Source organism: Hyperolius riggenbachi, chromosome 3 (genome assembly GCF_040937935.1).
Source record: "Hyperolius riggenbachi isolate aHypRig1 chromosome 3, aHypRig1.pri, whole genome shotgun sequence".
NCBI lineage: Eukaryota > Metazoa > Chordata > Amphibia > Anura > Hyperoliidae > Hyperolius > Hyperolius riggenbachi.
The window spans coordinates 379690302-379751249 of NC_090648.1; the positions used below are offsets into that span (position 1 = coordinate 379690302).

A 60948-nucleotide genomic window follows, 5' to 3' on the forward strand; every position below is an offset into this window, starting at 1 on the left:
ATCCAGATTTTTCCCGGGGACTTTTGGCGTGTATCCCACTCCGCCATGCCCCCCTCCAGGTGTTAGACCCCTTGAAACATCTTTTCCATCACTTTTGTGGCCAGCATAATTTATTTTTTTTCAAAGTTCGCATCCCCATTGAAGTCTATTGCGGTTCGCGAACTTTAACGCGAACCGAACCTTCCGCGGAAGTTCGCGAACCCGGTTCGCGAACCTAAAATCGGAAGTTCGGCCCAACTCTAATTTTTACACATACCCATGCTGGGTGGGAGAATTCTCTCTGTAAATGGACAATTGTGTGTAAAAAAAAATCAAACAATTGTCATTTACAGAGATATTTCTCCCACCCAGCATGGGTATGTGTAAAAATACACCCCAAAACACATTATACTACTTCTGAGTACGGCGGTACCACATGTGTGGCACTTTTTTACACCCTAAGTATGCTAAGGGGCCCAGGGCAGTATAGGAACCCCACAAATGACCCCATTCTAGAGAGAAGACACCCAAAGGTATTCCGTTAGGAGTATGGTGAGTTCATAGAAGATTTTATTTTTTGTCACAAGTTAGCGGAAAATGACACTTTGTGAAAAAAAAAACAATTAAAATCAATTTCTGCTAACTTGTGACAAAAAAATAAAAAACTTCTATGAACTCACCATACTCCTAACGGAATACCTTGGGGTGTCTTCTTTCTAAAATGGGGTCATTTGTGGGGTTCCTATACTGCCCTGGCATTTTAGGGGCCCTAAACCATGAGGAGTAGTCTTGAAACAAAAATGACCTGTGAAATCCTAAAGGTACTCATTGGACTTTGGGCCCCTTAGCGCAGTTAAGGTGCAAAAAAGTGCCACACATGTGGTATTGCCGTACTCGGGAGAAGTAGTATAATGTGTTTTGGGGTGTATTTTTACACATACCCATGCTGGGTGGGAGAAATACCTCTGTAAATGACAATCTTGATTTTTTTTACACACAATTGTCCATTTACAGAGAGATTTCTCCCACCCAGCATGGGTATGTGTAAAAATACACCCCAAAACACATTGTACTACTTCTCCCGAGTACGGCGATACCACATGTGTGGCACTTTTTTGCACCCTAACTGCGCTAAGGGGCCCAAAGTCCAATGAGTACCTTTAGGATTTCACAGGTCATTATGAGAAATTTTGTTTCAAGACTACGCCTCACGGTTTAGGGCCCCTAAAATGCCAGGACAGTATAGGAACCCCACAAATGAATCTATTTTAGAAAGAAGACACCCCAAGGTATTCTGTTAGTAGTACGGTGAGTTCATAGAAGATTTTATTTTTTGTCACACGTTAGCGGAAATTGATTTTTATTGGGTTTTTTTCAGAAAGTGTCATTTTCCGCTAAATTGTGACAAAAAATAAAAGCTTCTATGAACTCACCGTACTACTAACGGAATACCTTGGGGTGTCTTCTTTCTAAAATGGGGTCATTTGTGGGGTTCCTATACTGTCCTGGCATTTTAGGGGCCCTAAACCGTGAGGAGTAGTCTTGAAAACAAATGTCTGAAAGAGACTCTGTAACAACAAAAACCTCCCCTGGGGGGTACTCACCTCGGGTGGGGGAAGCCTCCGGATCCTAATGAGGCTTCCCACGCCGTCCTCTGTCCCACGGGGGTCTCGCCGCAGCCCTCCGAACAGGGCTGCGGCGCAGTAGAGCAGACCCGACGGCGATCGGGTATTTCCGCCTACTTCAGCGCCGAGAGGCATCAGAGCGCCTGCGCAGGAGCCAGGAAGGTAAATATTGCGTCACGGCTGTACGGAGGGCTACAGCGAGACCCCCGAGGGACGCAGGACGGCGTGGGAAGCCTCATTAGGATCCTGAGGCTTCCCCCACCCGAGGTGAGTACCCCCCAGGGGCCGTTTTGTCGTTACAGTTCCTCTTGAAAATGACCTGTGAAATCCTAAAGGTACTCATTGGACTTTGGGCCCCTGAGCGCAGTTAGGGTGCAAAAAAGTGCCACACATGTGGTATCGCCGTACTCAGGAGAAGTAGTATAATGTGTTTTGGGGTGTATTTTTACACATACCCATGCTGAGTGGGAGAAAGATCTCTGTAAATGGACAATTGTGTGTAAAAAAAATTAAAAAATTGTCATTTACAGAGATATTTCTCCCACCCAGCATCGGTATGTGTAAAAATACACCCCAAAACACATTATACTACTTCTACTGAGTACGGCAATACCACATGTGTGGCACTTTTTTGCACCCTAACTGCGCTAAGTGGCCCAAAGTCCAATGAGCACCTTTAGGCTTTACAGGGGTGCTTACAAATTAGTACCCCCCAAAATGTGAGGACAGTAAACACACCCCACAAATGACCCCATTTTGGAAAGTAGACACTTCAAGGTATTTAGAGAGGGGCATGGTGAGTCCATGGCAGATTTAAAAAAATTTTGGTGCAAGTTAGAAGAAATGGAAATTTTTTTTTTTTTTTGTCACAAAGTGTCATTTTCCGCTTACTTGTGACAAAAAATAATATCTTCTATGAACTCAGTATGCCTCTCAGTGAATACTTTGGGATGTCTTCTTTCCAAAATGGGGTCATTTGGGGGGTATTTATACTATCCTGGAATTCTAGCCCCTCATGAAACATGACAGGCGGTCAGAAAAGTCATAGATGCTTGAAAATGGGAAAATTCACTTTTTGCACCATAGTTTGTTAACGCTATAACTTTTACCCAAACCAATAAATATAGGCTGAATGGGTTTTTTTTTATCAAAAACATGTTTGTCCACATTTTTCGCGCTGCATGTATACAGAAATTTTACTTTATTTGAAAAATGTCAGCACAGAAAGTTAAAAAAATCATTTTTTTGCCAAAATTCATGTCTTTTTTGATGAATATAATAAAAAGTAAAAATCGCAGGAGCAATCAAATAGCACCAAAAGAAAGCTTTCTTAGTGACAAGAAAAGGAGCCAAAATTCATTTAGGTGGTAGGTTGTATGAGCGAGCAATAAACCGTGAAAGCTGCAGTGGTCTGAATGGAAAAAAAGTGGCCGGTCCTTAAGGGGGGTAAAGCCCTAGGTCCTCAAGTGGTTAAACGCAACGTCTTTTAAGGCTCATACACACGTGGCACGCGCATGTTGCTGCGACAGGTCCTCTGTGTGTATGAGGCGCGCCACGAACAGTCACCAGTCAGAGCTGTTGCCAGGCGATTGACGTGGCTAAACGCTGGCAACAGCTGTCGCTGCAACTGTCGCTAGTCCGCCACGCGTACTACGTGTGTATGCAGACTAGCGACAGTAACCCACACACTATGCACGGAGCTTCCAGCGGAGGGGAGGAACCTTCGGCGACAGCTTTCGCCGCATCTCTGTCCAACGTGTGTACAGCTACCGCAGAGGGACCTGGCGACGAGCTGTCTTTTTTTCTTTTCTCTTGTCTGCTGGCAACTGCAGACATTTGTGCCTTGTGTGTATGAGGCTTGAGTGTGAAAAAAACCTAAACCGAGAAAAAGCACTAGCAACTTGCTGCAGTATTGCAGCTAGTGTCTGTTCCTGTGACCTGGTTTAACCTGCTCTGATTCCGTATTTGATGCTGACTCTGGCTTGTACGATTATCTGATCTGTTGCAGACTCCTGCTTTATCCGACTATCTGTTCTGGTTCCGAACTTGGCCTGTCTGAGATCCCGATTTGTTGCAGACTCCTGCTGTGTTGACTTCCCGCTCAGTTGCCGACCTCTACCTGTCTGACCATTCAACAAACTGCCTAGTGGTTTCCTGCTCCAACGCTAAGGCCTCCTGGTCCCAGTTCAGTTTGCCTGCTGATGTCTCATCAGGAGAGGACTTCATCAGCCACTGAAGTCCTTCACTTGCCACCACTTCCAGCTCTCCTGCCATTCACTGCCCTGTTCTCCCTGTTGCAACTCCAGGGGCAATCGGCAGTGACCTGCAAGAGAAGCTGTCCTCCACGTTCCGATATCTGAAGAATTAGGTACGTGTATTCCACTCCTTTCAGTTTAGCAACTTATATTTTAGTTCTGACGAATTTGTACCAGAACTGGAAGGAATTGGTTTTAGAAGAAAATGGTGAGCTGAGCAGAAATAACCATGAGGTAAGTGTTTATTATTTATTTGCAGGTACATCATGTGTTTATTTTGAATAATTTTACTCAGTTCAGGTTCACTTTTTAAAGTGTGCAGAGCGAAGATCCACCAGAGTTCCTGAAAGATAAAAGAAGGGAGCCTCTGGTAATGCGTGCAGCAGGTGTGAAGAGGTGGGAACTCGTGCACAGAGTTCTCACCACCTTTGTTCCTGAGAAATAGAGAAAACCAGCAGGGGGAAGCAAGCTTCTAGCTCCAGTGGAAACAGGCCCTTAGGATGTGCACACACATACAATTTTGATTGGCCAATCATTGTCCAATTTCACCACTTCCATGTAATATGAGGGCCAACACATTTTGAATGCTGTGAACTCATCGTGTAGGTAAGCTCTCATACTACATGGAGGTGGTAAAATTGGCCATTGGTAGGCCAATTAAAATTGTATGTGTGTATACACCCTTAGGCAGGGAGCACACATATTTGAATTGCATGAGTTTTGCTGCAGAGTGGGAAATGCATGCAAATTCTATGGGACACACCAACAACTGCATTGGAGTGCAATATGCAATGCAGTTTGGTGCATTTAATATTTGCTCAAATTCTTTCTTTGTACATGGGTAATGTGACTCTCATGTTATTTTCATTGAGGCTGGGAACACACTAGGCCGTGTGTGAAAGGTAGCGTTTTGCTGCATATATGTGTTGCATGCGTTTTAAGGCGTTTACGGATCCAATATATAAATCGCATATGCGTTGTTTTGACGCGTTTTATGCAAATCACTCGGAAGTCAACAGGGAGCAGAAATACATCAAACTTTTTTTGTTTTTTTTTTAACGCATAAACAAAATGCAGTTTTGGAAAAATATGCAGCAAGACCAGCGTTTTTAAAAATGCACATTGCAGAACACAAACATATGCGTTTTTTTTCATGCAACCCATTGACTTGCATTATGTGCATTTTCCACAACGCTGGCGTTTCTGCCTAGTGTCTACCTACCCTTAATGCTTTCCTATGGGAAATCAAGAACACATGCAATATACATGCGCTTTTGATGCCTTTTTTTTTTTTTTTTTAATTATTTGAATTTTTTTTTTCACTTGCCCAATATGAATCTTCATTAAAAATGCAACACAAACAGGGGCGTAGCAATAGGGGGTGCAGAGGTAGCGACCGCACCGGGACCCTTGGGCCAGAGGGGCCCCGAAGGGTCCACCCTCTATCACAGTATTAGCTCTCTATTGGTCCTGTGCTGGTAATAATCACTTCTATAGATGGTTTGAATAGTAGTAATCCTTAACACACTGTTCCCAATCCCCTTCTTGCACCTCTGACACTGTGGTTGTCCTTGGCAAGTTTTGGTGCGCTGTATCAATTGCTATGTATAAAGTTCTTGGGGGGGGGCCATGTAAAACCTGCACCAGGGCCCACAGCTCCTTAGCTACGCCACTGAACACAAACGCACAAAACAAAACTCACATAAAACATGAAAAAACATACACATGAATAACCGCAGAAATGCACATGGCAGAGATGCTTGTGTACTCCCTTGTCTTATTCTCTGTTAAAAAGAGATGTTTTTAAGTTGTGCAACCGGAGCCGGGACCAGGGAACGAGTCAGTAGGACGCTGGGGAACCTAGCGGCCTACAGTGGGCTGGATAAAGCACCAGGTAAGTGTAAAACCAGGATTACGACCTGGTAATTCTATTTTTGACAACCCTCCAGGACAGTGACATTGAGATTTGGGCTCCGCCCCCCAGAAACAGGAAACACCCAGCGTGAGCTCTATAAATCTGTTCCCAGGTATCCACACCTCAGTTGTGCACAAGACCTGAACCTAGTCATACTGGATACCCTAATACTTCTTACCCACATCAAAATACATGATGCTTAACAGGTGGGAACTAAGGACTGTCCTGGAGGGTTGTCAAAAATAGAATTACCAGGTCGTAATCCTGGTTTTTTCGTCCAACCCTCCAGGACAGTGACATTGAGATGATAAACAAGGAATCACCCACCTTAGGGCGGGACCACAGCCTGTAGAACTTTCCTCCCGAAGGACTGTTCTCCTGCTGTCATCAGATCTAGACGGTAATGTCTGACGAACGTGTTGACACTCCTCCATGTTGCTGCCCGGCAGATCTCTGATGCCGATGCCCCAGCTCTATAGGCCCAGGAGGTTGCCATAGCTCTAGTAGAGTGTGCTGTGATCTCTTTAGGTGACTCCAACTGCCTCAATTTGTAAGCTTCCTCAATACAAACCTTGAGCCATCTTGCTATCGAAGCTTTGGTCATTTTTTCTCCCACTTTATTTCCAGTGAAATTAACAAATAACCTGTCTGTTTTCCTGAGTTGCTTCACTCTTTTTAAGTATATTAGTAAGCACCTCCTTACATCCAGCTTGTGCCACTGCTTCTCTTTTGGATGAACTGCTTTATTGCAGAAGGTAGGCAATATTATCTCTTGCCCCCTATTAGACACTGATGATACTTTTGGTAAAAAATCAGTTACCGTCTTCAATATCACTCGGTCTTCAAATATAGAACAGAATTGTTCATCACTGCTTAGTGCCTCTAATTCGCTTACTCTTTTTGCAGAGGTAATCGCTACTAAGAATATGGTTTTAATTGTAAGATTCCTTAACGAAATTTCTTCTAGAGGTTTGAATGGCTCTTCCATAAGTACATTGAGAACTAAAGATAGGTCCCACCTAGGACATGATTTCTTAACTATTGGCCTTGATCTTTCTACCGATTTCATAAATCTGATCACCAGGGGATCTAAGGCTAATTTCTTATCAACGAAAACAGAAATTGCTGCTACTTGTACCTTAATTGTACTTAAGGCCAAACCCCTCTCAATTCCATCTTGCAGGAACTCAAGAATTGTCGGTAATTTATTGTCTTTAACTTTATTTCTCTTTTTCCAGTCTAAAAAAGTCTTCCAATACTTAGAATAGATCGATCTGGTTACTTTCTTTCTGCTATTCAGAACCGTCTTGATCACTCTGTCTGACAGGCCCTTGGACTTCAGAACATCCCTTTCAGAAACCACGCTTTTAGATGCAGATTTGGAACATGTACCCATCTGTGTTCCTCTTGATCTAAAAGTAATTCCTCCTGAGGGAGGAGTAAAGGATCTTTTTTCAGCATTTTTAGTAACAACGGGTACCATGATCGTTTTGGCCAATCTGGTGCTATTAATATCAGAGTCATTCTGGACAGTTTCAACTTCTGTAATACAAGAGGAATCAAGGGGATTGGTGGAAAGGCATATGCTTTGCTGAAGATCCAATCTTGGGCCAACGCATCTATTGCACATGCTCCCTTCGGATCTAGAGAGAAAAACCTTCTGCACTGAGAGTTCGTCTGATTGGCAAAAAGGTCTATTTCGGGCCACCCCCATCTGGCCGTTATCATTCTGAATACTTCCGGGTTGAGCCTCAGCTCGGAATTTGACAGTCTTTGTCTGCTTAGAAGGTCGGCCATTCGATTTAATGTCCCTTTCAGATGGACTGCTGTTAATGATAGCAGATTCAGCTCTGCCCAATCTAAGATCTTCAGTGACACTTCTAGGAGTTTTCTGGACCTTGTCCCTCCTTGTTTGTTCAGATAGGCTACTACTGTTATGTTGTCTGAACGAACCTGAAGATGATGCCCCTTTAGACACTCTGATGCTTGTAATAGGGCCATATGAACTGCCTTCATTTCTCTGAAGTTGGATGACTCTCCCCTTACTGGGTCTGTCCATGACCCTTGCAGGTATAGTCCGTCCACATGGGCTCCCCAACCCATCAAACTTGCGTCTGTTGTTATAATCTTTGTTGGAGGAGACCGCCATAGTCTTCCTAACTGAAGATTTTTTATATCCATCCACCAAGGCAGTGATTCCTTTACCCAGGTTGGTATTGATAACACGCTTTCTAAATCGCCCTGATTTCTGTTCCAGTTTTCCAGTAGCCAGTTCTGGAGAACTCTTACGTGAGCCATTGCCCAATCTACTGCTGGTGCTGTTGAGGTTAGAAGACCCACTATACTCATGCACTGCCGTACTGAGATGGTGTCTGCCTCTAGAAGGCTGACTATTGTCGACTGCACTTTTGTCACCTTGTCCTCTGGCAAGAACAGTCTTTGAAGGGGTGAATTTATTATGAACCCCAAAAATTTGATCACCTGGGATGGATCCAGATGTGACTTTTGGTAATTTACTAACCAACCCAGGGTTTCTAACTGACCTAACACCCTCTTCAGATCTCTTTGAAGCAGTACCGCATTGTCTGCTAGAACTAATAGGTCGTCCAGATAAGGGATTATTATAATGTTCTGGAGATGAAGATTTCCTACCACCTCTGCCATTACTTTCGTAAACACTCTTGGTGCTGAAGATATTCCGAAAGGAAGGCACGAGAATTGATAATGCAGCACTCCACCGTCTCCTTGTACACTGAATCTTAGGTACTTTTGAGACTCCCTTCTGATTGGGATGTGCCAATAAGCGTCTGTCAGATCTATGTTCACCATAAACACGTCTGCATTCAGTAAGTTCCTCATCGTATACACAGTTTCCATTCTGAACTTTTCGTATACAATAAAGGGGTTTAGTGGTTTTAAGTTCAGAATCATTCTGAATTTTCCGGTTGGCTTTTTGATCAGAAAAATTCGAGAATAGAACCCTCGGTTTCTTTCCTGAGGTGGTACCTCTTTTATGACATTTCTGTCCATCATGTCTCTTAGTAATTCCTGTAATGCCATCCTGGCTTCTCTGTCTTTCGGCATTAAAGTCTTTACAAATCTCACCGGGGGCTTTTTTATGAATCTTATCTTGTACCCGTCTTTTATTAGGTCTAAAATGAATTGATTCGAGGTTATCTTTCTCCACTCTGGATAAAAGCGAGATAACCTGCCCCCTACTTTCAGCCTGGCGTCACTGGTGCTTGCTTTGGGGCTCTGCTGGCTTATGCAGCGGAGTCCTCCTAGGCCCTTCCTTATTAATTGGCCAAGTCCTTTTTTGGACCCCTTTATCTCTCGCCTGGTTATTGCGGCGAAAAAAGGGCCTATTCGGCTTGAATTTCTTTTTCTTCGGAAATGATAATTTCCTGCTTGCCGTCTTCTCCAAGACTTCTTGGAGCTGAGGGCCAAATAACAGATCCCCCGTAAAGGGTAGATTACATGCCTTAGACTTGGACGATTGGCTACCGTCCCATGTCTTGAGCCACAGATTTCTGCGGGCATTATTAACTAGTGCTGTTGTCTTTGCTGTAACTCTTAGTGACTCTGTTGAAGCATCAGTAACATAATTATTAGATTTCTTAACAACACTCAGAGCTTCTAAAATGTCCTTTTTAGGAGCATCAGCTTTGACTAATTCTTCCACCCTCTCTATCCATAATAAAGTGGTCCTAGAGACACAGGTGGTGGCTGCAGCAGGCTTAAAGTTAGTTACTGCTGCTGTATAAGCTTTTTTAAGTGACAAATCAATTTTCTTGTCTGCTGGGTCTTTAAGGAAACCCAAATCCTCAAAAGCAAGTTCATTCTCCCTATTCATTAGACTGAATGCTGCGTCTAACTTGGGACAACCTTCCCATAGTTTTGCATCTTCTTCTGAAAAGGGGAATCGCTTTCTAAACCCTCTGGAAATAAAAAGTTTTTTCTCTGGGTATTTCCATTGCGTATTAATTAGGTTTTTTGTTGAGGGATGTACAGGAAAATTTAAATGTGGTGTGGGATCCATACCAGAATATAATTTATCATGTATGGACACAGGAGCGGGAGTGGTCTGATTAATATTCAAGGTAGTGTGAATAGCCCGCACTAATTCATCAGTCTCTTCCACCGGAAATCTGAATCTTGAAAACATAAGTTTCTCATCCGTATCACTTTGATCTGACATATCATCCTGTGATAACTCCCTGTTAACCTGTCCTCCAGGAAGAACATCCTGTATTTCCTCTTCTTCTTCTTCATCTGAAGAAATTAAACGTCTTGTAGTTTTTACAAGAGCTTTTCTTGGCTTAGGATTCTCCTTGGGAATAACTGCCACAGGAGGTACCACAGGAGCTGACCCTGTAGGCAGATTTTCCCTGAATGCTCTAAATGTCTCTACCATTTCATGCCTCATGGTAGTCATAAACTCTTTGCAGGAGGCAGTATTCTCTTCATTAATTAACTTTGTAATACATCCTTGGCAAGATGCTTTTGTCCAGCTAGTTGGCAAAACAACCTTACAGACAAGGCAACTCCTGGACCTGTTAGAGCTATCGGATAAGTCCGAAGTCTCCTGAAAAACATATGAAGAGAATAATACCATGAGATTAATTACTATAATTCATTAAAGCCTGTAATTAATCACATAAATCCTCTCCTGAACAGATGTGATGTTTATTCATATATACTCTGTGTATATAGTGAGCTGTTTACCAAAAAAATGAATATCATTATCTGTAAAATAAGCTTAAGTACAGCAATCAGACAGATAATTTAGGATGCATATCAATTCAAGTGTAGCTCATCTAGACAGAATGTAGATGCATACAGCTGCTAAAATGTATTGCAGGAGAGAGAGAGGGAAAAAAAAAATTTTTTTTTTTTTTTTTTTTTAAACTTAATATATTTGGTGATACTGCACCAATAAATCCCTCCTGCAAACTTAGAAGGAAAACATCCAACATTATATGCAGCTGACCCAGTAACCAGCTCACTCCCCACAATGAATGCACCATGTAGTTAACATTCATTCAGGTAGCTATGCAACAATTACTTATGCAAAACACATTGAGCTGCACAAAAACCAATCAGTCACATGTGAACAAATGCTTTTCTGAACTATCAGGACTTTTACAATACTTAAACTGGTAACAAACATCTTGCTCCATTTAAGTAATCAAATCACCAAGTAGTCTAACATGCTTTTTCTGATCTATTAATTAAACTTAAGATCAGTGCAGTTATCCATGTTTAACTGGTTTTAAACAACAATGTGCCACCACAAAAAGACAGCTTCAGCAAATATCCTTGATCTAGCCACTGTCATTCATATGCTGACTAAATACATCTGAGCAGCATAATCAAACCTCAGACCAGTGCGGCGACCAGTCAGACCGTGATCAAACGCGGCTCCCCACAAGATCTCCGCCGGCTTACCTGATCCTGAAGTTTTCGTGCGTCCATCCTCGGCAACGGCCAAACGCTAAGTGCCACAAGGAACGCACACAACGCTGTTTTGCAGCCGCGCAAAATGCGGAAGTGAAGTCACTCGTCGGCGGAAGTACCGCTAGACTGGGGGCAAAGCCATCCTTCCTCCGTGCAGAGCCGATATTCCCCCACCGCTGCGTCCAGGACCTCCGTCAGGGCTGCTCCGCGTTGTCCTCCCTCTAGCACGCACAGCCGCTCAGGTGGCTGCTAGAGGGGAAAAACCTGTTTAAGCAGGTAAGGAGCTTTCTGCTGCAACAATATTCCAACCCTCCAGGGTAGTGAAGCAGGCTCCCTCAGGGAACTATTACCAGCCTCAGCACTCCCAGGCTGCTGACCAGCTAGCTCCCTTTACAGAGCTCATGTTCCCAGGGAAGGAAACACACAACTGAGGTGTGGATACCTGGGAACAGATTTATAGAGCTCACGCTGGGTGTTTCCTGTTTCTGGGGGGCGGAGCCCAAATCTCAATGTCACTGTCCTGGAGGGTTGGACGACCAGTAGGACGCTGGGGAACCTAGCGGCCTACAGTGGGCTGGATAAAGCACCAGGTAAGTGTAAATTCTGTTTCTTTTTTTTACCTGTTCAGGGTCCCTTTAATTGTGGAGCCAGCATCGATTTACTGCTTGGTCTCCTGTTAAAGTGAACCTTAAGAGTAAAAAATAAATTGAGTTTTACTCACCTGGGGCTTACCTCAGCCCCCTGCAGCTGATCGGTGCCCATGACGAGTCGCTCTGATGTTCCGGGTCCCGCTGGCGGCCACTTCCGGTTTCGCCGTCAGGACCCGTCAAGCTGGGGAACGCGGCTGATACTACGCGTTCCCAGCCAAAATAGCACCCCTATGCAGCCGCATAGGGGTGCTATTTTGGCTGGGAATGCGTAGAAACGGCCGCCTTCCCAGCCTGACGGGTCCTGACGGCGAAACCAGAAGTGGCCGCCAGCGGGACCCGGAGCATCAGAGCGACTCGTCATGGGCACCAATCAGCTGCAGGGGGCTGAGGTAAGCCCCATGTGAGTAAAACTCAATTTATTTTTTACTCTTAAGGTTCACTTTAAGCATGAGGAGTGAGACTCCTGACAATCCTCATCAAGTTTTGTTATGATTTTTTCAGCACTTATATTGTTATATTGTGGGTTTTAATGCTGTTTGTATCACCACTAAGTGGATGAATGGTGCATACTTGTAGTAGCTGGCTTTGTGATGTAATGCATCAATTTGTTTATGTCATATTAAGTGTATTTTTTCAATCCCAGTCAACTCGTTTTTGTCTGGCTCATCTATGCGCTAGTCCATCTTTCTCAAATTTGCATTTCATGCATTTATTTTTTTTGCATACATTCTTGTGTGCCTGCATCTATACGCTCAACCTTCTTCAAATTTGCATTTTTTGTGCTTGCATTTTGTAACCCTGCATCTGGACATGCAACCTTTTTTTCTCTCATTTGCATCTTGAGTGTTTGAGTATAAGCCGACCCACCACAACTTTTACCTTAGAAAAACTGGAGAAAAGGTTTGACACGAGTATAATCCAAGAATGGCAAAAAAACACAACTACAACACCACTCACAGCCATGGCTGGCCACAACCATACATTAGAAAAGCAGCATTAATTCAGCAGATTGCAATAATAAGCCAGAACATAGGCCTACAATGGAAATGGACATGCAAAGAACTCCTGTTGTAAAGTTTAAGCTGGCATAAAGATAAAGCAAAGAATGCAGAGCCAAACAGTATCTATAACTTGATATAGAAATGCAAGGATTTTCACCACTCAGTAGACACTGTCCCTGTATGCCTTCCAAGGCTATCCTCGAGATGAGGTTAGCTGGGACCTCCCATGGAAATCTCAAGTGTGTGGTCTCGCTCAGATGATGCACCACTGTGCATATAGTGGGGGCACTGTAGGGGTTACTCAAAAAGTAGTGACTCAAGTATAAGCTAAGACCCCCACTTTTGGGCCCAAAAATTAGGCTTATACTCGAGTATATACAGTAAATTTATGCCTGGTGTGGGGAATGGGGATGTATCTGGTGTGTGGAGAGAGAGAAGGTGACATCCATGGCATGGTCGTTTCTGGATCAGCCACACCCAGGATGGGTTAATTTGGAGAACTTAAAATTCCCCTCTCTTCTGCCACAACACCCTTCTGACATATCCCACTGCTCTCTAGTGACCAGGAAGTTGCTGGGTGCAAAACAACCACTTTATATATACACATATAGGATGACATTACTCATAGATACAAGCAAATATGGGGAATAAAAAGTAGGAAAACACATTTTTATTGAATGTTATAAATTACTCTAATTAAGAGTTGGGAGTAAAGTGCCAAAAGTAAGAGCCAGTGATAACAAACATTGGCAAAATTACCAATACCTGCCTGTGGAACAGAAGATGACAGAGAGGTTAACGATCACAGTTATCCAAAGATTTGAACAGCTTTTATCTGTATATTTTTACACTCCCTATTCAGTGGTTTAGAGACAAACTGAAAGTAGCATACATGGTGCTGAAGAGATTCTATTTAGTAAAAATAGTTGTGATTGCAAAATCCTTTGAAAATTATATTGTGCATATTTTCCTCTATGGTAATTGTTCATAGTTTTAGAGAGATTAGATGGAGCCTGATGCACGAAAGGGCAGTAAGGCAGCGCACAGCACTTTTACTGATACTAATACCAGGGGAGCACCTCCTGTTACTCCAGTAGTGTCACGCGTGCTACAGGGATATTATGAGCGTTGCTTTGGTTACACACATTACCCCAGCAATATGCGTGTAATCGCAGTATAAATAGGCAGTGTAACAGTACAGGTTTCATCTTGTTCCATGCAGACTCCATTTTCTCTAACAAGGCCATGATTCCTTCCATTTTAGGACTGTTCGGTGTATATTTGCATAGCATTTCCTAATGGGTATTCTACAAGAATGAAAGCATAAAGGTGCGTAAGGCTGTTACTGAACGATCCGCCGGGCGGATCATTCAGGAACAGCCTTATCAGTCCGCCGACAGTGCGTACACACGCACCACAGTCTGCTGAAAACCCGGCCAGCGGGAGGTGCCGACGGACCCGTCGTTGGCTACTGTCGTACGTGTGTACGCACCTTAAAAGGACACTTAAGCCAGAAAAAAAAATGCGTTTTACTCACCTGGGGCTTCTACCAGCCCCCTGCAGCAGTCCTGTGCCCTCGCAGCCACTCACTAATCCTCTGGTCCCCTGCTACCAGCTAGTTTAGTTTTTTGCCGACAGGCCCGTCAGGACTGGCCACGCGTAGCTTTTTCCAGATTCCTGACTGCAATTAGCGCTATTGCGGGCCACAACGCGTACAAAAATACGCGTTGCCGCATTACAAACGCATAGATATGCGGCAACACGCATTTTTGTACACGTTGCGGCCCGCAATAGCGCTAATTGCAGTCGGGAATGCGTAAAAAGCTACGCGTGGCCAGTCCTGTCGGGCCTGTGGCAAAAACGAAACTAGCTGGCAGCGGGGGACCAGAGGATTAGTGAGTGGCTGCGAGGGCACAGGACTGCTGCAGGGGGCTGGTAGAAGCCCCAGGTGAGTAAAACTTTTTTTTCTGACTTAAAGAGAATCTGTATTGTTAAAATCGCACAAAAGTAAACATACCAGTGCGTTAGGGGACATCTATTACCCTCTGTCACAATTTCGCCGCTCCCCGCCGCATTAAAAGTGGTTAAAAACAGTTTTAAAAAGTTTGTTTATAAACAAACAAAATGGCCACCAAAACAGGAAGTAGGTTGATGTACAGTATGTCCACACATAGAAAATGCATCCATACACAAGCAGGCTGTATACACCCTTCCTTTTGTATCTCAAGAGATCATTGTGTGTTTCTTTCCCCCTTCTGCTCTCATGCACTGAAGTTTTAGGCTGCTCTTTTCTTCTTGCAAACAGCTTTGCCCTTGTCTGTAATCCTCAGTATGTGAAAGCCCAGCCAGCTCAGAGGAGGATTTATCCAGCTTGTAAAAGATAAGAGAGAAGAGAGAATCTGCCATAATCTAAATAACACACAGACAGTGTGCAGAGAGTGGCCTGGAGGGGGAGATTAATCACAGAACCACAACACTGAAGAACTTGGCAGCCTTCCAGACACAGGCCGACAAGTCTGACAGGGGAAAGATACATTGATTTATTACAGAGACTGTTATAGTAGAAAGTGCTACAGTAAGCCAGAACACATTAGAATAGCTTTTGGAGCTTGTAGGATGATAAAAAACAGGATGCAATTTTTGTTACGGAGTCTCTTTAAGGTTCACTTTAAGCCTTGTATCAGGCTGTTACTTCAGGTGACAAGGACAATGTCACTAATTGCCTTCACTAAGGGCTGTTTGGTTACAAAAAAAAAAAAAGTTAAAGTAACGCACTTGATTTTTTATACTTTTTTTTTTTTTCCCCGCAAATCACAAAAATTTTCACATGTGGTAATGGTTTGGTAATTTACCCCAAAAATGTTGCTTTAATTCACTAAAGCCTGTTACACATTTTTCAATTATGATTGGCCAGTCACTGACCAATTTTACCCCCTTCATGTAGTGTGAGGGCTTGCTTACTTACTCAATCTGCTCATAGTAGTATATCTGTTGATCCTACATGGAGGTGGTAACATTTGTTAGTGACTCGCCAATCATAATTGAAAGTTTGTACCAGGCCGTTAGACCTGCTCTGTAAATTGTATAAGTCTCACAAGCTGTGGAGTAGGAAATAAAACAAACAACCCTACCCTTAAAGCGTGATTTTCACCATAAAAAATAAATTTCAACAGCAACTGGTCTGAGTGTATTAAGTGATAAAGATGCTAATTCTGCATTCAAAACTTTTTCTACTGTTAGGGCTCTTTCACACCAGAGCCCACTTCTGGCGTTTTAACGCAAAGTCTATACTTTGCGTTAACCAAGGTAAAAGGAAAGTCCATAGACTTTCCTTTTACCTTTCACACCTGACGCTGCGTTTCGATACGTTGCAGTACGACGCATCCCGGCGCATTTTATCGTCGGGAATCGCCGTTTCCCCTTCGGGGTAATTAACTACTACCGCTGCTACTCAGCGTCGCACCGGAGTTTCCCGACGACACGCCGCAACGCGTGCAGGAGCCGTTCTCCTGCACGCTTTTGGTGTGTAACGGGCCTTATGATTTGGAGTTATCACATATTTTAGAAGCAATGGCTCTTTAAAAGCCATTGCTATTCAGTTGCATGCTGGGGGTTCTTTTTATCTATAATATATTCCTCCTCTTCCCTTTATTTCCCTGCCTAGCTGACTAGCTGAAACCTGATCCCCTGCTCACTTGTGTTTACAAGTAAGGCAGAGGTGACTCAGTGATTGGAGGGGAAAAGAAGTTAAAGAGACTCTGTAACAAAATTTTCAGCCTTATTTCTTCTATCCTATAAGTTCCAATACCTGTTCTAATGTGGTCTCTTACTGCAGCCTTTCCTAGTTGCACAGTGGCTGTATTATCTCTGTTATATAATCTAATCTTGTTTCCTCTGACTGCTTTGTCGGCTGAGGTAGGAATCTGCTGCGATAGGCTAGAAGCTATACACACCCTCTGCATGCCCCCTGCAGGCTCTGAGTCACAGACTGAGCTCCTCTCAGCCTATCACACTCTGGTTAGCAGCCATGTTTTTTGTTTGTAAACACTGCTTTAAAACTGGCAATTACAAGTCAGGATCGCAGCAGGGAGTGGCAGAAACAGCACAGAGGGGCCCAGGAGAACATAATGAATAGAATGGTATGCTTTTTATTGTAAGAATTTTAGAGTACAGATTCTCTTTAATGGAAGAATGACATCAGTATTTAGCCTCAAACTGTGGGCAAAATACATGGCCCCCACCAGGAACAGAATTCTCATCATTTACTATATAAAATTCCCTGAAATCAAAACATTGACAGTACAATACAGGTGTTATGTAAGTAGATTAACTATTTATCTACCTATATATGTGTTTTTCCCTGACATAGTATGGCTAATACTCCTGCTTTAACCACTTCAGCCTACAGGGTTGAATTTTTTTTGCATCTGAGCAACTTTCACCTCCCATTCATTTGCCAATAACTTTATCACTACTCGGCACAATTAATGGATCTATATCTTGTTTTTTCTGCCACCAATTAGGCTTTCTGTGGGTGATACATTTTGCTGATTATTGCTCAGCTTTTGGCCATTATAGTTTGATATTCATACATGCTACCATAATTAAAACCCATGTACTTTATTTGCCAATTTGTCCTGCTTATTACACCATTTAAATTATGTCCCGATCACAATGTATGGCGCCAATATTTTATTTGGAAGTAAAGGTGCAATTTTTCAATTTGCGTCCATCACTATTTACAAGCCCATAATTTTTAAAAAATATATTAATACACTCATTTGACATGCATATTTATAAAGTTCAGACCCTTAGGTAATTATTTATGTTTTTGTTTTTATTTTATTATTGTATTTTTTTTTTATATTAAAAATTGTATGTGGGTAATTTTTGGTGTGGGAGGTAAACAGTTATTTTTGAATGTAAAAAAGTGTATTTGTGTAATGTAAATGTATGTGGGTGTAATTTACTATTTGGCCACAAGATGGCCACAGTCAAATAGTCCTGGGAGCGATCGAGCTCGCTCCCAGGAAGAAGATTGAAGCAGGGGAACTTTTTGGAACACAGAAAAGCTGCAGCGTCTGGAGAGATGCTGTCGGCTTTTCTCCAGGGGGGATTAGATCAGTGAAAGGGATCTATAATCCCTTACAATGTTTGCTGGGCTAACGGCCGGTAGTGGGAGCGCACACAGGGGGGGGGGGGGGGGCGCGGGGGTGCGCGCAGCCTAACTGGACGAAAAATTTCATCCAGTTAGGCTGAAGTGGTTAACGAATGTCTGAGGGGAAGGGGAGAGGATTAGATGTACTTACCTGGGACGTCTTCTAGTCTCTAACAGTCTATGGGCTAGTGCAAACCAGAACGGTTCTGGAGCGTTTTTTTTAAAACCGCTAGAGGTTTGAAAAACTGCTTGGGTAATGTATTTCAATGGGCTGGTGCACACTACAGCGGGTCGTTTTTTCCACAAACGCAAATTCAGGGGCTGCAGCATTTTTTCGATTTCTGAGGCATTTCTGCCTCAATGTTAAAGTATAGGAAAGTGAAAAACCGCTCTGAAAAACGCTAGATCTGAGCAGTTTTCAAAGCGTTTTTGTTACAGAAGCTGTTCAGTAACAGCTTTACTGTAACAATATAGGAAATCTGCTACACAAAAACGCTCCAAAAAACTCTCTAAACATGCCTAGAATCGCTCTGAAAATCTGCTTCAAAACCCTCTGCTTCAAAACCCTCTAGTGTTTTGCGAATCTGCTAGAGGTTTTTGGTGTGCACTGGCCCTTCTAGGTGACCCGAATGATGGCTCACCTTGCTGCTGATGAAATACCGGACAACGTTAATTACTATTCCTGGAGGAACCTAAATTACACGGTTTATACCGCTGCATTGCAGTAGCCGTAATAGAATTATGTCTATGGTAGCACCCAGGTCAGATGCAGCATGAGGAAGAGCACATGCCAAAGTGACCTGCTTCACTCCAGGGTGCCACTGTCACCTTTGAAAGATCTCCAACCACAGCTGTGAGGGCAGGCTACTAAGCATGCATGGGCACATACTCATGCTCCTGTAGACTGAAGCATTCTGTTCTTACGCAGTTCACAAACATATACTGCTCCTGGCCACGGGGGCATGATCAAGAGAATCGTAGTAGCCAGCAAGCACAGCTGCTGTTAAAGATATCTTGGAGGGGACAGCGGCACCCTGGAGGGCAGCAGAACTACAGCAAGGGACCTGATAGTATTTTTCGGACTATAAGACGCTCCGGACTATAAGACACACTTGGGTTTAGAGGGCATAAACCAAGGAAAAAACGAAATATACTAAATCTGGTGCATTCATGGGCCAGGGGCATAGATTTCTCTCCCCCCCCCCCCCCCTCAATTATTGTATCCTCCTCCTGTCCCCCTTGTGTCCTCCTCTTGTCCCAAAGCCACCTGCATCTCTCCCCTGGTAATTAGCTGCATGTATCCCCCTTGTATAAGGTAATTAGCCTTGCATCTGCCCCCTTGTATGGTAATAAGTGCTGCATCTGCTCTGTATGGTAATTAGCTTATCTCCCCATATGGTAATTAGCACTGCATCTCCCCCTGTATGGTAATTAGCATTGTATCGCCCAAGGTGTATGGTAATTAGCGCTGTATCTCTGCATCTCTTCCAAGTAAGGTAAGCATTCAATCCCTGATTCCCGCGCATGTAAGGTAATTAGCATTAAATCCTTCCCCTCGCTTATGTAAAGTAATTAGCGTTCAATCTCCCACCTGTGTAAGGTATTTAGCATTTAATCACTCGTGTAAGGTAATTAGCCGTGGGCATCACTCACCTGAAACTGAAAGCCTGCGGTGAACAGCTTCTTGTCTTGCTCAGGCTTGCCCCTTTCAGGCTAATTGGTCCCTCACCGTCCTCAGTCTGGATCTTCTGCTATGGGTCCCGGGACTTTAGGCAGTCGAGGCGTAGTGCATGGCCTAGCCGCGCATACGTACTACTCCCTGAATTCCCGGGACCAATTAGCCTTAAAGGGAACATTCAGGACTCTTTCACATCAAGACGTTGCATTTTAGGGGACGTTAAGGTCGCATATGCTCCTAACGCAACGCATGGTGGTGTTGAAGTTGGACGTCAGATTGAGCCACGCTATGCGGCTCTTGGTGCACCGTTTTCGTTCTATACTGATAGAACGAAAATGGCGCATGCGTCAACAAGACTGTGGAGACCACGTGATCGGAACACTCCGCATCACGTGGTCCCACCAGCCAATCATCGCACAAAGTGGCCGCTCCAGGAAGTAAACACACTACGTCAGCACAGTGCAGTGAATATTAATTAGCCATGTGGCTAGTCACAATAGTGGACTCCCCCCTCCTCCTCTCCTGCACCGAATATCACAGCATAGGGCCGGAGGACACAGCCATGTCAGCTATATATAATCACAATCTCAATAGCAAATACAACGAAAACGGCACATGCGTCAAAAAAATAAATAAAAATAAACAGTCATTACTGAGCATGTGCAAGCAGTGTAATGCAGCAAAGTACGTGTATTACGCACTGCACTTTCATTAAGTTCGTTATACTCTAACGCAACGTGTGCACTGTGAACAGCACATTGATTTTCAGTGCTGTGAGTTGGGCTGCGTTACAGGCTGCTGTAACGTGGGACTTTAACGTCCCACTGTGAAAGCAGCCTTACTCTTAAAAAAAAAAAAAAAAAGTTTTACTTACCTGGGGCATCTACCAGCCCCCTGCAGCCATTCTGTGCCCTTGCAGTCACTCATGGCTCCTCTGGTCCCCCGCTGCCAGCTAGTTTCGTTTTTTGCTGACTGGGAGTCGGCTGGCCGCCATGCGTACATTTTTTACGCATTTCCGCTGGTGCAGGAAGCTATTGCAGACAACAAGTACATTTTTACGCATTTTGAGTGTAGGCGTAAAAATGTACTTGTTGAGGTCTGCAATAGCTTCCTGCACTAGCGGGAATTCCTAAAAAGGTACGCATGGCGTACTAGCTTGCAGCCGGGGACCAGAGGAGCCATGAGTGACTGCGAGGGCACAGGATGGCTGCAGGGGGCTTTTAGATGCCCCAGATAAGTAAAACTTTTTTTTTTTTTTTTTTTTTTTTTTTGAGTTAAGGTTCCCTTTAACCACTTCGCATCCAGACCTTGTTTTCCCCTTATTGACCAGAGCAATTTTGACGTTTTAGCTATGTCCCTTTTTAATCAGCCATAACTTTATCCCTACTCACGACACCTAACTGATCTAGGTATCGTTTTTTTTCAGGACAAACTAGACTTTCATTGGCGGGTATTTTGTCCCTAGACCAAAAAAGTTTTCTATGCATTTTAATTGGAAAAAGAGGGGAAAAATGAAAAAAATGCATTTTTTCTCAGTTTTTATCAATTCCAGTTTAAAAATAAAAAGTGCAACAGATAAAAACATGTCACCAGTATTCTGTCCCCCAGTATAGATAGCAAAATGTGTCCCGAGTATTAGACCCCCCCCCCCCCCTATAGCCAGATGTGTCCCCAATATCAGTCACCCCCAGTATAGCCCGATGTGTCCTCTGGCACCTCCCAGTATAGATAGACAGATGTATCCCCAGGATTACTGCCCCTCATTATAACTAAATGTGTCCCCAGGAATAGTGGTCCCCCATTATAGCCAGATGCGCCCTCAGGATTAGCGGGTGCACCCTGGATTAAGGCCCCCCCCACCATTATAGCCAGATCTGCCCCCAGTATAAAATTATGCACATAATTAAAATTGTATCCCCTCTTACTTTATCCTCCCCCCCCCCTCGCAGCTGCACATTTTACCCCCCACCCCCCACCAGGGTTCAACAACCCCCATAAGGGCCAGCCAGATGTCCCACCCCCCACCCAGGCAGCCCCCTCGGTGGCCAGGACTGTAAAAAAAAAAAAAAAAAAAAAAAAGGATTAGAAAGCAGCCTGACTCACCTTTTCCTGTTCCAGCGATCAGCCTGCAGCCCGAGCCTCCGATCGCCGCTCTGCACGCAGCCCTGTGATGCCGGTTACCGGGTCCCGGCTTGATGACGTCATCAAGCCTGGACTCGGCTATTCAGCATCACAGGGCTGCGTGCAGAGCGGCGATCGGAGGCTCGGGCTGCAGGCTGATCGCTGGAACAGGAAAAGGTGAGTCAGGCTGCTTTCTAATCCTTTTTTTTTTACAGATCTGGCCACCGAGGGGAGAGATGAAGGATCACCGCTGTTTGCTACAGCGGTGATCGTTCATCTGCAGGGGGTTTACTAATTGGCTACAAGGGAACATTTTCCCTTTCACCAATTAGTATTGCAGCTGTTAGTGCCGGGAGGTGCGCTCTGAAGCGCACCTGTTCCTGCACAACAGGGCTGCAAGCAGGTCAGTATATCTACGTCGCTGTGGCTTGAAGAGAGCCACAGCTGACGTAGATATACTGTATGAAAGGACAAAGTGGTTAAGGAGGCTGGAGAAAGCCCCAGGTATGTATAATTTTTCATATTCATCATCTCGGGTACACTTTAACCACTTATGTGGTTTCAGATGGATTATCTATGTCCTGCAGTTCCCATTCATTGATGTAAGTTCCTGTGTTAATGATTGCCGGCATCAATGAGATTCCTTCGGTCATTGTAATACCGAAAATAACAGTCATGCATTAGGGCTGGTTCAGACGGGCGTCTGCGTGGCGTCGCGTTTGGGGGCGTTGCGGCGGCTACGCGGTCAGGCTTTCAGTAGCCTTTGCATCATGTTCCGATGCGGTAGCGTTTTTTCTTCCCCTAAGGGAACATTAGCCGCCGCGGTTGGCCGCCCCCTGGAAGCTACATGTCGCTTCCAGTGGCAGCTTGAATGCTAGCGAAAATCGGGACCCGAATGCCGTGATCGAGTAAACGCACGCAAAAGCTCGGTGTAAACACTCCCATTCAGTTGAATGGGAGCGTTTACCGCGACGTTCCGATTGCTTGCGGTAAACGCTCCGCAAGCGTCCGTCTGAACCAGCCCTTACTTCCTGTTAGCGTACTAATAGTACGCTAACAGGAAATAATGTGAAAGGACATCTTGTGGCCAAATAGTAAAATTACACCTACATACATTTTAATAAAAAACACCCACACCATTTAAAATTAGCCCCTTACCTCCCGCACTCTCCCATAATTACCCAAATAAAACTTTTGCATTAAAAAAAAAACAAAAACATAAATAGTTAACTTAGAAACTGAACTTTTTTAAATATGTATGTCAAGAGGGTAGGATTACTGTTGACCACTTCACCTTCAGAAACCAGTGCAATTTTCACCCTTTTAGCACTCCTTCCATTCATTTCACTATAACTTTATCATTACTTATTGCAACAAAAACAATCTATATCTTGTTACCAAAATAATTCTTAGCAAAAAGTACCACCCAAAGAAAGCCTAATTTGTGGCGAAAAAAAACAAGATATAGTTCATTTTGTTGTGATAAGAAGTGATAAAGTTATTGTGAATGAATGGAAGAGCACTGAAAGGTGAAAATTGCTCCGGTACAGAAAGGAAAAAAACCCTCAGTAGTGAAGTGGTTAAAAGCAGAAGAAATGCTATGCAAATATATCTAGTAGTCCTAAGATAGAAGGAATCAAGGCCTTGTTAGCCTAACTAGAGTCCACATGGCACAAGATGGAGCCTGTACCAATACAGATAGATTTGCTTGTGATGACTTTAGTAGATTGTTTGTGGTAATTATGTATTTTTTTCCATGACTACATACAGTATTTGTAGATTTTTTTTGTAAGCTTCACCCTTCAGCATTTTGTACATTAGCCATATAAATCCTTGATAGATCTATGTGCATGCAGCAGCTTTGATATAGAGAGGCACGAAAAAAGCATACTTCTTCATCTTATTGGCTGACAGTAAAGTCACCAGATTCTGGGTGGTTTCTTACATTTTGGAGATGCAGGGTCTCCCCAGTAACTCATACAGATGCGTAAGAATAGCCCCTTCTGCATTGCCTCTGCACTCAATGTTCATATAATGCAGTTACCTATATAAATTATATTTAATATAAATGTAATTTAATTCAAATATGCCCCCTTGTACTCAATATTCAATATGATATGGGGTCACCACTACAGGTTATTTCTCCTTATGGACCAGAGGACCTGTCACATTTTAACATTCCTCCCATTCATTTGCCAATAACTTTTTCACTACTTATCACACCTAATGGATCTATACATAGTTTTTTTTTCTTCTACAAATTGGAAGTTTATTGGGTGGTACTTTTAGCTAAGAATTATTTTATATGCATTTTAACAAGTAAAATAAGTTAAAAAAAAATTGAAAAACATTTCACAGTTTTCAACCATTATAGTTTTAAAACAAAACGTGCGGTTGTAGATAAAAACCCACACATATTTGCCCATTTATCCCGCTTATTACAACATTTAAATTTATGTTCCTAGTACAATGTATGGCAATATTTTGGGGGGAAATAAAGGTGTATTTTTTCCATTTTTTTTGGTGTCCTCATTGTACCCTAGTATTAATTGCAATCCCTAATTTGCAAAAATAATAATATACCCTCATGGCATACACACACACAAAGTTAAATCCCTAATGTAACAATTTATGTACGCTCTTAAATTCTGTCACTTTTTTCCAGGCTTCTATTTTGGTTTATATGGGGGGTGGTATCGGGTTCATGGATTTTTTTTTGTACCTGCAATATTGTTTTTGCCCTCAAGATGTCACCTGCCTGAATAGAAAATGAAAAAAGAAGTTTATTTTTTTTTACATACATCTATTCAGTAATCAGTGCTGTTCATTACAGCACTGGTTATTCATGAACCAGGCACTGGGATTGGGTTTGGGAACATATGTTCCCATTCACCAATCTGACATGTACTGACTGCTGATGGGCATGTGGCATGCATAGAAAGGAGAAGACTAGTATCTATGCCCCTGGGACTTCAAATTAAGTCCTATGGGGCGTAGATATACTGCTCCCACAGCAAAAAGTAGTGAAACATTGAGTGCAAGCGCAGGTGGTATATTTGCATGAAATATATACAGTATGATATAGGTCACTGGTTTATATGTTGAACATAGAGTGCAGGGGGCATATTTAAATCAAATAATTATTATGTAGGTCACCGCATTATAGATTAAATACATAATGCGGTGTTCTACATTGAATATATAATGTGGGGAGCCCCATCCAAAAATGTTGCGGGGCAGGGGTGGGTCTAATGATTTCTAGTTACAACCCTTAACTCGTATAAAACCATTATCATCCCAGATAAGTAATGCTACGTGGAGAGGCTCAGTGAAGGTGGCAGTGAAGGTGTGGAGGTGTCTGATTGGTTCACTCAGATCATAGAATGACAACTGGCCAGCCTCATAATCCAGATACACCCTGATTTTCTCTCCAGTGATATTGTCTGCTAACCAGTTCCTTCTGCTATGATGGATCACAAAATACTTGCCATCCCACTTTTCCATCACCCAGGACTTGTTATTATAGCCAATCTCTTGCAGGCCCGACATTCCACCTTCACTTCGTTCTCCTCCTTTCCTTTGTATACTGGGGTAACACATTCCCACCTTCCACAAATGGGATCCCCTGAGATCCACCTCCCAGTAAAGCCGCCCAGAGGAGAAGCTCCCTTTGCTGATTACCTGAGGATAAAATGTAAAAGATTCTGGTGTTTCTGGGTGATTTTGGCCTCCTATCAAGGTTGCAGTTTTAAAGTCATCAGATAGCCTTATAGAGCTAGTAGCAGAGTTTTCATCAAGTACTATGTCTGTTGCTTCCTGTATATAGATTCCTCCATTTGTGCCTGTTAATATTTCTGCTAAACCTTTCCGAAATACTTGGGAGATCGGAACCATGTCCAGGTCTCCTACATCATGGTATTCCTCACATCTCTCTCTGTCATCATCTTCCTCCTCAGTTTCACCTTTGTCCATATCTTGTAAGACTGTCAGTGGGTCGGTCATGCTGTGCAGCTCTTCAGTCTGACGCATCTTCCTGGACAGCTCATCCATATTTATTTCCAGTTCCTGGATCTGGTGCAAAATTGGTAATTGCACCCGTTCAGCTTGCCTGGCAATCTCACTCAGGACTTTCTTCTCCAGGTGTTCCAACTGTATTCTAAGTTCTGTGAAAATGTCAATAAAACTCCTGGTTTCACCATCTACTTTATCTTGTGTTTTTTTCCTGAGTACCTGAAGACTATGAACTCTGTTCTCAACCCATTCCCTCTGTTTTAACAGTTTCTGCAAATAGATATTCAGTTTCTGTTTCTCCTTTTCAGCAATCTCATCCAGCGATTCCTTCTGATGATTTCTATACATTCCAATCACACAACAAGAGACATGGATAACATCAGAATTCTCAGTGTAGTTATATTCTAGGATTTTCTTATGGAGTGAGCGTTTCCTGTCCTCCGGGGACATGCTGGGGTCAACTAGAACATGTTCTGGGGACTTGCTGTGCACGTTCAGGTGACTGGCACACAGAGATGCTTCACAGAGCAGGCAGGAGCTAACAGCAGGCACATGAGTATGAATACAGTATGTACAGCAGACCGCAGACTCCTGACCTGGATGAGGTGACAGGAAGTTCTCTGCAATGTTACTCAGAATAATATTCCTGTGCAGTGCAGGGCGTTCCTGAAACTTCTCTCTGCATTCAGGGCAGGAATAGCCTTCAGACCCCACCTGTGTATCCAACACTTGATCAATACAGACCCGGCAGAAGCTGTGGCCACATTTCAGGTTTACAGGGTCAGTGTAGATATTCTGACAGACAGAGCAGTCCAGCAGTTTGTTCAGGTCAGCAGATGCCATTGCTGACAGGAGAGAGGGATGAAAGTCTCCCAGCAGACTGAGTTCAGTGGGTGCGACTGAAGCTGTGACTTGGACTCAAAGGATATATTTTGCCGTTATCCAGAGTTCCTGAAAGGAAGAGCACACACAAAATACTGTAAATACACTTCCCATATTCACTTTTTAAAGGAATTATACTTTTTTATATTTCCTTTGCACATTCACAAACTGTCTGATTTACCAAAGTACAGTGAACATATTTTCTGGGATCAACCTGGAATGGGGGCAGGCAGGCCAATGTCAGGAGGTAGGCATGGGATATTATATAACATACCAACACACATTAACAATGAAAAATATATATAGGGCAGGGAGAGAGATCTGCTGCTGATACATATTTTTACAAAGCAGCATTAGAGCTGCATTCACAACACAATAAAGAAAAAATTCATAAATAATTTTGTGACATTATCTGCATGCACGAGTATGGCTCACACCTCCACAGTGCCACAAAGCTGATCCTGCATGAGCAGCTTATTGCTACTGGGTGCGGACTGTACTCACTTATGCACGGTATATCAGCACTTGTACAGAAACAGGAGTGCAGCCACAAGAACAAATACAAGCACTTGTTGGATATGTTTATAGGGCCCTTGTGCAGGAAAGTTGGGCTTGAGAATGATTCTGGAAACTTCAGGGTTATACAGAGGTTTCCCTCTACTGAGGTAAATAACTTTAAGGGCCCGTTTCCACTAGCCGCAAATTCATATCGCATCAAACCTGACGCCAATGCAATTTAATCATTTCCATTGCACGCAAATTTTGCGATGTGACCTGGGAAAAAAATCAGATGCACGCTGCAGATATCTGCAGCACGCATCCGCTTCCCATAGGCAGCAACAGATTGCCGCATCTGGACTTCCAGAAGTCACCCATGGGTAGTTGTGGTGTGATGCGATTGCATCCAAGCAGTGGAAATGGGCCCTCACCTCGTTTGTCTTTATAGGTTCACTTTAGGCATTGTACCCCCACGCTAAAATATAATTAGATAGACTCAAACCACATGAAATTAAACAGCAATAGCCCACCATCACAAATTTAAATACGCTGCCCAGAAACAGCTAAGTGTGTGTGTGTGTGTGGGGGGGGGGGGGGGGGGCACAAAACAAGAAATAAGAGTAGTCAGAGTGGCCCCTTGCCCTCCAGCTAAGTCTCTGGGTGGCCAAGGTTTTCAGGAGGCAGGCACAGGACGCTGGAGCCAATTGTGTGGCCCCAGATTCCGGTGGCTGGGGCATCCGGCGGCCCACTTGGGACATGGGCTGGGACATATTTGTACCTGGTACCAGGGACCCTACTTCTGCGACATGTACCAGGTAAACGAACATCTGGTGACTCTAAACTAAAGGTTCTCCAGAATGAAGAACACGCGATAGCGAATAATTGGTAGTATGTAATACCTCCCAACTTTCAGAGATTAGAGAGAGGGACACATTTAAGGCCTGGGACCCACTAGCAGGCTGTTACTAAGCAGTTGTGATTTGAAAAGCTCTTGCTAATGTAATGCTATGGGTGTGATCCCACTTCAGCTATACGATTTTATAAAAATCCCCCATAGCATTGCATTAGCAAGAACTTTTTCAAATCACTAGCGATTAAAAATCATTCCTAGTGGCTTGAGAGATGGCCGCTTTCTAGCTGCGCTCCGCACAGCCGACTGCCTTTACTAAGCCTTTCTGCAGGTGCAGGCACCCCTTCTCTACAATAGACCCCCACGATTAGAGAGGATACCTTAGAGCACCGATGGTCCGCTCCAAAGACAAACGAGACGAATCACCCCCTACACCCGCTCTGTCCAAGAGACGCCGCCGGGGGCAAGACAGCATGGCGTCCTCGGCCTCCTCGTGTTCAGGAGTCACGGTCGCCTCCTATCCACGCTCCCAAAACAAACGCTCCAAGAACACCCCAAGAAGCTCCGGTGACCCTGATGCAGCCTCCGACTGGACACCCAAGGATGCCTTGCTGCTGGATAAGTTTAAAACACTCTTGCACCGTGAACTGGACACCGTGGCAAATAGAATTGCACAGCAGCTTAAAAAGGAGATCTGAGAGCTCGCTAATCACTTGGGGGAGCTGGACGAGAAAGTGGATAAAGCATCCACCGTCCTCAACTCGCATGACAAGGAGCTAGCTGATGTCAGAGCAGAACTAGCCAATACCAAACTTCGCATGGAAGACTCTGAAAACCGCTCTCGCCGGAGCAACCTCAGAATCCGTGGGCTTCCGGAAACTATAGAGGACCTGAATTCTACAGCCACAGCTATGTTTCAGGAACTGATCCCGGCTATGCCCATTGAACGCCTCGAATTTGACAGGATCCATCGAGCAGTGGGCCCGAAACGAGCAGACGGCTCTCCACGTGACGTTTTGATCAAATTCACCTTCTACAGAACGAAAGAGACTATTCTCCAAACAGCGAGAGATAAAGAACCCCTCTCATTCCAGGGCTTCCAATACCAAATCTTCGCCGACCTGGCTCCAATCACCATCTTGAAGATACGAGCCATGAAGCCCTACACAGCAGCCCTTGCTTCTCAAATCATAAGATATAAATGGGGCTTCCCTTTTAAACTTATTTTCACTACCGCGGGCCGTACTCACGCGGTTACCACACCTGATGAAGCCCAGCAGCTCCTGGAGCGCCTCCGTCTTATTCTCCCTTCTGACCCCAAGAGCCCAACTTCTAAATCACAGGACCGGAGATCCCCCTCCTTACAGGATAAATGGCGTCAGACCACCTCTCCCGGAACTTCGCCCAGAGCTTCCCCAAGATCATCCAACAACGCGGAAACTTCAGTGCCACCATGAGGACCTGCCACAAGAGACCAGACATCTTGTTCCGAGCCACGGCTCTGGACTTTTCCTCACCAAGAGACACTCCACCTACTGAGGTCGGGTAAGACCATGTACTTTCCCCTTGTTAAGGTGCATTATAGCCCTGTTGGGCACAGCCCGTGAAGCATCCATATGGAGTCATTCACCCCGTTCTACCCCTTACGCCACTTAGGCCCTCAGTTACTGTAATTGGCAAGGCGCCACATCATCCCCGAACAGCCTTTCTTGATACCTCACTACCAGGAACGGCCTAACCTGACTCCTTCAAGAACCCCCATTAGCCTAACATGTTTGAGCTGATGTTTGAGCCGATATTTGACTTATTTATTGTTTCAAGCCTCGGGGACTGTACTTTTTATTCCTGTACTTTTATTTAGGCCGGTTATATGCTCTCAGTTCTGTTCTTGCAGCCCTGGACTCCCTGTTTATGCCCGCGCTAGAACTGAGCGTCCCGCCTTTTCAGTTAATATTGTTGTTTTTTGAACTAAGGTAGATGTAGTAATGTTCATGAGGGTTGACGCCTAGTGGCTCTAGCGCACTTACAATGTTATACTGTTTAATGTTCATATTGTGGACCTACTTTTCAGTGACATGGGAATAGTTGCATTATAATGTATTGTCCCTTCCCTCTCCCCTCCTCCCCTCCTCCCCTCCATTTTATGTCTGGCTCGCAACCCAGGGCCTCATAAACTACCACTGAACCTCCCTTCCCTCTTCCCCTTCCTTTACACAGCAGCTCTCCCTGTCTTTAGAGTTTATTATGATCACAATTAGACTCCCCCTGCTCCTGTTCGTAAGGAAAGGTCGTGTACGATGCCCCGCCGGTTCCTCTTTAGATTTGTAATGAACTAGCCCTACGGCTACTTATGCATACTGAACGCAATCCAATAAGCCCTAGATGTCTTTGAATAAAGGACCCGGCGGCGCAGTGCACGCCTCATTTTCCTTCTCGTCTTTGCTAACAGGAGCACGGTGACACTTTATATTAGAGTATTATTAAAACTTATGCTTTCTGTGAAAATGCCCTTTCTAATCCCCTATTCCTTAATTTAAACTCCATGAGCCCTCCCTGAGCTTTCATATATCTACTGCCAAGGTCACCATGGTACTCCCGAGGTCTCAGGACCAAATGACCTGCCCAATAACCCCCGGGGTGGGCGCTGGACCCAGGTGACACGACTAAAATAGAGATACTTACAATTCATTTACAGCCAGCCAGTCCTCACCTGGTACTGAGGCGCTTTACAACTACAAAATGACAACAAACCCTGTCCTTAATACAGAACTATCTCTATAATGAATCCCATTGGGATGAATAATGTGAGACATAATAACCTCTATTAAACCTTCCACTGAAGTTGCTTGATCCTGGCGCTCACCCTAGGAAGTTTTTCTGGTCCAACTATTACCCTGTACTCCTACCTAACCCATGCTGGGTACTGAAATACTGAAATACTAATAGCCGCATCCCTGAGCTTATCCACAGGAAATTACAACTTCTCCTTAGAGCTGGACCTGAACCCGGTCCACATTCCCTCCCCTCCCCTCTGGTTAGGGAGCCCTTCTAATATGATACCTGCACCATATACACACCACTAGCAAATGGGGCAGTCGGCTGACACACGCCCTCCCTTGACTCTAATGGAGCCCCTTCCACAAGTGGTCTCCTTTACTATCAGGCTTCTCCTGATATCGACCCTTACTAGGTCGACCTACATGATCATTTTGGCCGCAAGGTCTCTAATAGATTCTCAATATTCACATGTTCTCGGTGCCCCTCTTCCTGGAGGTGGTCACCGGCTCTGCCTCTATCTTTTCTGTCCCCTCTCTGTTCTTTCCCCTCCTATCCTCTATTGGGTCCCTTACCTCACAGTCTGGATAGTACTCGCTAGCATACTTTTTAACCCCCCATGATGTCTAATACACTTAAGATCTTTTCACACAATGTCCAGGGTTTTGGTTCCCCCCATAAGAGATCTAAAGCTTTCACATACTATAACTCCTGTCATGCAGACGTGGTCTGTCTACAGGAAACCAGATTGGCCAAATCTTCCTGCCCAAAATACTTGAGCCGACATTTCCCAGATGTCTATTTTGCCTGCGCTCGTACTAAAGTTAGGGGGGTCATAATAGCCTTCCGAAAACATACCCCTTTTATTTGCCACAAGAAAATTGCTGACTCCACAGGCAGATACCTCATCCTTATAGGGTCTCTCTATGATCGCGATATTATAATAGCCACATATTATGCTCCCAATGCCCACCAGTCTAACTTTTACTCACACTTCCTACAAGTTCTCACACAACACGGGGTGGGCCAACTAATTGTCACTGGAGACACCAATGCGACACTTAACCCAAGATTAGATAGACAAAGAAACGCAACTTCTGCTCCACCTGCTGAAATCTCTGACCAACAGGGAACTAAAATCAAACAACTCTTAGACAAATATGGCCTCATCGATGTATGGAGAGAACTCCATCCTATGTCAAAAGACTTTACTTTTTATTCACATGCTCATGATAGCTTTAGTCGTATAGACCACATCTTTGTTCAACAACACTGTCTGCATTTGGTTCCAGCTGCTCGCATACATAGCACCTCCTGGTCCGATCACTCCCCTGTCTCTAACTGCTGCTCTATCTCCCTTCCCCTCCATAGGGAATTCCTTTGGCGTCTTAATGACTCCATGCTAACTAGGGAAGACCTTTTGAATCGCCTTCGAGACAGACTTAAGGAATACCTACAGGACAACACGGGTTCTGTATCCTCCTTCCTCACTCTATGGGAAGCACATAAGGCGACCTTGAGGGGTTTCCTGATTGGCATGGCAAGCGAGCTTAAACGACAAAGGAATCGTAAGATAGAAGATCTGTCCAATAGATTACATAAAGCAGAACAAGAATGGAAACAGAACTCCACCCGCATTAACAGATTGATTAAAGAACGGGTACAAACTGAGCTAGATCTCCTACTCACTGACAAGGTCGAACGTCAGATGCGTTGGCGGAGACAGATGTTTTATTACAACGCTAACAAACCTCTTGCCTTACTGGCTTGAAGCCTTAAAAACCGCCCCTTATACCCTAAAATCCTCAAGGTCCGCGATCCCTTGGGCCAGACCACGGCTAACCCCCGCAAGATAGTGAACATTTTTGCTAATTTCCTATCCAAATTATACACTAACACATCGAGAACCACTGATGAGGATATCATGTCCTTCCTAGACCAAGTCTCCCTACCTAAGCTCACTTTAGATGCCTCAACTCTCCTTAGCGCCCCTATCACTGCACTTGAGGTCCAAATGGCCATAAAAACTCTCAAACTTAATAAGACTCCTGGCCCAGATGGCTTCTCAGCCCAATACTACAAAAAGACGGCAGACCTAATTGCTCCAACATTAGCTGACTGCTTTAACGAGCTCAGGGAAGGAAAGCTCCCCCCACAAAGTATGCTTAAAGCACAAATCTCTATGATCCCTAAAGAAGAACAAGAGAGCCACGAAGCCCACCAATTTCGCCCGATTTCCTTAATTAATATTGACCTTAAGCTATTGGGTAAAATTTTGGCCCTTAGATTAAATACATTTCTCCCAGCTTTAATACATAGAGACCAGGTGGGGTTCGTTCCAGGACGCCAAGCTGAAGACAGCACTCGAAGAGCTGTCCTTCTGACCCATTATCTGCATCGCCAGAAGATTCCAGGGATAGCCTTATCTTTTGATATTTTTAAAGCTTTCGACACCCTCTCCTGGTCGTACCTAAAGCACACTCTCCGCAAATGGGGCCTCACCACACATTTTTTAAATTGGATAGAAGGAATCTACTCTTCCCCCACAGCATTTGTAAGACATTTGGGTCACAGCTCGGAAAGCTTTCCGATTGGAAGAGGAACGAGGCAGGGCTGTCCCTTGTCCCCTCTCCTTTTCATATTAGCCCTAGAGCCCCTTGCTAGCTTTATCAGAGAAGATATCAATATCAAAGGGGTAGAACGGGCAGGCATTCATCATAAGCTGCTTCTATTTGCGGATGACACTCTACTCTTCCTTACCGAACCCCAGACCTCGGTCCCCAATGCCCTCTCAGCATTCACCCGTTTTGCAAAAATTTCAGGACTACGTATCAATGCAGCCAAATCTAAGGCCATGAACATTTCTTTAGACGAACAGAGTTTAACTACATTGAAAGAGTCGACCCCATTTCAATGGGTTCAGACTCTCCCTTACCTAGGAATAAGCTTGACTCCGTCCTACTCCTCCCTCTTTGATGCTAATTACCCCCCTCTCCTAAAATCTCTAGCGAATCTAACAAACAACTGGTCCACTCTTCCCATATCCTGGCTAGGCAAAATAAACTCAATAAAGATGACATACTTGCCCAAATTACTCTACTTCTTCCGCACTTTACCTGTCACAGTCCCCTCACATTATCTACGCATTTTTCAGAATAAAATATTAACTTTTATTTGGGGGCATAAAGGCCCTAGGGTAAAAAATCCACGATGTTCTCGCATAAACTAGACGGAGGCTTGGGGGTCCCGCGGATCTCTTCGTACTACTATGCAGCTGCAATATGCCAGTTAACTCGTCTGTTTCAAATACAAGACACCCCTTTATGGGTTTTCTTGGAGATCCCCGATTGCACCCCTCTACTCCCTAGTACACTACTCTGGCTCCCACAGAAAGCAAGACCTGTAACCCTCAGCCCCCCCTTACTGTTTAACCTGAAAATCTGGGATTCACTCCGCTACTCAGCCAATCTGCAATCTCCTCATCTCCCCCTTTTACCTCTAATCCACAACCCTCTTTTCCCTCCAGGGCTAGACAACCCGAAGGCGTTTTCCTGGTGGACAGACCATGGTTTGGTACAGGTAACCAATCTCCTAACTCGCGGAGGCATATATTCATGGCCTGACCTTCAGGAGAAATACCAAATCCCTCAGAGCGAGATTTTCAGATATGCCCAAATTAAGCATTGGATCACGTCACTCATCCATAACAAAGATCTTTCACGAAACCTTACCCCATATGAAAACATCTGTCTCCGCCACCCCAATACTAAAGGACTAATATCCACAGTTTACTCATTCCTCACTCGTCCTGATCAACCATTACAGCACGCCTATGTAAACAGATGGGAAAGCGACCTTTCCAAAATTAGGGACAGGGAAGATTGGATTAACATATGGAGTAGGGTCTCAAGCTGCTCGAATAATCTTCATACGGTAGAAGCAGCATACAAAGTTTTAACTAGATGGTACCTAGTCCCTGCGAGAATTGCTAAAATTTTTCCCTCAGCCAACCCATTTTGCTTTAGAGGATGTAGAGTGATAGGCGACATGTTACACATTTGGTGGACATGCCCTCGCCTTACTAGGTTTTGGAGCCAGGTTTACAGACTCCTGGCTTCTCTTTTTCATAAACCCATTCCTAGAAACCCCTGGCAGGCCCTTTTACACGAAAAAATAGACACCCTTACTAAATCGCAGAACAAACTTGCTTCCTTCATCTTTTCGGCAGCCACTATGACCATCGCAAAAAATTGGAAGAAACCCTCGGTCATCTTTAGCGAAGTCAAAACCAGAATGGAATCCTATATGATTAATGAGAAACTAACCAGTATACTCAAAGATACTAACAAAAAATTTGAAAATACCTGGGAACCCTGGACACAATTAGAACATCCTACCATGGACAACACTTTGTTGACCAGACTGTGAGGTGGACCCCCCCCCCCCCCCCCATCCGCCTTCCCTCCCTCCCCCCTCATCTCTCTCTTTTCTCTTCTTTCTTCCTCTACCTGTAGTGTCTTTCTAAGCAGAGTCATAACCCACTGCTCAGGGTATGCCTCCATAGTCCATCTCAGATACGGGGCCTCCATACCCTGCCCCAGTATCTTTCCCCCAGCACTCCCCTTTTAACGCAGCACAACTCCCGGATAGCTGGTAATTAACCTCCGGGAAAACATTAGCCCACTGTCTTATCATCACCCCCCCCCCCTCCCCTTGCTCCCCTTAGTTTCAAGGTGTGTTTTCTGCCTTTAACACTAGGTTTCATTTTACGACTTCTAAATTAACACCCATACTCCTCTGAAATTATTGGAAAACTGCTATGAAAAATGAGAAGTGTGGTCCACGTCTACCCAAGTGTTTTTTTTTTATTCAAATTTGTGTTGACACACCATGTTCTGTTATGTTCATATTTGCTGTTTAAAACAAAACCAATAAAACTCTTTGAAAATAAAAAAAAAAAATCATTCCTAGTGGGTTTCTGGCCTAAGACACACCCCTGCCACACCACCACCACATGCTTTATGTTATCTTGCCAACAGAGAATTTGCGTACCTTCCAACTTTTGGAGAAAGCAGAAAGGGACACCAAGATATGCCCCACCACTCCTTTAGCCACACCTCAAGTTTACATGAGCAGCGCCCCTCTCCCGCCAATAACCCCCCCCCCAAATCAGCTTCCCTTATGGTCTAGTGCTTACTCATGTACCCTATATTCACCTCCAACCCTTTGTGTCCCAGGTTGCCTCCTTCTCCTGGGCCAGCCGATTAGCATTATTGCTGTATACACACCATGCAATTTTCCCATCAGGTCGACAGGTTTATTGATAATTCTCTAAATGTCCAATCTGCCTCCAATGAAAAAAGGAACAATTTTAAACTCTATGGCCTGGTGCACACCAGAGGAGTTTTTCTGAGCGTTTTGGGTTTTTAAATCTGCTGCTAATGTTATCCTATGTGTCTGTGCACACTGGAGCAATGAGGTTTTGTAAAAAACCCCATAGCATTACATTGGGAAGAGCTTTTGAAACCTCTAAAAGCTCTTCCCAATGTAATGCTATGGTTATTTACTTAAGTATAGTGCAACGTCAGAGATTCTCACCTGGTCCCAATATCTGTGTCCCTCTTTCTCAAAACCAGCCTGCCGCTCTGATAGGTCCTCTAGGACCTAGGTTCTCAACGTGTGGTACGCGTACCCCAGGGGGTACTTCTGATGGTTCCAGGGGGTACTCAGGCTTGATATACTTAACCAAGAATAACAAATTTAGAGTTTTAGAAAATGATAAATCGTATGTAAACAACACCAAATTAGTGTTTTAGCTAACTAAAAGCAATAGTAAATGCTTGGGAATTGTTTAGAACCAATTATCACGTATTAGGATTTAATATATATTTATCAAGGGGTACTTCTGATAATGTTTACTATGCTAGGGGGTACTTGGTGAGTACAGGGTTTTAAAAGGGGTACACACCGATAAAATGTTGAGAAACACTGCTCTAGGATAAACGTTTAGACCTGGTTGGTGGAGACAGCAGCAGGGAATGGTGGAGTTGTCCTGCCCACTTAAATATCAGAACCATTTAATACACTACAAGCTTTACTGGAGACTGATTGGCTGAGAGTGGGGACTTGCCCTCACACATAACTTAAAATGAATGGCTGATCAGGGCAACTTGCTTGGTATAGCACAGCGCTATAATGAATACAGATAGCCAAACCAGGACAAAGTGGTCTGCCATGGGACCATACCTCCCAACCTGGGACAGTCTTGGCCAAATCGGGATGGTTGGGAGGTCTGGTGTAGTTATTCTGCAAGTATAGTGCTACTGTAGGAGTCAGTCCAGTGCATAATTGTTTCTAGCTCACTGACTAGTCAGTAAAACAGAAGTATTTTCTTCTAGTAAACAAGGCTTAATCAACCTCTGATTTGGCAACTGCTGTAGGATTTCCCCAGGCCCTTTATATGCTCACACTAATGATAGTGACAAGATATGACTGAACCTTATGTAAACAGGAAATCATTCCTTCTTGGAAGATACAGGGCTAGTGACAGTCGTATCTAGGTAAAATAGCGCCTATGGCAAACAGTGACATTGCACACCCCCACCCTCCTTTACAACCAGGGCTGTGGAGTCTGGAGTCGAGGAGTCTGAGTCAGAGCAATTTTGGGTACCTGGATGCAGGAACAAAATTCACCGACTCAGACTACTGGTAAATTTAAATGTGATTAAAAAGAGAAAATATGATAAAATGTTCTATTTATCAGATACTAGACATCATAAATAACTTATATATCCAGTAATAGCAGTGCCTAGTCCACAAAAATGAAATAAACCAATAAAAACTAGTTACTTGTGCTGCTGCAATAATATTTTTAAAGTCAGATATACATATCTGATTGTGACTCGTGTCTTGGTCAGGGCAAGCAAGTCTACTCTTTGGGCAGAATTAATGCTACTATCAAGGGATTCAAAATATGAAATGGATGCCATCAGCTTTGACTAAACCTGAAGGAAATCCTCTATCATCTGCTGTGTTATTTATTGGATTTATATAGTGTCGCCAACATATTATGCAGCACTGGACAATTAATAAGGTTACAGACAAGGATAATAGGGGTACAGACAACATAATACAGGCAAAAGCAGTAAGATACACAATGCCAGATGATGCACTGGAGTAGTATTCCCAAAAATGCAAATTTGCATTATTTTGTGGGCAGAGTGCATGATATGGTAGGATACACAAAGGGGTTTACAATCTAAAAGGAGGGGGTGGTGACATAATAGGAGGGGGGGCTGTATCAAGAGGTTCTCAGCAGCAGGGCTGTGGAGTCGGAGTTGGAGCAATTTTGGGCACCCGGAGTTGGAGTCGTGGTTTCAGAAACTGAGTAGTCGGAGTCAGGAGTCGGAGTCGCATGATTTTTGTACAAAATACACAGCCCTGTTAAGTATTAGACTAAGGAGTCGGAGTAATTTTGGGTACCCGGAGTTGGAGTCGAAGTTTCAGAAACTGAGGAGTCAGAGTCGGAAGATTTTTGTACCGACTCCACAGCCCTGCTCAGCAGAGACCTGCTGTGGTGACCAATCTATATAAAAAATAATTTCAGCGTTTGGGTTAAGGTGCATACATATGCACCATTAGTGTCGAGTGTCCGGCAGAACGGTGAAGAATAAATTCTGTAAGGCTCAGCCACACTATGGCCTCAATTCACTAAGCTTTATCAAACACTTTACCAAACGTTTGATAATTTACCTCATGAGTAAAATCTAATTTTTAGTTTCAAGGGTTTTTATTGAGAAATAGCAAATTGAACAAGGGTGAATAATTCTGGATACCCCACACAGGGGGGAAAAGTTATAGCCAGATATATAAACATAAACACATAAGAACAGATAACAGTATTAACACGACAATATATGGATATGGGACCTATAGGTGCTGGCTCAAAAGAGGAGTTAGAGCCTTGCAGGACAGTACAATACAATGTAGGGGGTGCTAGATACCATGTGTAAAGTGCTACTAAATTAGGTGAAAAAGATAGAGTAGCGGAGGCCATTATTGTCAGCATAGTCAATCCAGGGGGACCATGTGCTGGTAAACTGAAGCATCCGGTCCTCGGAGATAGCTATCATTCTCTCCAATATCTTAACTCTGTGAACCTTGTTAATCACGTGGTCTAAAGAGAGAAGGGGGTCTTTCCAGCGAGAGGCTAAATATGTTTTTGCGGAATTTAGGATATGCTGAGTTAGTCTATGGGCAGGGTGTTTCAAATTATTTGGTTTGTCACCCATCAGAAAAATAGATGAGGAAGGAGAGAATGGGATCCGAAGCACAGATGCTATCAGTCCGGCAACATCTGCGCCAGGAACGGTTAAGGCATTTGAGACTGCGAGTTAAATGCAGCCAGGACCATGTCGTTGTCTGACCACGAACACGGTACGTGGCGAGCGTAGATTAAGTTAAGTATGCTATTGGTGTTAGTGAATAGAAGGTCAATACGTGAGTGCGTACAATGTTGAGGGGAATAGTGATTGTATCCTCTTGTTTGGCCATGAAATTCCCTCCACACGTCAACTAAAGACAGGGATTCCAACTGTGATCTTGTGAGGTGGAAGAGTCAAGGTTGGGGACGGGAACGACATTAAAGTCTCCACTCCAATAGATGTGGTCATATCTTAGGGTCATGAGGTGATTTGCGCAAGGTATAAATGTTGTTAGGGGATCCCTCGGATGAGAGTAAGAGGAGACCAAGCATACTCGTTTTGAGTAAAGCGTGCCCAGTAAAATAAGGAAGCGGCCTAGTTTATCAGGGATAGCCTGTTCCACCTCCATGGGAAATGCATTGTGAAGAAGTAGGGCAACTCCAAGAGTTTTCCCGGAGGGGGAAGAGGCCAGATAGACTCGCCTATATTGTGCATGTATAAATTTGGGAAAGGACGCTTGGGTGAAGTGGGTCTCTTGCAAAGCGATCACGTCGGGCTTGTGAGATAAATAGTTTTGCATGGCTTTCCTTATTTTAGGGGGGGAATTAAAGCCCCGGACGTTGTGGGAGATGATTCTACACATCAGAATCAGAATCACTTTATTTCGCCAAGTACGGCAGGGCCATACTCGGAATTGCTTATGGTACACATGGCATAGACATAGTATGAGGGCAGACACGAAAACACATACAGTACCAATTTATACAGGTAGCAAAACTTCAGTAGAGGTATAGATATGTCCTTCACATATAACATTCCCAGGAGCATTGGGAACCAGGGCAGGCAGACGACGGGTGCTGGCGCTAGGGCATGCTAGTACGCAGGCCTCGACGGGGAAGGTTGGCGTTAAGCAGCCGAACCGCTTGGGGGTAAAAGGAGTTCTCCCGCCTGGTGGTTTTGGATGTTAATGTTCTGTAGCGGTGGCCCAGCGGGAGGATTTCGAAGTAGCGACTGCCTGGGTTAGAGGGATCCCGGGAGATCATGGTGGCTCTCTTCATCATCCTAGCGGAGTGAAGGAGATCAAGAGGTGGAAGAGGAGACCCGATGATCTTCTCTGCGTCAGATATGACCCTCTGCAGTTTGAGTTTGTCGCTGGCCGTTGCACCCGCGTACCAGACGATGACTAAGGAGCAGAGGATGGATTCTATGGTGGCGGAATAGAAGCTGGTAAGCAGTTTCCGGGGCATGCCGAATCGCTTCAGTTGTCACAGGAAGAATAGCCTCTGCTGACATTTCTTCTGGATTCTGAAGGTGTTTTGTCCCCATTTCAGGTTGTTTGTGAGAGTCGTGCCTAGAAACCGTACAGATGACACCCTGGAGACTTTGATTCCCCCAATGAGGACGGATGTGGGGGGGGGAGGGTTCCTCCTGAAGTCAACGACTAATTCAACTGTCTTAGCTGTGTTGAGTACCAGGTTGTTGTCCCCGCACCAGTTGCAGATGCTCTCGACTTCGCTCCGCGGTATTCCTGCTCTCCGTTGCTGCCAATTAGGCCGATTATGGTGGTGTCGTCCGCAAATTTGATGACCTTCACAGAGTCAGCGGATGAGATACAATTGTTTGTATAGAGAGAGAACAGTAGAGGTGATAGGACGCAGCCTTGTGGAGCCCCTGTATTGGTGGTTCTGATGCTGGAGTAGCAGTTTCCCAGCCTCACCTGTTGCGTTCTGTTTGTTAGGAAGTGTTTGATCCATGCCCGAAGGGTGGGGTCTACTCCGAGCTGCGTCAGATTAGATAGCAGGATATCTGGGCAGATCGTGGACTAATGGGGACTAATTAGGTACTGCGTTTTAGTGATCATGACTAGCGTGAGGAATCTAGCATCAGAGAATGTGCTGTCGAGGAGGCCCAAAAAGTGGATAAGTAGCAACGTGTAATCAGGTACCATATGCAAATTAGAACTGTATAACATTACAAACAGACATAAAAGAACAAAAAAAATAGAGAAAAATATTCCTATCCAGGTGATTCACAGTTGAAGGGGACCATATTAAAGGGACCCTCATGCGTGAATCTATTTGAGGGTCAACATAGCATTCTCCGGAATACCTGAAAAGAGAAAGAGTTAATTATATGCTTTATAGGCCTCTCTTAGTGCAATGGGAAGCGAAGTTAAAACGGCAAATCAGGCAATACTGGCATAAGAACACTCTCTAAAAGGGAGTATCGTGTATACAGTCCGAAGTGGAAGGTTGGGGTATTAACTAGGGGATAGGATCGGGACAGCCAAATCCAACATAAAGAGTGAAGCAGTCCGGAGGAACAGTGTGCTTGTAGAAGAGGAGCCTCATGCCCTGGTCGTCTAAGGCAGTCCTTGAGATAGACAGCGGAAGCGAAAGTACAAGGCTAGAGGACATGACCAGGGGGGGTTCCGTGATGTTAACTGACGTACACTCATAGAGGTCAATAACAGTTTTTCCAACGTGGAGAATAAAACAGGAATACCCCATAGCATATAACCATCAGCTCGATACCTGTAACTTTCCCTTAGATTCTCTTGGAAGAGCAAGCCGGTGAGGGGGTGGAAGGGTTCTCAGAGGTTCGGGGTTGTCTGCGGTGGGTGACTTCAGTCCAGACTCTAGCCGGTCTTGGGGAGCTTTGAGGGGGCGATGTCACAGCGTTATGAGGAGGGAGCTGTAGGCCGGATTGCTCCAGGGCTAAGCGTGCCTCGGCAAATGGCTTGCAGGCAAAGTTCTGGTTGTTATGTTGAAAACACAGGGAGAAGGGGAAACCCCATTTGTACCTAACCGAAGCTGCATTTAAAGCTTGAGTTGCTGGTCGCATGTCTCTTCTTCTTGCTAGCGTGAGAGGAGAGAGATCAGCATAGAGGTGAGATGAATTAGGAAGACCTGGGAGCACGCTCAAGGGCCTAGCAGCAGCCAGGATGGCGTCTCCCATCTCCTCGTGTTGCATCTTTAAGATGATGTCCCGGGGGAGGTCGGTGTTACGGGGGCGTTGTAGGGCCCGGTGGATACGCAGTATTCTGAGTTCCTGCAGGTCAAGCTGCGGGAGGAGAGCCCCGAAGAGGTTAAAGGGAAGGTCCAAGCAAAAAAAAAAAAATGAGATTCACTTACCTGGGGCTTCTACCAGCCCCATGCAGCCATCCTGTGCCCTCGTAGTCACTCACTACTGCTCCAGTCCCCCGCTGGCAGCTTGCTGACCTCGGAGGTCAGGGCCACATTGCATACATTTTTACACATTCCCGCTAGTGCAGGAACATTAACACATACATTTTTACGCGTTAGTGGTGAAACGCGTAAATTTTTGTTCCTGCACTAGCTGGAATGCGTAAAAATGTATGCAATGTGACCCTGACCTCCGAGGTCAGAAAGCTGCCAGCGGGGGACTGGAGCAGCAGTGAGTGACTACGAGGGCACAGGATGGCTACATGGGGCTGGTAGAAGCCCCAGGTAAGTGAATCTCATTTTTTTTTTTTGCTTGAACCTTCCCTTTAAGGGCGGTCTCTTTTAGGTTAGTGGTAGTCTCCAGGGCTGTGGAGTCGGAGTCGGGCAATTTTGGGTGCCTGGAGTCAGAGTCGGGAGAAAATGCACCGACTCCGACTCCTAATGAATTTGTAACTGTAATTAAAATAGAAAATATGATAAAATGTTCTATTTCTCAGATAATAGTCATTAAAAATAATGTATATATACAGTATATATACAGTAATAGCTGTGCTTAGTCCACAAAAATGAAATAAACCAATCAAAATTAGTTACTTGTGCTGCTTCAATAAAGCAGTCCCCGTATTTTTAAGGTCAGATATACATATCTGATTGTGACTGTATATATGATGTGTACACAGGAATCTCTTATATATACTAAATAACATCTATGCTGTAAGAATAAAGCCTGATGTGTAGCTGTGTCACTAATAGAGATGGTCAATGATATGGAAATAATTCTGCACTGATGCTGATTTATGCAAATGTATGCACTCCCTTTGCTGATGAAATCAAATAATTTGATATGTTGTTAAAATTTGGTTTGGTGACTACAAATTAAAGGGTACCTGAGACGGATGAAAAGTAAAGTTTTATACATACCTGGGGCTTCCTCCAGCCCCCTTCAGGCTAATCAGTCCCTCGCTGTCCTCCACCACCCGGATCTTCTGCTATGAGTCCTGGTAATTCAGCCAGTCAGCGATGTCCGGCCGCATGCCGCTCCCACAGCCAGGATCATTCTGCACCTGCGCAATAGTGCTGCACAGGTGTAGTATGCTCCTGGCGGCGGAGTGTGTGCATGCGCACTACGCCCGACTGGCTCAAGTACCTGGACTCATAGCAGAAGATCCAGGTGGTGGAGGAGGACAACGAGGGACTGATTATCCTGAAGGCGGCTGGAGGAAGCCCCAGGTATGTATAAAACTTTAATTTCATCTGTCTCAGGTTTACTTTGTTACACAGTAGTACTATACTCTACATATGCACTCCTCACAGAGCTGCAGGGAATCCACTGAGAATGCTGTGCACATTGAACACAGAGGTGTTGTCTGTCACCCATAAACCTTGTTCAGATTGTGCATGAAGAATGTGTAATAGAGGAAGAATCTCCTCATTCCCCTGCAGAGTACCTGCACATCATTCTTACATGTACCCACACTTACATTGCCTAGGGCCTGATAGATGTTCTTTGTTCCGGTCTGTACCTTTTACAAGTACTCTTACCAAGGACCAGTTTTAGTCTATGACTAAAGAGAATAAATATGGCAGTCTCCATATCCTTCTCACTTCAGTTGTCTTGTAAAATTCCTAAGCGTTGGCAGTTAAGAGACGAATTTCATGTTACATACATTTAATCAACAAAATTGTAATATGCAAATTAGAGGAGTCGGAGTCGTGGAGTCGGAGTCGGTGGATTTTTGGACCGACTCTACAGCCCTGGTAGTCTCCGGGACCCCCCTTATGCGGATGTTCGCTCTTCGGGACCTATTTTCAAGGTCTTCTAATTTCAGTTCCATGATCTGGATCTTTTCGTCCTGATCGTCTATCTGCAGTTTGTCGGCTGCAACTGCATCTACTAGGGAGTCAGCTTGCTTTTCGAGAGTGGCCACACATTCACCCACCTCTTTAATTTGGTTGGAGAGGTCCGTCACAGCAGCCGCCAGTTCCCGTTTGAAGAGCCTGCTAATATCCCTGTATAGCTGCTGGGATTGTTGGCTCGAAAGAGGGACCTCCGCCGCAGATTGCGGTGATTCAGGGATGGAGGTAGGCGAGCCGGGCTCCTTGGAAGGAGGCACATTGGAGGTAGCGGCGGCCATCTTAGACCTCGTGGCAGCAGGGCCGAAATGGTCCGTGAGTTTGTGCTGCTTGTTCTGCTTCTTGGGTGCCTCTGGTCAGGAAAAAGAGTTCTTCTTGGCCCTCCTGGACATCTCACAAGGCAAGAGATGTGAGTAGCTGCCGTTTTTTGTTGGAAGGGAGGCTAATACGGTGAAATTTCAGGAAACCGGAGACGGAGCTCAGCCACCTAGCGTCTGCTCATGGCGGCTCCGCGCATGCGCCCCGAGTAAAATCTAATTTTTAATTCATTAAGGTGTTATAGATTTATTGAATGTTTTATCGATAAAACATTCAATAAATCTATAACACCTTAGTGAATTCAAAATTAGATTTTACTCATGAGGTAAATTATCAAACGTTTAATAAAGTGTTTGATAAAGCTTAGTGTATTGAGGCCTCTAAGCTCCTTTCTGAGCGCTTTGTGATTAATTAGCGCTTTCTGAGTGCTTTTTAAAAATCACTCCTATTCACTTTTATTAAAATCGCGTAAAAATTGCTGTGATCGTGTATGCGAAATCAATCACAAGTGCTCAGAAAAGCACTTATAGTGTGGCAGAGACCTCAATATATGTTGCTTAGTATACAAGAGCGATGTGTTCTGTTGCTATGCAGAAGAGAGGAGAGTTGACATCATATTGCATAATGGAGCAGCTTCTGGCATGTGGGGTAAGGAGGGAAAAAAAAAATGGGGCAATTACAAGGCTTTTTCTACCTATCTAATCAGAATTGGAAGAAAGTAGTATTCTGCATGCATTCTGAGAGTAAATTCATTAGTTACAAAATAAAAGGACTGTTTTAGTTTTGCATAAATTTCCTGAAAACACATGCCAAGTTGCCGCACTGGGGGCCAAGGCCGGATTACCGAACAGGCAAACGCAATTGCCTGGGCAGCCCTGCACATGTCAAAGGGGCCTGGCTGTCGACCTTTGGATGTTTGTGTATGAGCTGGGTCCAGAATATGGACACTCAGGGCTCGAGCACACAGCAGCAGGGTTGCTGTCCAAATTCGCGAATATGTTATGCACCCGAAAATTCGGGTGAATTTTCATGGTTGCCGAATCTGAATTCTGCTAATTCCAATTCGAATCTACCCGAATAGTGCCTTTCAAAGTCTTCCAAATGATTGCAAACATTTGTGTTCGGGAATTCGGATTTTTTTTTATTTAAAAGTCCTCCTCCTCTCTTTTCTTGTCTTCCAGGGATTTATATGATGTCAAAAGCCAGCTCACATACATTGGCCATGGCCAGGAATCAAACCCAGGTCAACTGCTTGGAAGGCACTCAAGGCAGCTATGCTCACCATTATACCAGAAAGACACAACACAAGACAAGACAAATAACCTTTATATCGCGCTTTTCTCCTAGCGGACTCAAAGCGCCAGAGCTGCAGCCACTAGGACGCGCTCTATAGGCAGTAGCAGTGTTAGGGAAACTTGCCTAAGGTCCCCTACTGAATAGGTGCTGGCTTACTGAACAGGTAGAGCCGAGATTCGAACCCTGGTCTCATGCGTCAGAGGCAGAGCCCTTAACTATTACACCATCCACCAACACTGCCTGCTGAAGCCAGCCTAGCATGTACCATTGTGATATACCTTGAATCTACATGGCTATCAGGGGTTCTCTTCAGACAACTGTTGAACAAAAAAATGCAAGGCCATCCCTGGGTGACCTTGAACCACCAACCTTTCAGTTACCAGCCAAACACACTCACCAACTGCACCACAGAGAATGTGCACACAACTGCTGTTGAATGTACTTGTGAATTTTTTTCACAAGTTAGCGGAAAACGACACTTCGTGACAAAAAAAAAAAAAAAACTTGTGACAAAAAAAATAGAATCTGCCACGGACTCACCATGTCCCTCTCTGAATACTTTGGGGTGTCTACTTTCCAAAATGGGGTCATTTGTGGGGTGTGTTTACTGTCCTGGCATTTTGGGGGGTGCTAAATTGTAAAGAACCCCTGTAAAGCCTAAAGGTGCTCATAGGACTTTGGGCCCCTTAGCGCACCTAGGCTGCAAAAAAATGTCACACATCTGTTATCGCCGTAGAAATAGTGTCCATTTACAGAGATTTCTCCCACCCAGCATTGGTATGTGTAAAAACACACCTCAAAACACATTATACTACTTATTCTGAGTATGGCGATACCACATGTGTGACACTTTTTTGCAGCCTAGCTGCGCTAAGGGGCCCAAAGTCCTATGAGTACCTTTAGGATTTCACAGGTCATTTTGAGGCATTTGATTTCCAGAATGCTCCTCATGGCTTAGGGCCCCTAAAATGCCAGGGCAGTATAGGAACCCCACAAGTGACCCCATTTTAGAAAGACGACACCTCAAGGTATTCCGTTAGGAGTATGGTGAGTTCATTTCATTTTTTGTCACAAGTTAGCGGAAATTGATTTTTTTTTTTTTCACAAAGTGTCATTTTCCACTAACTTGTGGTTAAGTGGCAAGTAGTTAAAGAAGAACTGTCGCGAAAATATTAAAATTGAAAACACATACAAATAAGAAGTACATTTCTCCCAGAGTAAAATGAGCCATAAATTAGTTTTCTCCTATGTTGCTGTAACTTACAGTAAGTAGAGAAATCTTACATTACCGAAACAATTTCTCTTTAAAGAGGAACTGTCGCGAACAGCTTAAAATTAAAACCACATACAAATAAGAAGTACATTTCTTCCTGAGTAAAATGAGCCATAAATTACTTGTTGCTGTCACTCAAAGTAGGTAGTAGAAATATGACGTTACCGACAGATTTTGGGCTAGTCCATCTCTCCAAAGTGGATTCTCAGCATGTCCTTTATTCCTTATAAAGACACTCCCTGAAAAAGATTTATACAAAGACACTGGCCAGCCACCCTGCTCACTGTACACTACTTTTGCAGTTGGATTGAGCAACTGCCATTCACTAAGTGCTTTTAAGAATAAAGAAAACCCTGAGAACCCCCCCTATGAGAAGATGGGCTAGTCCAAAATCTGTCGATAATGACAGATTTCTACTTCTTATTGTGACAGGAACCTAGGAGAAAAGTAATTTATGGCTCATTTTACACTGGGAGAAATGTACTTCTTATTTGTATGCGTTTTAAATTTTAAGATTTTTGCGACAGTTCCTCTTTAAAGAGAATCTGTACTCTAATATTCTTACAATAAAAAGCATACCATTCTATTCATTATTTTCTCCTGTGCCCCTCTGTGCTGTTTCTGCCACTCTCTGCTGCAATCCTGGCTTGTAATTAACAGTTTTAGGCAGTGTTTACAAACAAACTAACCAGCTTCTAATAGGCTCAGCTAAGCATAGTGTATGAGTCATTCAGAGTATGCAGGGGGCCTGCAGAGGGTGTGTATCGCTTCTACCAATCACAAGCAGCCCTGCACATTCCACACAATCAAGCTTTAGCCCGACAAACAGGACAGAGGAAAGATACATTGATTTATTACAGAGACAGTGCAGTTAGGAAAGACTGCAGTAAGCCAGAGCAGATTAGAACAGGCATAGGAACTTATAGGATAGAAGAACTAAGGCTGAAAAATTTGTTACAGAGTCTCTTTAAGGACAAGCGCTGTGGCTGACACTTTCAGCCTGGGAAACGTCTGTGTAAACCAGCACTGACTTTCACACGTTTGATCACTCTCTTTTTTATGTGTGTGCAGCTGGCGCCACCATAGGCCGTAATATAAAGTATGGCTATAGCATCGCTCAGTGATTTATTTGGTGCAGTCAAAAGACGGAGCACAAATTACTCTAAAAACACGGTCGGCCGCCTGGAATAGCTGGAAGCCAAATTACTATCCATGGCAGCCGGGAGGGGGAATAGTAATTAACGCTGCTGGGACTTGTGCAGGAGCAGGGTATGCCCCAGGGTCGCTATCTCTCGCTTTATTGACACTGCCTCCCATGTGACTGTCTCTATGTAGTTATCCATCTCTCCCATATGGGTGTCTCAGGGCTGGAAAACACTATGGCCTTGATTCACAAAGCGGTGATAACTCAGTTATCACGCCTAAAAGACTTTAGGCGTGATAACCTTTGCACTAGCAAAGTTATCACCGCTTTGTGCTCTAACTCGCGCGAAGCTTCCGTGCGTACGTGCGCGCGCAAAGTCCCATAGGGCTTAATGGGAGCTTCGCGCGAAGCGCCGGGTGCTACGCGCACACGCTTGTGCGCGGAAAATTCGCGCGAGTTTCTTCTTATCATGCCTAAACTGAGTTTAGGCGTGATAAAGGGGTTTTCACTCGCGTGCAAACACTTTGCACCGCTTTGTGAATCGAGCCCTATGAGTCGCTTTTCCCATGACTGCTGATACAATCAGCAAAGTGCTGCAACAATGGAACCCTATGAGGGTGATTCCACTAGGCTAATCACCAGTGCTTGCAATTAGTGCTTGGCAAAAAGTCTGCGGCATGTTCAGAGCAATTTCATTTAAAGGCCGGTTTCAGACTGAGGATTGGCGGTAGCGGGGACGTACCGCCAAAAAACATGTCTTTGGGGGCTTCAGGGATTACTGCATTAGTACGCGGTAATCCCTGTCTGGCAGCTGGCCAAGCTTCCTGTGGCCAAAGCGATCACGTGCGCGGAGGTGTAATGCTAAAATACAAATTGCGAATACTTGCAGCAGGCATTCTAAAATATACGGGTCGCCACAGGTTGTCGCAGAACCGCATGGCATCAGGGATGTGGCGAAAACGTCACTTTCGTTGCATTGCGCCGCACTACGTGGGTATGAAAGTCATCATTGCCCTGCGGTGTGGTGCAGTAAAAATACCCCACCGCACCAGTGTGAAAGGCCCCTGAAGGAATGCAAGAGAATTTGCATTCATTCAAAAAGTTTCTGGAAATCGCGCTGAAAATCACAGGGCCATATGCAATTCACTTTTTCTCCTCAGGTATCTCCTAGGAGATAATTTTTCCATTTATAATATCTTTTTAGCACTTTGCAATGGAAAAAGTACCAAAACGTAGGTGAAAAGGTACTATCAAAATTATTTTGAGTATTTGTTTGCTTGCTGGTGGTTTACAAGACATTATGACAAGTTTGAAAATTTCACCTAGGAGAAAAATCAGGTGAAAAAGTGAATTGCATATGGGCCACAGTGTTTTAAGTGTCACAAACCTCAAATGCTAGTTTTTGGGATTGTGATTTGCCATTTGTAGTGGATCACAGCCTTTACTGTTACATTCAGCACCTACCCATGTAGTTATCTCTCCCTCTCTGTGTACGGCCCAGTGCACACCAAAAACCTCTAGCAGAACCGCAAAACGCTAGAGGTTTTTGAATTTTGAAGCAGATTGCAGAGCGATTCTAGGCATGTTTAGAGGCGTTTTCTAAACATGCCTAGCTGTTTTTGGAGTGTTTTTTGTGTAGCAGATACTAGATATTGTTACAGTAAAGCTGTTACTGAACAGCTTCTGTAACAAAAACGCCTGGAAAACCGCTCTGATGTAGCGGTTTTCAGAGCGGTTTTCCACTTTCCTATACTTTAACATTGAGGCAAAAACGCCTCAGAAATCAAAAAAATGCTGCAGCCCGAGTTTGCGTATGTGGAAAAAACAACCCGCTCTGGTGTGCACCATCTCATTCACTTTCATTAGCCAAGCGGTTTTCCCCCTGCAAGCGTTTTAAAAAACGCTACAGAACAGCCCTTAGGGTGCGTCTTTGATGCATGTCGCCCGTTGGGGTTCTTCCTAATCCTTTTGGGCGACATCACTGGGCCGGGCTGCACAGACGCGAGTCAGCTGTGTAGCTGATAACACATACAGCTGATATGAGAAGGGGCAGAAGGACTATGGAGCGGTATGTGCATGACATCATGCAGCGGGCGCGGGACCAGTGTGCACAAAGGAATCTGCCATCGCTGGGGGTGAGTATATCTGCCAGCTGGATCAGTTGCCTTTGAACACACGCCTGATTATCAGCAGAGGCAGTCATTATCGGCTGCCTCAGCCGACTTTAGTCATGCATGTGTACGAGGCTTTACTTCTTGTCCTGTGTTGCTGTCCATCTTTCTGTGTGTCACATTCAGCAAAAGCCACAATATTACACCCCCCCCCATGTGGCTGTCTCAGCCTTTGTGTCGCTTTTACACCCTATATTGATTTCTCTCCTTTTTTGTGTCTCCTCCCCTCTCCCCGACCATGCAGTTTTCAACCCCCCCTCCATCTACTACCCCCCCCCCCCCTTCTCCATCTATTGGGTTATCGATCCCTTTTTATGTGATTTCTGCCCCAAATATTGCTGCCTGTCCTATTCTGTGTCACTCCCATGTTGCACTCTTTTTGTGTTAGTATAAAGTGTCCTAAAAAAAATTAGATACTTACCTATGGAGAGGGAAGGCTATGGATATCATAGAGCCTTCCCAGTTCGCTTTCAGTGTCCTTCAACGAGAGGACATCAGTGTCCCGAAAGCATAGAGAGGGCTGGGAAGGCTCTAAGGGTTCCAGAGCCTTCCCTCTACATAGGTGAGTATCTAACTTTTTTTTTTTCAGAATGCTTCAGTTTTACTTTAACTACTTAAGTGGTTTCAGACAGTATATCTACGTCCCGCAGGACTTCAGTTCCTGCCCAGGGACGTAGATATTAGCCTATTGAGGTGGATGGTTGCCTCCCGCGTGTGTTCCCGCCGCCTGTTAGAGGAGAGATCACAGTTCCTATTCATTGATCTAAGTCCCCGTGTCAATGATCACCGACATCAATGAGATGCCTGTGGTCATTGTAATAACCAAAGTAACACATTCACGCATTACCTCCTGTTAGTGTACTAATAGTATGCACAGGAAAATAATGCATGAGGACATCTTGTGGCCAAATAACAAAATTACACCTACATACACTTGATCGTTGAAAGCGAAACTGAGCTGCGGAGCCCCAGGTAAGTAAAACTGCCCATTTTTATATGACTTAAGTATCCCTTTAAAGTAAACCATTGAGAAGAAAAAGTTTATATACACAATACCATTTGTAAAGTGCTTTTTTCCCATAGGACTCAAAGCGCATACGTTTGCTAGTTAGCTACTTGCCTAAATGCTACAGAGACTTCCTAGATCTCCCGTGAGCCCATCGCTGCTGGCTCTTCACCTCTGTGGTTTCGCTCCCATTCGTGTACAAGCGTGACTGTACTGCGCAGGTAGTACAAGTGAAAGTAACTTTGGCTTATGTCCAGTAGCATAAAGCTGCTCATGCACACATATGCATATTTTAATGGTGCCTGTTATTTTCTGTCCTTAAACCTACAGGATCCCAGCAAATATTCTACATTGATATCCTACACTATGGGTGCCCATAGGTAGATCGCAATCTACTGGTAGATCACAAGGACTCATGGTAGATCCTGACAGCACTACATTTTCCATTCTGGATATACAATTGTGCTCCTAAAATTGCACATAGGTAGATAATTTTGACTTGTTTATTTTTAAAGTAGCTCACAAGCCAAAAAAAGTGTGGGCACCCGTCCTACACCTTCTACTTCTTGTCTATCTAAAGTTCTGTACCCACAAGGAGGAAAAAAAATAAAATAAAGAGAGCAAAACAAACAACAGATTGTTCCAATATCGGTGGGAAAAAAATGTAGCAAACAATGGGCTTGACTCACAAACCCGTGCTAACTGTTCGCACGGGCGTGCTAAACAGTTAGCATGTGAAGTGCCACTCGCGGACATTTGCGCATGATAACGCAGACTTTTTCACGTGATCGGCGGCCGATCGCGTGCAAAAAAGTCTGCATTATCTTGCGATCGCGGGACTTTGCGCGTGCAAAAATCCACGAGCGGCACTTCACGTGCTAACTGTTTAGCATGCCCGTACTAACAGTTAGCACAGGTTTGTGAATCAAGCCCAATGCGCTTAGACAAATGATCTAAGATGATTTTAATGCTCTAAGAACATCTGTTATGATGATTAACATTGGCAGATAAAGGTTCATAGTCAGCTGCGTGTACAGAGATAGTCAAACATTCCACATCATTTAATGATCAGATAGTTAAAAATATCAACCGTCAACAGATCATGTCATTCACATTACTTTGTGACAATATCTTGAAAGGTAGATCATGGAATGATCATTTCGTTCCAATTCATACAATCTTTCAGTGGGTACTAGCTTAACAGGGTTTTTCATTAATTCCTTTTCCATTATTTACTCTGTGGTTGGTTGCTAAATGTGTCTTTGCACAGAGCAATCTGCCTACCTTTTTTGTATAACATGCAGCTTCCAGTTGTCAGTCTCACTCTCCCATATGCTATTAACTTTTTCTCCTGAGTTTCCCCCTAAGTGATAATGTCACGTTGTCAATATAATGCTTTTTAAACCACCAGCAAGCAAGAACATACTCTAAATACTTTTGATAGTACTGTTTCAGGATTTTATTTTTAACTTGTGCTGAAATTATATTTTAAAGCACAGATTAAAAAAAAATCTAGGAGAAAAAGTTAATTGCATATGAGCGTCTGTGTCTAACCCCTCTCCTTATAAGCTGTCTGTCCTAACATCTTGTCGACATACAGGAATTCATTTTGAAGGAGGCTTATCAGTCAAAAGAGTACACTTCTTTTAATAGCCTATAAATTGTGTCATCTTGCTTTTATTGATAGCTCGGTACATTACTCTACTGTCTGTTACCTCTCTCCACGAACTTCCAGCATCTCTGTCACAACACAGCACATTTGTGTCTCTGCTTGACAGGTTTCCTCTGTGTTACGTCTGATCCTGGAAACTAATAAGAGAGAGAGGTCCTCCTGGCGGGGAAGCTCACCCACTTCCTGCCAGAGGATCTCTATGCTAGGGAAACGCAGCGGTGGCCATTTTAGTTATGGGCAGCATGCCTAGATAATATCCTGCCACTCTAGGTATGATACCATTTAGAGATGGGAAGTTCGGATCTTTTCAATGATCCGGATGATTCGAATCGGATCATTGAAAAGATCCGAATCTTTGATCCGAATCTCGGATCATTTTACTACGGAAGCATTTCGGGGATGAAATGACTAGCAGGACAGGAGAAGGGGAGGGGGGTGGACACGCAGAGAAGGGGAGAAGATGTACAGAGGGCAGGGAGTGGACAGAGAAGGGAGGAGGGACGAGCAGAGAGCATAAATGTTTGTTTGCACACAATACCCACATGCTGCAATCATACGCTGTACATGTAATTCACCTATATGTTCATCTGTATAGTCTGAAAGCAAACGTCGCACAGTGAAAGAAAGCATTCCCAGAAGATAAGTGCAGCTGTTTAGAGCGAGTGCAGGAGGATCATATTGCGCTGCAATCACAGTGCCTGCAAAGTTACTGAGCTGTGCTGAGCTGAGCCAAAAGCTTCCAATGTGATCACTGTGCACAACTAAGGCACAGACAGCCTATAATCAGCAGCACGTTATAGCCAGTATGTGTGCTCTACACATATCTGGCAGTGGCACCCATGTCCCCTCTCTCTCATCTACCTGTCTCCCTGCAAGGCTGCCTCCTATCCAACAGAGCGATCCATCTCTGCTCTGCTTCCAGGACCCCGCTGCCCGCTGAGAGGGGGCGTGTCACTCCTGGCCCCGCCCCTTTTGCGATCCGAATCACTCATTTTGATGATTCGGATGATTCGACTCACAAAATATATTCAGAACACTAATACCATTACCAAGAAGATCTCACCAGATGTAGTGATGGGAAGTCCGCTCTTTTCAGTGAATCGATTAATTCAGCTGTGTGTGTGGGCCCTTTTCCACTAGCTGCGTTTTTGCCAAAAACGCAAAACACATGCATTTGCTCATTCTTAGGGCCGGTTCACATTACAAACGCGGATGGCCACGCATGTGGAACGCAACGCGTACGAACGCACGCCATCCGCGTTTGTATGCATTGCGGGGCTGATCCCATCACTGAAAAGTGAATGGGACAGCCGCGCGTTTTTGCTAAATCTGCGTGCAGCATGTGTTCCCGGACCGCACAGGTCCGGAACGCATGCAGTGCGGTCTGGGAACGCATGCAGTGTGAACATCAGACAGTGCACCCTATGCACTGTCTGATGTCGTGCGTGTCGGGCCACCCGCCCGCGTTTCCAAAAGAACTTTCACACAAGAGCCCGTTTTCTGCGTTTCAATGAAAAGTTGATACCTTGCATTAACCAAGGTAAAATGGAAGTCCATAAACTTTCATTTTACCTTTCACACCCGACGCTGCATTTCGATGCGTTGCGGTATGACGCACCCGGGAGCTTTTTATCATCGGGAGCCGGCGTTTTCCCGTCGGGTTAATTAATTACTACTGCCGCTGATTGCGTCGCACCGCAGATTCCCGATGACACACCAAAGGCTATACAACGCGTGCAGGAAACTGCTCCTGCACGTGTTGGCTAATGTGAAAGAAGCCTTAGAGCAGCCTGGTTAAAATAATAATCTTGGGTGGCCTTTTCCACTGCTGCATTCCGATTTTTTTTAAAAACGCATCCATGCAAAACGCAAAGCGGTTTTCATACATTCCTATACTTTACATTGAAACATAAAACGCATCATAATCGTGCAGATTATGATGCGTTTTATGTTTCAATGTAAAGTATAGGAATGTATGAAAACCGCTTTGCGTTTTGCATGGATGCGTTTTAAAAAAAAAATCGCACAATGCATACGTTTCCCCGATGGGTACAGCTGCCGACGTCCACGCTTTAGCGCACCACAATGTGCATTCCGTGCGATCACTGTGCGTTGGCAGCGCATGCATGAAATTGCATACGTTCTGTAGTGTGAATGAGCCCTTAATAATAAATGCAGCAACAGTTACCCCAGACACCAGAAAATAAGCGCAATGTGTGCAACATTTCAGCAGAAAATCATGCAATGTGGGCCACATTTCACCAGAAAACAAATGCAGTGGGCCACATTTCACCAGAAAATAGACGCAGTGGGCCACATTTCACCAGAAAATAGACGCAGTGGGCCACATTTCACCAGAAAATAGATGCAGTGGGCCACGTTTCAAGAGAAAATAAACGCAGTGGGCCACATTTCACCAGAAAACAAACGCAGCGGGCCACATTTCACCAGAAAATAGACGCAGTGGGCCACATTTCACCAGAAAATAGACGCAGTGGGCCACATTTCAAGAGAAAATAAACGCAGTGGGCCACATTTCACCAGAAAACAAATGCAGCGGGCCACATTTCACTAGAAAACAAACGCAGTGGGCAGCATTTCACCAGAAAACAAACGCAGTGGGCAGCATTTCACCAGAAAACAAACGCAGCGGGCAGCATTTCACCAGAAAACAAACGCAGCGGGCAGCATTTCACCAGAAAACAAACGCAGCGGGCAGCATTTCACCAGAAAACAAACTCAGCGGGCAGCATTTCACCAGAAAACAAACGCAGCGGGCAGCATTTCACCAGAAAACAAACTCAGCGGGCAGCATTTCACCAGAAAACAAACGCAGCGGGCAGCATTTCACCAGAAAACAAACGCAGTGGGCCACATTTCACCAGAAAACAAACGCAGCGGGCAGCATTTCACCAGAAAACATACGCAGTGGGCCACATTTCACCAGAAAACAAACGCAGTGGGCAGCATTTCACTGTAAATAAACGCAGTGGGCCACAATTCACCAGAAAATAAACGCAGTGGGCCACAATTCACCAGAAAACATACACAGTGGGCCACATTTCACCAGAAAACATACGCAGTGGGCCACAATTCACCAGAAAACACGCAGTGGGCAGCATTTCACTGTAAATAAACGCATTGGGCCACAATTCACCAGAAATGTGTGCAACATTTCAGCAGAAAATCATGCAATGTGGGCCACATTTCACCAGAAAACAAATGCAGTAGGCCACATTTCACCAGAAAATAGACGCAGTGGGCCACATTTCACCAGAAAATAGATGCAGTGGGCCACGTTTCAAGAGAAAATAAACGCAGTGGGCCACATTTCACCAGAAAACAAACGCAGCGGGCCACATTTCACCAGAAAATAGACGCAGTGGGCCACATTTCACCAGAAAATAGACGCAGTGGGCCACATTTCAAGAGAAAATAAACGCAGTGGGCCACATTTCACCAGAAAACAAATGCAGCGGGCCACATTTCACTAGAAAACAAACGCAGCGGGCAGCATTTCACCAGAAAACAAACGCAGTGGGCAGCATTTCACCAGAAAACAAACGCAGCGGGCAGCATTTCACCAGAAAAAAAACGCAGCGGGCAGCATTTCACCAGAAAACAAACGCAGCGGGCAGCATTTCACCAGAAAACAAACGCAGCGGGCAGCATTTCACCAGAAAACAAACGCAGCGGGCAGCATTTCACCAGAAAACAAACTCAGCGGGCAGCATTTCACCAGAAAACAAACGCAGCGGGCAGCATTTCACCAGAAAACAAACGCAGCGGGCAGCATTTCACCAGAAAACAAACGCAGTGGGCCACATTTCACCAGAAAACAAACGCAGCGGGCAGCATTTCACCAGAAAACATACGCAGTGGGCCACATTTCACCAGAAAACAAACGCAGTGGGCAGCATTTCACTGTAAATAAACGCAGTGGGCTACAATTCACCAGAAAATAAACGCAGTGGGCCACAATTCACCAGAAAACATACACAGTGGGCCACATTTCACCAGAAAACATACGCAGTGGGCCACAATTCACCAGAAAACACGCAGTGGGCAGCATTTCACTGTAAATAAACGCATTGGGCCACAATTCACCAGAAATGTGTGCAACATTTCAGCAGAAAATCATGCAACGTGGGCCACATTTCACCAGAAAACAAATGCAGTAGGCCACATTTCACCAGAAAATAGACGCAGTGGGCCACATTTCACCAGAAAATAGATGCAGTGGGCCACGTTTCAAGAGAAAATAAACGCAGTGGGCCACATTTCACCAGAAAACAAACGCAGCGGGCCACATTTCACCAGAAAATAGACGCAGTGGGCCACATTTCACCAGAAAATAGACGCAGTGGGCCACATTTCAAGAGAAAATAAACGCAGTGGGCCACATTTCACCAGAAAACAAATGCAGCGGGCCACATTTCACTAGAAAACAAACGCAGCGGGCAGCATTTCACCAGAAAACAAACGCAGTGGGCAGCATTTCACCAGAAAACAAACGCAGCGGGCAGCATTTCACCAGAAAACAAACGCAGCGGGCAGCATTTCACCAGAAAACAAACGCAGCGGGCAGCATTTCACCAGAAAACAAACTCAGCGGGCAGCATTTCACCAGAAAACAAACGCAGCGGGCAGCATTTCACCAGAAAACAAACTCAGCGGGCAGCATTTCACCAGAAAACAAACGCAGCGGGCAGCATTTCACCAGAAAACAAACGCAGCGGGCAGCATTTCACCAGAAAACAAATGCAGTGGGCCACATTTCACCAGAAAACAAACGCAGCAGGCAGCATTTCACCAGAAACCATACGCAGTGGGCCACATTTCACCAGAAAACAAACGCAGTGGGCAGCATTTCACTGTAAATAAACGCAGTGGGCCACAATTCACCAGAAAATAAACGCAGTGGGCCACAATTCACCAGAAAACATACACAGTGGGCCACATTTCACCAGACAACATACGCAGTGGGCCACAATTCACCAGAAAACACGCAGTGGGCAGCATTTCACTGTAAATAAACGCATTGGGCCACAATTCACCAGAAAATAAACGCAGTGGGCCACAATTCACCAGAAAACATACGCAGTGGGCCACAATTCACCAGAAAACATACGCAGTGGGCAGCATTTCATAGTAAATAAACACAATGTGGGAAACATTTTAGCAGAAAACAACACAGTGGGCCGCATTTCACCTGCAAAAAAAAGTAATGTACTCACCTGACAGAAGTCTTCCCTCTCGGCTGGGCTCTGGCGTGCATCTTCCCCGGTTCTTCTGCAGCTTAGTCTCCCGCGCTGCCGCTGACAGGCAGAGTGCAGGGCTATGGGAAGATGGCTGCCGCCGAAGCCCTGTACTGGAGACACAAATAGTCTCCAGTACAGGGCTTCGGGACGGCAGCCATCTTGCCGTAGCCCTGGTCTGCCTCCCGGGAGACTGCGGGGCTGCGGGCTATGAACTGGCGCGGCGGCGTCTAGTAGACCAGTTCATAAGCAGCGGTGGCATGCCAGCAAATTAGGCTACGCGTGCCGGGCCCGGCACGCGTGCCATAGGTTCGCCACCGCTGGTCTATGAGGATTCATCCATTTAATACTTACTTTATATGCTCGAATATACGTTGATTTAGTGTATAAGTCGACCTCAATATATGACTCTCTTCAAGTGAGTCTGAAGCCAGATTTAAAAATAAAAATTAAAAATAAAATAAAACAGATACTCGCCTAAGGCATCTGTCCCTCTTTTGGAGGGACAGTGCCTCTTCAGGAACTCAATGCTTTTTTTTATCTCTCTAGCAGGACTGATGTTCAGGTCTATGTAAATATATGTATTTTTCTATTTTGAATCTAAACTTTATTCCCATGATTTAACCCTCCTGGCGGTATAAAAAAATCCGCCAGGAGTCAGCGCAGCAGTTTTTTTTTTTTTTTTTTTTTTAATTATATTATGTAGCGAGCCCAGGGCTCGCTACATGATAGCCGCTGCTCAGCGGCATCCCCCCGCCTGCTTCGATCAGGAAATCCCGTTCAAAGAACGGGATTTTCCTGGAGGGCTTCCCCCCTCGTCGGGACGTCATTGGGAGTCCCGAACCACCCCTCAGTGCTGCCTGGCACTGATTGGCCAGGCAGCGCACGGGGTCTGAGGGGGACGCACGGCGCGACGTATAGCGGCGATCGAGCGCGGGGCGGCGGCGATCGGTGTGCTGACGCAGCTAGCAAAGTGCTAGCTGCGTTCAGCAAAAAAAAAATTAAACAAATCGGCCCAGCAGGACCGGAGAAAACCTCCTGTGCGGCTTTACCGCCAAGGAGGTTAAAGAATACCAGAACCGAACAAAATTATAGCTGCAGTGTGTGGGTGGTTAGAAGTACATACCATCCGCTCCTCCTGCCCCCCTCTGTCTGCCGCTGTTAGTGTAATATACATGCTGGTGTCCCAGCAACTTGCTTGACCTTTCACCCGGACATACTGTGCTCTGTGTGCGCAGTATGTCCTCCCCTCTTCACTTCTGGCCGGCGCATAGCAAGCAGCTCAGAAGCATGCTGATCCCTCTGTCTCCTCTGGGCTGCGTGTGCTCTCCACTACACCAAGCGTCACATGCTAATCATGCTCGCTATGCGCCAGCCAGAAGAGGGGAGGACATACTGCGCACACAGGGCGCAGCATGTCCGGGTGAAAGGTCAAGCAAGTCACCAGGACACCGGCATGTATATTACACTAACGGCAGCAGACAGAGGGGGGCAGGAGGAGCGGATGGTATGTACTTTTAACCCCCCCACACACACACACACACACACCGCAGCTATCATTTTTTTTCGGTTCTGGTATCCTTTAAATTTATATATTTGTCATTTTAAAATGTTAATATGCAGGGGCGTAACTAGACATCACTGGGCCCCCCTGCAAAACTTTGGATGGGGCCCCCCCACCCCCCTTGCTTTCTGCACAGGAAGACTGAGGACCAATGTGTTTTCCCCATGCAGATAAAAACACTTAGACTTAAAGGAAACATCAGGCAATCTATGCTACCCCCAGATCTACTTACCCGGGGCTTCCTCCAGCCCCTTGCAGCTGACAAGTCCCTAGTCGCAGCTCTGTTACCAGTACATACATACACACACAGCTGTATTATTTTACTACATGACAGCACATGCTATATGGAGGAACAACAATGACATGCTGAACATAAGATATAGTATTTACTGTAACTTTGGCAAAACATTCAGAATGTCACTGATTGATACTGTTATTACAAGAACTTGGACTCCGTATGAGACAAAAAGCCCTCCGGCAGGGAACACACTTGACTTGCGCGTTTTTCTGCATACTTTTTCTGCACACCAAGTGTGTTTCCATGCAGGAAAACGCACGCGTTTTTTCACAGCAGCTGATGTAAATGATAGAGGAAACTGCCAAAATGTGCAGAATCATCATGCAGAATGTCAGTTTTTTTTCTGCGTGCGAACAACACAGTAAGTGTGCACTAGCCCATTGATTAACATGAGTTCTCAGTTTTTCTGTGCAGAAAACACGCACGAAAACAGTCAAGTGTGTTCCCTGCCTCAATGAAGCAGCAACAGTAAGACATCAATCTCCACTCCATTGTGTTGTAAAAGTATTCAGAGGCCATAAAGTCATTAGCCCTTGTGATAAGAATCTAGGAATACTTTTGCTGAAAAGGGGAAGTCTACAACTTTTTTTTCAAAATGTGACTCTTTTGTTTCTGAGGTTGTACATCCAGT

At 44.7% G+C, this 60948-nt stretch overlaps 1 protein-coding gene across 3 annotated transcripts; it reads right to left on the bottom strand.

Annotated features, from left to right (window-relative positions):
* Nucleotides 1–22046: 22046 nt before the first annotated feature.
* On the bottom strand, nucleotides 22047–54171 carry LOC137561589 (E3 ubiquitin-protein ligase TRIM39-like). 3 transcript variants are annotated; one of them, XM_068272895.1, is made up of 2 exons: nucleotides 54059–54171; nucleotides 22047–26801 (listed from the first exon to the last, which is right to left on the bottom strand). In XM_068272895.1, exon 2 carries the CDS (start codon nucleotides 26691–26693, stop codon nucleotides 25098–25100), a length of 1596 nt encoding a protein of 531 aa, XP_068128996.1. In that variant the 5' UTR covers nucleotides 26694–26801; nucleotides 54059–54171; the 3' UTR covers nucleotides 22047–25097. The 3 variants fall into 3 exon arrangements, with proteins under 3 accessions (XP_068128996.1, XP_068128998.1, XP_068128995.1); XM_068272897.1 differs by lacking the exon at nucleotides 54059–54171 and adding an exon at nucleotides 53773–53850; XM_068272894.1 differs by lacking the exon at nucleotides 54059–54171 and adding an exon at nucleotides 53241–53326.
* Nucleotides 54172–60948: the final 6777 nt, after the last annotated feature.

Coding starts and splice junctions, on each gene's coding strand:
- LOC137561589 (XM_068272895.1), bottom strand. CDS start 26,693: ATGGCATCTGCTGACCTGAACAAACTGCTGGACTGCTCTGTCTGTCAG.